The 72,089-nt window shown below is 34.8% G+C and overlaps 4 protein-coding genes, 2 long non-coding RNA genes and 1 pseudogene across 7 annotated transcripts; 2 read left to right on the forward strand and 5 right to left on the reverse strand.

Annotated features, from left to right (window-relative positions):
* Positions 1 to 25,741: 25,741 nt before the first annotated feature.
* Positions 25,742 to 27,742, reverse strand: LOC131646887 (uncharacterized). 2 transcript variants are annotated; one of them, XR_009297669.1, is made up of 3 exons: positions 27,294 to 27,742; positions 26,406 to 27,210; positions 25,742 to 26,095 (listed from the first exon to the last, which is right to left on the reverse strand). It is a non-coding gene; the product is annotated as an uncharacterized LOC131646887 (long non-coding RNA). The 2 variants fall into 2 exon arrangements; XR_009297668.1 differs by having other exon boundaries at positions 25,742 to 26,098.
* Positions 27,743 to 44,414: 16,672 nt separating this feature from the next.
* On the forward strand, positions 44,415 to 44,991 carry LOC131646888 (uncharacterized). The gene is made up of 3 exons (XR_009297670.1): positions 44,415 to 44,614; positions 44,697 to 44,753; positions 44,835 to 44,991. It is a non-coding gene; the product is annotated as an uncharacterized LOC131646888 (long non-coding RNA).
* Positions 44,992 to 49,181: 4,190 nt separating this feature from the next.
* LOC131650130 (uncharacterized) lies at positions 49,182 to 53,994 on the reverse strand. Its single transcript, XM_058919860.1, has 9 exons — positions 53,496 to 53,994; positions 52,968 to 53,409; positions 52,275 to 52,882; positions 51,966 to 52,235; positions 51,330 to 51,876; positions 50,674 to 51,272; positions 50,353 to 50,571; positions 49,396 to 50,253; positions 49,182 to 49,324 (listed from the first exon to the last, which is right to left on the reverse strand). The coding sequence occupies exons 1-9, from the start codon at positions 53,992 to 53,994 to the stop codon at positions 49,182 to 49,184; spliced, it is 4,185 nt and encodes a 1,394-aa protein (XP_058775843.1).
* A 2,390-nt stretch (positions 53,995 to 56,384) lies between these two features.
* Positions 56,385 to 58,942, reverse strand: LOC131650131 (uncharacterized). Its single transcript, XM_058919861.1, has 12 exons — positions 58,805 to 58,942; positions 58,454 to 58,721; positions 58,282 to 58,372; positions 58,076 to 58,203; positions 57,898 to 57,988; positions 57,665 to 57,821; positions 57,430 to 57,574; positions 57,197 to 57,339; positions 56,945 to 57,115; positions 56,807 to 56,848; positions 56,661 to 56,724; positions 56,385 to 56,569 (listed from the first exon to the last, which is right to left on the reverse strand). The coding sequence occupies exons 1-12, from the start codon at positions 58,940 to 58,942 to the stop codon at positions 56,385 to 56,387; spliced, it is 1,623 nt and encodes a 540-aa protein (XP_058775844.1).
* Positions 58,943 to 62,468: 3,526 nt separating this feature from the next.
* Positions 62,469 to 63,825, reverse strand: LOC131646889 (uncharacterized). Its single transcript, XM_058916828.1, has 2 exons — positions 63,334 to 63,825; positions 62,469 to 63,022 (listed from the first exon to the last, which is right to left on the reverse strand). Exons 1-2 carry the CDS (start codon positions 63,785 to 63,787, stop codon positions 62,988 to 62,990), a joined length of 489 nt encoding a protein of 162 aa, XP_058772811.1. The 5' UTR covers positions 63,788 to 63,825; the 3' UTR covers positions 62,469 to 62,987.
* A 3,495-nt stretch (positions 63,826 to 67,320) lies between these two features.
* LOC131650132 (uncharacterized) lies at positions 67,321 to 68,172 on the forward strand. The gene has a single exon (XM_058919862.1). It carries the CDS (start codon positions 67,321 to 67,323, stop codon positions 68,170 to 68,172), a length of 852 nt encoding a protein of 283 aa, XP_058775845.1.
* A 1,455-nt stretch (positions 68,173 to 69,627) lies between these two features.
* LOC131652204 (nuclear transport factor 2-like) overlaps positions 69,628 to 72,089 on the reverse strand; it is a 3,512-nt pseudogene continuing 1,050 nt past the window's right edge.

Raw genomic sequence — 72,089 nt, forward strand, 5'->3', positions numbered from 1 at the left:
ATTAGCTCTTAAATTACATATCTTCAATTTTCAACTTGTTTAGTCAATTTCACCATTCCTTGTAAATTGGTGTTTTTACACATACTTGTATAAACTTTTGCTTTTGATTAGTTTGTTAAGTGTTTGGGCAGGACGTTTTCTTTAGGTGGCGTTTGAGGCGAAAGCATTGGCGTACCGCGAGGAAGTTTTTTGCCATTCGCGAAAAAATAAGAGGCGTCGAGCTAACGACGTAAAACGAGCGCTTGTTGGGAGGCACCCCAACGGTTTTATTTTTCTGTTTTTTCTGTAAATGAGTAGTGTAGGTGTTAAGTGAAGGCACACTGGAATTTCTGTTTTGTTGCACTGGTTTTTGTCTTTCTGGTGTAGCGCGCTTAGCGCGCTAGACCGCGCTTAGCGCGGTCTGTAGCTTTTGGCTAATGAATTCTTTTTAATGATTCATTTGCCTCACCTTTTTCCCACTTACACCAAGGCTTTATAGTATGTTTTTTATAGTTATAATTTTAATTCTTTTGTTGTTGTTTAGACTCAAATTTTGGCTCGATTACTTGAAGTCGCATTTGGTAATTCTCTAATTTTGATTGATTCAACATGTCAATTGTGCGGTAATGATTGTTCGAATTTGTACATAGCAAGGTACTCGTTTATCTCTTTCTATAGCTTAACATGTTTAGGAGACTTTTCATTTGTACATTTTTCATATTATTCATTCTTTATGCATAACTTGTTCATGACTTGAATCACATTAGTTTCCCCTTTTTATCATAAATGTGAGGTGGCTTTCCATTGTATACATATGTGAGTGACCGACATTTCTTGTTTTAACTGGATATTATTATGTTTAATCTGTCGTTTGTATTGATTTTGTGAATGCACGAAAGTGATCAAGGCACTTGCTTGATTTTGAGCACAACTACCTTAGTCAAGTATCAATTCACCTTGTGAGTGTGTGACCATTCGTAACCCCTTTGCACCTTTTCATCATTGTCCATTTTGTTTTTGAACTTGAGACAACATTTACATTTTTGATGGATTTTGATTATCGTTTTTCTTGAACCTTTAACTATGATGTTTAGTTGTATTTTTACCTTGCCTTAGAAAGTAGGGAGTATTCACTTTATATTGTGGTTGAATTCAAGTTGGGGAGAGGATGTTTGCCCCTTTATGACGTGGTTGGTATATGGTTGTGAAAATAAAAGAAAAAGAAAAAAAATGTGAAAAAGAAAGAAAAGAAAAAGAAAGAAAAAAGAAAAAAATTGGAAAAAGAAAAAGAACAAAAAGAGTTTGGAATAAGATTTGTGTTAATAAGTATTGTGTTTGGTGTGAAACATGTGAGGAAGAAGAAGTTTGATTGAAATTCCTTTGCTTGAAACTTTGTGGAAGTAATTACTCCCTTAGATTTAGGCAAGTTTTTGTTTTGATTAGCTTTAGGAATTATCACTTGTTTGTTAACTGAGCCACATTACAACCTTTAAAGCCCTTGTGATTCGTGTCGTTGCATTTTCGATACTATTTTTGGATGAATGCATAATTTTGTCTTTTGTTTGCAAGTTGTCGGCTGTGTGTCAAAGTCCTCACTTTTCGGTGTTTTTCATCTACCGATGAATTTTTGCTAGGTGTGATTCGTGATTGAGCTTGTTGTTGTTTAGAATGTTATGTATGATTTTTGTACTTACGATTGGTTTCATTTTCATGCGTCGTTGTAGGATTCTGGTAAGTTTTTACTTTGTTTGTACGTTTTTGGTTTGAACTGTGCAATTGTTTCGTTTTCTAAACTGTGTTGATTCTTTGGATTTTTTACTTTTGATTCTTTGAGTGTTTGGCCTTGTTTGAGGACAAACAAATTCAAGTTGGGGAGAGTTGTTAAGTGCCAAAATGTAGTTATTTTGTGTTTATAAATAGTGGCACTTATCGATATTTTTTGTTAATACCGTTTGAATAATTCCCTGTTTTTGTGTATATTTGTATCGTTTGTGATTTGTTACGTTTTCGTGTAAATGTATATCGTTTGATAGTTTTGTTGTCTTTTTGTAGGTATTTATGTGTGTTCGAAGCTTTGAGGAATAAAGTGTCGAAGACACGGCGGCGAACACGCGATTTTACCAATTCATCGGTGGGCAAGGCTCAAAATAAGGATGATCAAATTCATCAATTTGGTTGCAATTTGTTCATTGTTAGATAGAGCATGGAATAAGCTTTCCAACGCTTCGAACCGGGCGCAAATCGGAGTTACGGTTCTCAAGATATGACCAAAATAAGATTTCCATTTTCTGTTGAGCGGGCTAAGCGGGCTTGACCGCGCTAAGCGCGGTCTGGGAGCATTTTTGACCCGTTTGGCAGAAAGTTGGGCGCTTAGCGCGGGTTTTTGGCGCTAAGCGCGGTCTGGAGGTTTCAGAACAATAAAAAACAGCCCGCTTAGCGCGCTGGGCGCGCTTAGCGCGGTCTGCGACTTCAGTTTTGGTATATATGTTGTAAAATCACATTTTTAGGGTTTTTTATCATCCATTTCCCCCATGGAGTAGCTCTGGTCCAATTTTGATAGTTTAGAGGCTTAGGAAACACCATTCGGTGCGACGTCATGTGGATTGATCATGGATCTGTCTCGATTTCATTGTACCGGTGAGATCTTTCCGATTCATCTTCTCTCTTCCCTTTGTTTCATTCCAATGGTGGGTGTTGTATGTATGTTTCTACTCTTATTGTATGTATATTTGTGGATCTTGGGAGCGTTTATATATTCGCTTTACAAATCATCATTGTTGTTGTTCTTGATCTTTTTGCTTAAATGCTCTGGATCTGTGGTGTTGCAGACATGGGCATCATAGATCTTGATTAGGAATGATAACTGTTAGTTTCTGGATTACAGACATGGATTTAGGACTAACAATCGTAGTGGGTATCGAGTCTAATGCCTCCGTGTTGTTTGTGTCGGTGGAGAAATCGCTGATGTGAATAGTACGGTTGAGCTTTCGTCGGTGTTGCAGACATGGACACCGATGTGGCGTCTCGATTGATGCCTGGTGATGTTGATGCGTATTGTGAGTGTCGAGCGATAGATCTTCGGATTTAAGTATTAGACGAGTAGAACGAAATACAATTCCATAACTCTTTCTCTTAGACTATTGAGATTGTTTATCTGCTTTTATTTACTTTTCCCGCATTTACCTTTCCGCACCCAAATCATGAAACTTAGAACGCGAGATAGTCGAACGGCAGTTTTTCTCAACCAATCTCTGTGGACACGATAATTCCCGGATAAATATTTCCAAATCTTTTGTTGCTTGCCGCTTTACCGCTTCAACACAAACCAAAGCGTCGCACTAACGATGGCTACCATATCAACCATAACGGTATACGTCGTACAATCTCCTTGGTCTCTTGCCATATACCTAAGGTACACTAGATCCGGGTGTAAGATCTTTCACACATGCAAATACCCAAGCGATACCCTTAAAAATAAAACAAATAAGTCATACAAGCAAATAGTAAAGTGAACTAAACTCTAAGGTAACCCCTCATTTATAACCATCCCCAGCAGAGTCGCTAGTTCTGTAACACGGTGGGAGCACTGACTTTTTTTTTTCGCAAACAAAGTGTTGCGGTGAGCAAGAATCGCCACCGACTTTTATTTTATCCAATTAGGAAAGGCCTAAAAGAACATGAAAGACCTTATTTCAAAAGAGATTGAGTTCGGGGGGTAGGTTATGCAAAGGGAATGTGTAAGCACCTTTTGCATCCATGGTTATCCATGGTCTCTTAATTGCTTAGCTCACTTTGTTTGTTTTGAAATGTTTGAAAAGTGTCGTGTGTGTTTAGAAAAACAGTTTAATTTTGAAATGTCTAAAGAGACAATGTTAAAAAACATGGTGTGAAAAGTATTTGAAGTTGAATTGTTGTGAGCAAGCACTTAAGAGTTACCTATTCTAAGTTCGTAAGGTCTTTCCTATTCTAAAGACTTTCCTTGAGCGATAGTACTATCCATACCATATAAGGGTAGTCCTATACATTGGATGTGCGGGTCATCGAAGGGTCATCGAATCTTCATAGAGGCTATCCATACCATGAAGAGGGTGGGAAGTCCTATGAGATATGAATAGTCATGAAGGCAACCAGTAAGGATACCTTAGCCATCGAAGGGACCATTATCATTTAGTCGAGGGACAAGATCATTTATACCTAAGGCGACATCGAAGAGACTATGATGTTTAAATCGGAGGGACATGTTGATTTTGAATCGAAGGCAGCATAGGCTAAGGCATCCCTACGCTCGAAGGGACTTGACTATTTTGATCGAAAGGCAGCATAAGAGAGGAAACCCTAAAGGTGAGTGTGTGAACAGTAAAAAGGAGTGTGTTATGTTCAAATATTTAATCTTTGAAATTAGTGAGCTAACGGTTGATTTTAAAGATCATTCCATACAATCCTAAACATACATCTAAACAGATATAGGAGTGCCGAAAGTAAAAACAGAAAAGGAAAAGTTCCTACGCTATTACAAAAAATAACCTTTGCAACCTATACATCGATTTCTAGAATTTAAATGACGGAATTTAAACATACATGCACCATTCACTGGAATTTGAGATAAGAAGAGAATCAGAAGAAAAATTAGAGTTTGAAAAAAAAATCAGTTTTAAGGAGATTAAGTGAACCCTAAATTAATTTAATTATTAAACTAATCCTAATTCTAAATTAATTACCTAAATAATTAATTAACTAAATAATTTAATTATTTTAAAAAAACCTAATGACTAAATTAATAAAATCCTAATTGTCAATATAATATTTATTTGATTAATTAATAAAAAAATTAAACTAATTAAAACCTAACTAAATTAAAATAATTATATGAGAAATTAAAAAACCTAAACTTAATTGGTTAGTTTTTTAATCTAAATGATTATTGTTTTTTAAAAAAAGATTAAAATTAATTTTTAAAAACTAATTTGAAATTAAGTAAAAGAAGAAGAAAATAATGAAAGAAAAGACAAAAGCAAGAGAATGGGGCGTCTCGAATCCTGTGTGGTGTTCTCCTGAAGGTGTACCATGGAGCGTGTTCCTTGAAGCGTCAGATATGGACGCGTAGAGTTCTTGTGGTGGAGATTTGAGGACGCACCATGGGCTTTAACAGAACACCTGCTACTGTTCATCTTCCACGCTTGTTGCGTTTTTGCTACTTTTTCTGCAATTTTCTTTGGTAGCTAACCCCTGCGAATTTCAAGTTTGCGAAATCATGGTTAAACACAAAAACAAAGTGCCCAGTCTGGCTAATTAGGACCTTGCGAACACGATGGTGACATTTGTTTCCATTGAAACGGTCCGCATCATGGAACACGAAGCATAGTCATGGTTATGCCTTAACAATGGCGTAGCTTGATTCTTGCGTCAAAACTCATGCACAATGGTTCCAGATGCTTGAAAACATGATGATGAGTACATATATGCACCTATAAATCATTTGCATGACATAAATTAAAAGTTTGGTTTTGAGAGAATTTTGAAAACCGTGTGACTTGGAGAGGCCGACTCTGATTGTATTGACCTTCAAGGAAGGGTGGACTACATTCTTGAGACCTCCACGAAGATGATGGAATGGCTGCAATGCTTTGATATTTGCCGAGACAAGAGTTCACACGTGCCCTAGTTTTGAAAATCTTTTGTGAGGTTAGGGTTTCTCCTTGAGGCTGGGAATTCGTGGCTTTGGAGTTTGTAGTTGTTGTATATATATTGAACATTAGATTAGGTCAAGAATTATGGAAAGAAATCCTTTTGAATCAAGCATTTGATGATGATAAAATTTGATTTGGATTTTGCATATAAACTTTCCATTTTTGACTCCTTCTATTTTCCAATGTTTTTTGCACGTTTTTTATGGTCCTCATGAGTGTTTTTGAATTGACTTTGATTTGGAACAATGATCACATAATCCTTGATTATTTAATTTATGATTTCTTTGCTTTAAATTGAATTTAAATGAAAAATTCAAATAAAAATGAAATAAAATCAAGAAATAAGTAATATTTGGTTTATGGACCTCTCATGAGCTTAATATCACGTGGGGAATCCAAAAGTTAAAGCCCAATACTCAAAGGTATGAATTACTCATTTAGGGTTTCATGCACTTTTCCCAATTTTCCCAACTTCTGACAGCTATAACTCACTCAATTTATATCCTATGAAAGTGCTCTAGGATTTTTTGGAAAGCTCAAGATGTCCTCTACAATCCACTTTGGAAGCTTTTTGCATTTAGAGATTTTATCTTGATGATATTTGCTTTGACAAAAAACAGCTTTTTGTGAACCTTTAAAAGGACCTGTAATGTTTTGGCTCATATCTCTCAAATGATGCATTTCTTGACTTTGGACCCAACATCAAAGTTGTAGAGAATTGAATTTCCTTGATGATAAGCTTTGATTGGAGAATTTCTGATGAAGTATGAGATAATCATGGCCAGTCAAAGTTGGGTTGACTTTCTCCTAGAAACCCTAGTTTAGCAACTTCAAGTTTTGATGATTTCTGAGCTTTTCTTGTTTAATCATGATCAACCCTTGATAAAATGATGAATTTGACTTCAAAATATTGATGTTGACCAAAAATCAGGAGTTTTGATTGTGATTTGACCATAATTGACTTTTAGGTCAAACTGGTCGACTATTGACCATTTGAGCAGTTGAATGAGCAATCTTGTGAATCAGGGCTTGAAAATTGGCATGAGGATAATGTTAGGCATATGAGAGGCCATGGAGTTCACTTGAGGCATAAAAAGTTAATTTTACCTTGGGAGAAGCAAAACCCTAGTTGGGGGCTTGTTGCTTAGGAGACAGGTAAGTGAGCCCAATTCTTGCATAGTTTTGAGCAGTTGGAAGCTATATGAGTCAAAATATGTTGAAATATGATAGGCAAATTTTGGGGTATGACAGGAGACATGAAGTCAAGATAAGAAGGCACCAATGATAAATTAGTGTTTGGCAAACAAAATATATCTAAGTTGCAAAGGGAGAAGAAATAACACAAAATTTAGAATTTTTCATTCCTCAAGACAATTTCCATACTACAATATAAATAGCTAGGATTTACTAATGATATTCGGCCATGGAGTACTTTTGGAAAGACCAAAAAAATAGAAAAATAAAATTAGAGCTAAATGCTAATACACCCCATTAATAAAGATAAAAATCCTTGAACCGAATGGGCATTTTAATTTTCCTTTTGGGCCTGAAAATCGGCCAGCTAACACTCGTTGATAACGGAGCTGAAGACATATAATTCTTGTTCTCACTTTCTTTCAAAAAAGTAGGAGGATAATTTATGCGTCTTCTTGAGGTTCCACCAACTTGTGAACCTTGATTTGAACTCTTTCCTCTCACAAAATCTGATGATATACTTCTCTTAAACATATCATTACCAGTACTAGTAGAAATATCAGTAGATGCCGCAGTGTCATTATTTCTACCATTCTTGAATGAAGTATAACAACCATGATTATTATTTCTTGTTCTACTTTGTACTTGATGATGATATGATGCAGCAGGTGCAAGACTTAATCGTTATGTTGGAAAATATCGGTCCAACATGTGAGTCTGGTGATGACAACTTCAAGTGGGTCTCTAATGGCGGTGGCGGCTATGAAGTGAGGGAGGGTTACAAGGCCATGGCAAATTTGATGGTGGGAGAGATGCTTGATAATAACAAGGAGTCGACAATTTCTGGTTTGTGGCAAACAAAAGTTCCTTCAAAAATCCTAACTTTTGGGTGGCGGTGTATCAAGAATCGGGTGTGGCAACATATGATCAGCTAATGCATAGAGGATTGTTCCACGGCAACATATTAGGTAATTGCGTTTTTTGTATAAACTCATTAGAGTCTCTCAATCACTTGTTAATTTCTTGTCCTTTTCCAAAGATGGTCTGGATTAAAGTTATCTCATGGTTGAGAATGATTAGTTTTGATGATACCACAGTCATAGAACATATGTTACAGTTTGTAGAAGGGCTGAAAGGAAAGTGTAAGAAACATAAGGTATTGTTGTTTTGGTTAGCAACTTGTTGGGCGATATTGTTATCCCGTAATGATATGGTGTTTAATAATGTCGGGTTCGATGTGGAAGGTGTGTTTGAAAAAATAGTTCAGCTGTCTTGGTGTTGGCACTCTATGGGGTCAAAGTACAATAGATGTATGGATTTTTATAGTTGGTTTAAATATCCATTGGACTTTGTTTGATCATCGGTTAATTGTAATCGGTTGAGTACCCCCTTGTACTCGTGTTCTATTGAAATTCCATTGTTTATAAAAAAAAAAAGTTGACATATGTGTATCAAGCAAAGCAGAGAATACTTCAATTGAACCTTTTTTAGATGGATAAAACCGAACTATAGAAATTTTCACTTACAAAATTTCTGATTGTTGTTATTTGTGTATTTGGTGTCATCAGTAAAATTAATATAGGTCAACTCTATTAGAGTATATCTTATACTAATTTCATCGTAGAAAATTTGCTCATAAAGAAAGCATAAATGTGTTAACAAAAGAATTTTAAATAACATTTCTTATACCATTAAAAATAAAGGTAATTCAAGTTCAACAATTAAAAGTAAAAAGTTATTGAATTTTTTGCCAACATAATTCTCTAAGTGAGTTTTCATGACTCGTAAATCATTCAAAATAACTTTAAGCAAAACATGAAATAATGTTTGGAATGAATTTAAAAACACCAAAACAAAATAAAGTTCGGAGAGGCAACATAAAATCAATTATCATTCCCTTTCATTCACATCTTCATTAACTCTCAGAGCTGTGTGCTTACAGATTGGACAAATATTCTTCAACAGCAACCATTGTTTGATGCATTCAAAATGATATATGTGTCTACAATCCAACCTTCCAATGATATCTCCTTCTACATAGTCTTCCTAATAAACATAAAAATGATACGTAGATTATGAGAAGTGAACACGTTCATGTATTAAAATTTTAAATTAATGTTAAACTTAATTTAATTTTTTACCTATCTATAATACTTAATGAAAAATAAAAGTTAAATTCTATGTTATGAAGTTAAGAAACATGTAGTTGGCCTCACTTGACAGATTATGCAGGTTTCATTTTCCCTATTGGTTTCGTTTGGATTTGACACATGAATTTTTGTCTCAATATATGTGAGGATTTCCTGTTCAGTGAGCCCAGTCGCGACCCTCCCGATGTGTTCCTCCACAGATAAAGCCAACTGTACATTAATGCAACTTATTATTTTTAATTGATTAATGTGTGTCAATTAATCATAACTAAGCTCAAGTATTGTTTAACTTATTTAATTTTGAATCCGAACACGATGAATTCTGACGAAAATACTAAATTGAGAAGAAATGTGTAAAATAAATAATACATTATACATTGATAAATATATAATATTTTTTACCTCATATGGCCAATCATCTATACTATGTAGCATGTCGATACGTTCTTGAGAATCAAGAACGTTTAGCACAATCGAGTAATCTAGTATCAGCAAATCCTGTGTCACACATTTGTAAGATACTTGAAAATGAAGTGAAATATATGTTTCAAGTGACTTGGTATGATAATATTATAAAAATAATTTATTTATAAAAAAATATAAAAATGTATATTGTATGAAAATTTATTTACCTCTATCCGTACGGAACCACCATTCTGCAGATGTTGTATGGTGCTAAAAACCTATTAGACACATCACATACTCAAATATTTAAGTCATATTGTGCTGAGTCAATGCTAAGTTAATAAACATTATATTACCAACTGAGATAGATTTTAATGCTAGATTTCTAACAACCTAATCATATCAATGCAACTAATACACTTTTATTATTTTCAACCAATTAGAGTATTAAACTTCCATATGTGTGCATACATATATAGGTATCGTAAATAACACCAAAATATTTGAAAATTAAGTATATTATTGACGATAAATTGATTGACACTAATTATGAACCAAAATATTATTAATAAGTAATTAAGAAATTAGTGTGAAAGTACCTCATCCCTAAGTCTGTTTCTCTCGTTCATAAGTTCAGGAGAGGTTAAGGTGAGAATGTGATTATTATAGCGACGAAGATTCCCAGATCTAGACAATGTTGAACCAGTCACCATGTGATTATCAAATTCTTCAGCAGTATTGAACATTGGTCCATGAGGAGGTGGAGAAGGGTTTACGCGGTAACTAATTGTTGAAGGATCGGAAGGAGGTTGTGGTTGTCGTAGTACAGAACTATTAGACCGCACATGAACAATAGATGGAGTGAAAAATTGACTCACATGATCTTCTGGTAAATGCCTTACATGTTGTTGAGCATTTATGGTGCTATGAACAAATGTATCATCAATTCCTTGTTGAATATAATCAAATAAATCCAAATTGTTGTTATTGTTGTAGTTGTTATTGCTGTTGTTATAACCACTAAACCCTCTATCTAGACTTTGAGAGGACGAAGATGAGCCTACTTCAAAAAACATGAAATTATTATTGTTCACACTTTCTTGTTGAAAAGTATGAGGAGGAGGAGGATTTGTACGTCTTCTTGAAGTTCCACCAACTTGTGAACCTTGATTTGAACTCTCTCCTCTTACAAAATTTGGTAATCTACTTCTGGAAGTAGGAGCTAAAGTTAGAGATGAACCAAAGAGTCTCGGTGGAGACGAGTTGGAAGAAGAAGAAGTCTGATTATCATTACAATTACTGATATTGATGGGTGTTGGAATTACCATAGTAGAATGATAATGAATATCAGTAGTAGCTTGACTATTCGTAATGTATGAGTGAAGAGGAACCCGAGTAGGATGAAGAGGATTGTTTTGCATGATATTATCAAGTACGACTTGATGATTAGTCCCAAATGATCTTGTGTGATTGTTAAAAGCAAGAGAAGGAAGAGAATTGGAGGACATCATATATCTTGGATCCCTAACATCACGAGTTGGGCTCTCGTCTTCATTCCAATTTGTTAAACGGAATTGATGACCCATTCTTACAAGCTTCTTAACTGCATACATATCATAAACAACAATAACTATGTATTAACGATGCACTGATTTGTAGATATTGACAATAATTTAAAAAAATTGAAGTGATCATTGATTACATAGATAAAAGTATTGCGTCGGGGTAATTGAAATTCATATATTCATATATAGAGAGATATATAGAGAGAATTACATCTACCAATATTTGATCTGAACAAATACTAGGTCCGAACATTATACTAGTGAAACAAAATAGTGAAACACAGCCAAACACTAGACTGTAACATTATTTTGAAAATATTCTCTAACGTTTATATTAGTATTAGAATAACTTTTTGACCGTTTAACTCTTCTGTCAATTCTCCCAACATTCATCCAGTTTATCAAATAATATAATTCCACTTTTTGAAGTAAAAAATGTCAATGTAACATAACAGAAAAAGAATTTACACAAAATATTTACTAAATAAATAGTTTTAAAAATTTATATGCTTTCATTAAAAAAAAATTAAATCCTAAAGGAATTTTGTACACAGGTATGATTTCTTATTGTTACATTACAAATACACAAAATTGATATGCACTATAAAAAAAGAATAAAAAGTTATATCCTTTGAACACTTTTTTAAAAATATCACATACATAAAATTCTGAATATGCAATATATCGTGTAAATAAAAAAATAATAACAATCATATTAACTTTATTTACAAAGTCCAAACATAAATTTTAGAACATCAAAACCAAAACTATAAAAAAAAAACATCGTAGATAATTTTTTTTATTTATATAATTCCTAGACAAAAGATAAATAAAAGTGATAACTAATCAACCACTTAATTGATGAAAATCAAACAACTGAGAGGCACAACAAAACAAATACATAAACAGAGAAGATTAAGTAAAATAATTTAAAAGGAGAATTCAAGAATATATACCTCAATAGAAACTAAAAGCTGTGAACCAAGAAGCTGATAACTGCTACTACACAATATCACGCTAATTTCTCTCTCACTTTCTCTGATTCTCTCTTCAATATAAATATGAAATCTGAAAATGAAATTAAAGAGAGCTTCAATTTATAGGGAGAATATGAAAGTCTATATTTTGTAGTAGATATTATTTTAGTTTATGTTTGAATATATGTTTTATAAAAAAAAGTGAATTTTATAAAAAATTGACTAGATGCTAACCAATTTTATTATGCATCCCCCAAGTCACATAAATAAAAATGGAAATATATACCCTTGACCGGCAGGTTATAATTTTACTATTATTGTTTTATCATTATCTTTTTTCTTCTTTTTCTTTCTTTCTTTATAGATTTTACCATTACTGTTTTATCATTATCTTTTGATTTCTTTGTCTTATCGTATTGAAAATTCTTATCATGTAAGTTGATGAATTGGATTGAATCCATTATCTGACTATAAATTCATAAATTAGATTCAATCCATTATCTAACTTTTTACATAATTGATAAATTAGATAGATTATTTAGCGGATGAATTAGAATGATAATTACTTAATGATTCAATAGTCACCCTTAACTAGAGGTGAGAATAGGCCAAAACTATTAACATATGTCTTTTTTTTTTTTTTTTTAAAGCAAGGATTATATTGATAGGAGAACCCAAGTTCTCAAAAATTTGATACACAAAAACCGGGATAAAACCCGAAGAGAGAAAAAATTAAACGCCAATTGCGCCTTACGAAAAATAATGGAAAAGATTTCTACTAAATTCGTAAAAAATTACAATTGGGTTGCCTAATTTTCCCGACAAAAGCCCAACGCCAAACCAAAGCTTTCACCCCCCAAACCATATCAGAAATATTCCATGTATCTCCCCTAAAGACGATTCCGTTTCTAACCGTCCACAAATACCGCATCACCGTCAACCACACCACCCCTTCTTTTCCTTTGCGAACCTTAGCTTTCTTACCGAATTTGTACCACTTCATGAAACTCTCCTTGATGTCTTCCGCCTCATAATTATCGAAACCAATCCACTCCGCTATTTCTCTCCACAACAAATTCACGTTACGGCATAACAACAACAAATGACTACTAGATTCTTCACACAAACAGCAAAACACACAGGAAGTGTTAGAAAAAGGCAAGATACCTCTATGGGATAAAGCCCCTCTTGTCGGAAGCCTATCGATAAAACAACGCCATCCAAAAGCCTTTATTTTTGTTGGGACAACCATCTTCCAAACCGCGCTTAAAGCTTTATCAAACTTCCTTAAAGGGCCATACGAAATGTGAACAGAATTCAGAACATTGTAACATGATTTAACTGAAAAACATCCGTGCGTACTAGAAGACCACTACACACAATCAAGCTTGTTAGGATCCAAGATCACATCCCTTAATTCATGTTTCAGCCACGACAACGCTTCAATCCAAGCACACGCCGCATTATGAACAAAATTATCTTGCAAGACCGCTGGCTGCTGTACTGAACCAGCGACATGAAGAAAATGTTGTTGTGTTGTACCTGCCACATAATGCAGCCGGTTTACCTGCTGCTGGTTCAGCTCCCGAGAGGGCACGGGAACAGCAGAACCAAGCAAAAAATCAGCAAACTGGTTGTTCATAGTATTACGCAGAAAACCAAAATCTCCCCACGACCAAGCTCCATCTTTCCATCCTCCCACAAGTGCTACCGATACCAACTGTAAAAAAGAAACATAAAACAGAGAAGGAAAAGACTCTCTAATAACTCCCCGCCTCGTCCAATTTGAGTGCCAAAAAGAGGTGGTGCAACCACACCCAACCGCAACTTTGCAATTAGCATTGAAGAAACCTAACGGTTTTATCGCATTCAAGGATAAAATATCTCTCCACCAAACCGATTTGAGAGCCTCCCCCTTGTCTTTAGCTCCTTCGTGCACAACACTAAGATTAATATCTCCATATCTCGCTTTTAAAACTCCGTACTATAAAGCTCCGGTTTGTTCCAAAATTCTCCATTTGCATTTGCATAAAAGAGCCACATTAAAATCACTGATCCTTCTAACCCCCAAACCTCCCTTCTTTATCGGAAGACAAACAGTATCCCAACTCGCCCAATGTATAGTTCTCTTATCCTCCACCCCTCCCCATAGGAAATTGCTTTGAATTTTAATGATGTCTTTAATTATTTTCTTAGGCGCCTTGTAAAAGGAAAGAAAAAAGATAGCTAAACTCCCAAGAACCGCCTTAACAAGAGTAAGTCTACCTCCGAAACTAAGGAATCTCCCTTTCAATGAAGCCAATCTATTCTTTACCTTATTCATCAAAGGTTCCCAAGAAGCAACTCTTCTAGGGTTACATTCGATTGGTATCCCTAAAAAAGAAAACACCATTCCTTCCTTCTTACACCCAAGAAAGTAAGTAGCCACCTCCAAGAAATTAGGATTAATGTTGATTCCAATTAATTTGCTTTTATGGAAATAATTAATGCCTAATCCCGAAATCGTCTCAAACGCTCTCAACACCGACTTAATAGCCCAAAGGTGAGACCAACTTCCATCTCCAACCAATAACGCATCGTCCGCGAATTAGAGAACATCAATGAAGCTCCGTCTATTGAAACTAAACCCCGCAAAATCGTCGTTTTCCACCGCTTTATTAACTAGCCCCTTCAATCCTTCTGCTACAATGACAAATAAAAAAGGAGAAATAGGATCGCCTTGCCTCAATCCACTTTCCACTTTGAATTCTTTGGTAGGGCTCCCGTTCACCATTAGCGACATATGGCTAGTAAAAACTAAGGCTTGCATCCAACTTATCCAAACTTCCCCAAATCCCATTCTTAACATCATAGGCCGAAGAAATTCCCAATTGACCTTATCGTATGCTTTTTCAAAATCCATTTTAAAAGCAAACAAGCTTTCTTCTCTTTAATAGCATAATCTACCATCTCGTTCGCCACAAGGACCCCGTCCAATAACTGCCTCCCGGGAACAAAAGCACTTTGGCAATTAGATATGATCTTGCCTATCACCTTTTTAATTCTACCCGCCAAAGCTTTCGAGATAATCTTGTGAATGCTACCAATCAAACAAATGGGTCTATAATTGTCAAGGCCTAAGGGATTGTTAGACTTTGGAATTAAGGCTAGGAATGACGAAGTTATGGATTTAGAAAGAGCAGCCCCTGTTTGGAAAGCTTTGAAGCATAAAATCAAATCCTTCTTCACAAAATTCCAACACTTCTTAAAGAATAAGATAGAATAACCATCCGGTCCTGGGCTCTTGTATACGTCACAACTCCATATCGCTTCTTTAATTTCTCCTTCTTCAAAAGGTAATTCAAGATTGATCTTATTCTCTTTGCTTAGAGTTTTGAAAAGATCACCTTCAAGAATCGGCCTCAACCTATCACTCTCCTTGAATTTTGCCTCGAAATGTTCAAAGACCGCTTCCCTTACTTCCTCCACTTCACCTATCATCCCGTTTGTAGTTAAAATAGGACCAAGGAAATTGCTTCTTAATCCTCGCTTCATGATTGAATGAAAGAATTTTCTATTATCATCACCATCATTAAGCCACTTCAATCTAGCCTTTTGAATTAACATGTTCTCCCTAATTTTGAGATTCATCCAAAATTTCTTATTCGCCTTTCTTCTAGCTCCCCCTTCTACTTCTTCATCCGATGGAAGATCGTCTATCTCATTAATCTCCTTTACTCCTTCTTCCAATTCCATATCAATCTTTCCAAAAATGTTGACATTCCACCATCTCAGCTTGCTTTTAAGGAGCCTCAATTTTTCCTTCAAAACGAAACCCCAAGTCCGTAGACTTCCATCTCCTTCCATTCCTTTTCAAGATACCCGATGAAATCTTTGTTTTGAAACCACTCATTATTGAATTTGAAAGGCTTCGGACCCAAATCCTTTTTATTAGCCACTAGCCAAACTGGACAATGATCGGATATGTCCCTATCTCCAATTTGTTGACCTACCATGCCCCACCAGTTCACAATATTGTTTGACACTAAAATACAATCTATACGGCTTTTCGATCTTCCGTCACTACTAAACCAATTGAACTTCTTTCCTTTGCAGGGAACGTCTACTAGCCCCATATCATTTATAAAACCAGAGAATTCCTCCCACTCCGCTTGATTACTCAAATCTGTCCTACCTTTCCTCTCACCTCCCTTTTTTACCGCGTTAAAATCTCCTCCTACAACCCATTCTCCATCCACAAGCCTATCCTTCAAAGCCAACAATCTATTCCAGAGATCCCGTTTTAAAGTAATGCAACAAGAAGAGTAAATATTGCAAATATAATACAAATTCCCCATCCATTAGACTTTCACTCGTAGATAACCAGTGCCCCTAAAGCTGCAAATGACATCAACATGCCTAGAATTCCACAAAATCATAAGGCCACCAGACAAACCTGTAGAATCTGAGGCGGAGAAATCGATCCCTTCTGAGCGCCAAAAACTTTTAGCGGTGGATTCAGAACAAGACTTCAACTTTGTTTCTTGAAGAAGAAAAACATCTACTATGGCTTTGCTAATAATTTGGTGTATCCTCCTTCTCTTGACCAAACTACATCCCCCTCTGATATTGAATGATCCTATAATAATTGATATCCTTTAATGGCTCCTTTCCTCCTTCCTTCCTCAACTGGCTTGTGACTTCGATATCTTGATTACTCTTGTACATAACTATGTCTGTCTCATAACTCATACACACCACTCCCAGCTTGTTGATAGATTTTCGCAGCAATTCTCCCCCACCTTGATTGAGCATCTGACATATTTTTCAAAATGGAGCATGTTTAATTAAATATATTATGCTTATACTATTAAAAAAACTTACAAAGCCTATCAAGCTCCTTATATATGCATAAACATAATAAAAAATATTTAAAATGAAAATATTCAAAGATACTTTAATATGATTGTTTTTGAAAATGTTTGACATCGAGATCTTTTATATTTTATCTAACATCTTAAAGCATTGTAAAATGATAAATTTTAGAGTAATTTAGGAATAAAGTCATGAAGTTTTTTTGTAAGTAAAGGCATTGTATTTAAGCGAGCACAAGATGTATTCAACCCTAATACAATATGGGGAACAAGAAGAAAACTACACCAGAATTTCGACAGGATTCAACATTCATAAAAATTTAGAATCACTTTGTAAGCCAAGTGATCTAGCACTAAGTTAATCCTAAGCTAAGGACTTCGGCATAAGAAAAATATCACGACTCTCTTTCATTCCTTCATTAAACAATATGTCTTTATGCGTAACCAAATATTCTTCACAATCTATAGTTTTTCTTTGCCTCTCCCCTCATTGCTAAATTAAATAACAGTAAAGGATAAGAAATCTCTAGAGGTAAGCAAAAATTACTCACTCCTACCCAATCCAAAATCATGAACTAAACGTTAACAGAAATAAGACAATCAATAAAGAGATGAAATTGAGACTCCTCATGGCCAAAGCATATCGAGCATACTACATTATGAACACTCGAAACGACCCCCCTCTTAGCAAGCTTATCTGCCGTTTGGAGCCTTAGAAGGAGTAACCTCCAAGCGAAAACTTGAAATTTTAAATTCCAAACACACTTCAAGGATGACTTCAAGTCACTACTCTGCTGAAATTTCTGCTCCACGCACAAATACAACATGTCGTATGATGTTTTTACTGAAAAGCTAGCAGAGGCACTCAACCATACTAGCATGTCCGACAGCGCAGGGTCCTTCATCATTGATAAACACTAATTTTGGCTCCATAAATAAAAAATGGCTCCGTGTGTGGGAATTCACTCCTGATTCTTGCAAATTTCCACAAATATATCATCTTCGATCCAAATACAAATATCTACCGGAACCATCGAAAGAAGAAGTCAGTCATCTCATACATCTCAATGAAGAGCTCTAATAGATCTTTCGATCCTGTTCTGCCATAATTTACCTCCATAGGGGAGATCCACAATGTAGAGACATCCAACATAGATCCATAATCAGAGTACCTCTTCCAAACATTAGTAGATATCATAACACGAAGCAAAGATCGACTATCAATATGATTTCTAGACCACAAGAGGATAAATGGATCCCCAAACATGGAGTTTCCACTAGCCTTGAAAGTCGCCTTTGCTAATCACGCTCTCATAGAACTCCTCATATATGGATGAATTTCATGTCACATCCTTTACGCCGACACACTAGAGCAATTAGGTCTCCAATAACTAGATCTGAGCCCATACCTCTGCGATGATTTCCTGGCCTTCAATGATTTGGTAACTTGTCCTTGCGGACACTAGATATAGAGAAATGGCAATTTGCAAGTCAAAGGTAAAAAGGTTTTCAGATTGATAGTGTTATTCAACTATATTGAAATTATTGTCAAATTTGAAATTAACTAGGTTGAATCAAAGTATATGTACTTCTAACTAAACTTAAGCAATTAAAAGTTAATGTTTCTTTGAAATAGAGCTTCTTTGAAGTGATCATGTGATCTGGGAAAAGCACACAACAGCAACAGGGCTTGATCTTTATCATCGATTTTGACATTGATATTTTCAAGAGTAAGAATAAGCTTGTTGAACATATCCAGCTGCTCCACCAAGACTTTGACTTCACTCATCTTGAATGAAGACAGAGCTTGTTTCAGGTAGAGGTGATTGACTTACGATTTGATCATGTTCAAACTTTCGAGTTTAGACCATAAACTCTCCATCATCGTCTCTTTTAAAACATGTCGAAGAAACATATCACCAAGCCTCAATAAGATGTATTTGTGGGCTTTCTCTTCCATAGTCATTTTTGCATTCTCCATTAACGCATCGTCCATGGTTGTAGCTCCTTTCAACGTTTCTAAAGAATCCTGCTGAACCAGTAGGACTTTCATCTTTAAACTCCATAGACCAAAATTGTTTACTCTGGTAAAGTTTAAATATCATACTTTGTTGAAAACATCTTCTCCATGTTCACTGCACCAATTTGTTGTGAAAAACGATGCTAAAAAAACTATAAACGGATTCTTGAATACCAAGAAACCTTGAAGATGCAAAGAAGATAGTGAAATTGGTTATAAATTGTTATTCTTTACTTTTTCTCTGAAAATAGATTATAATTGTTACTGAATAACAAATAAAATCTCCCACCCTAATTAGGATTTGCATTATGCAATGATGAGAGACTATTATGCTATTTATAAGAAAACTAACACACTAAACTAATGGGATTTTCACATAGGCACACTCATAAGTTAACCTAGAGAACAAGATAACTTAAACAATTAGGAATAACAAGCAGGCCAAGTTTGACAAGCTAACAATCCTAGCATACCTTGACTACAACATGAGAACAAACTTCGATGACATACTATGAACCTATTGATTTGTCGAACCAAGAAGCTACCCTTTGACCATACTATAGTTCGATCCCATATATCACATTGTAGGCTAATCTTTGGCATCTACATGCTATTTTGATTTTATGACAAACATGTCTCTAGGTGTTATGGGCTCTAACATGTGGTTTATCTTGTAGGGTTGGTGTTGCAAAGGGAAGAAATTGGTGCAGTTGTGGAAGTATGACATGTTGTACTCTTTTAGCAATATGCATGCACTTTTATTTTTTATGTGTGCATATTATAGACTGGTCCACTATAAGTCAACTACAACCTTGTTTGGGAATTCTTTTTCAAGAATTGATCAACTGACACATGCTTTCCTAGAAATTTCAAAACAAGTCTACTCTAATTCACACATCCATTTCCAATATCCTTGCCCTAATAAGAATGACTGAAAATCACTCTTCTCACTTCTCTTTTAATTCCATGACAAATTTTAACATATTGAAATCCTTCAAGTTAGATATCCATCCTCCTAAGGCCTATATTATAAAAGAAATTATTTGTTATCACCCCATTCTGAACTGGATTAAGTGCAATTGTGATGGATCATTTGATTCTCATGCTAGTGGATATAGTGGTGTGATCTTTAGAGATAATAAACGTGACTTCATTTTAGGTTTTATTGAACCAACTATGATTACCAATTCCTTACATGCAGAGTTTTCTACGGTTTTAGATCGATTGAAATTGCTTGGAAAAGAGCATGAATTAAGCTTTGGATTGAAAGTGACTCGCTTATATATTATTTTTTTTATAATTCATTTATGTTTTAGGATGTCTCATATATATATATATATATATATATATATATATATATATATATATATATATATATATATATATATATATATATATATATATATATATATATATATATATATATCATCTCAAAATCAACATTTGGTTTCTCATGGGAAATTATCTAACATTGGTAATGATATCGTGCATGGCATAAAATTACTACTCGAATATGCTAAAGTTAAGATAGAAGTTCCTATTTTGCCAGATGCTCCACTACATATATCTATTGAATAGGTGATGTCTTGATGGTTGGTCAAACAATAGGTACAGTTGTTCTATAGCCATTCAAATTAATTCACTTTGTTGATAAATGTCAAAAGGTAAATGACTTATTATCAATATGCTTGAATCCTAAGTATATATACTTGTTTTAATATTTGTCACTAACCTTAGGTATTGTAAATTTTTAGATTCCTGATAAATTTCGAAGAAATGATAAGAATATCCAATGCAGTGTTAAATCAATTGCATGTCCAATAAAAAATTCAAGAGTTGAAAGAGCATATACATGTAGATAATTTAAAAGAAATCGTTGATCACAACTAGTTAATTAACTCCGTTATTACAGTATGTGTCATGCACATCTTCAAATTGAAGCTTATTGATAAAAGTACATTGAGTCCCTCAGCTGAAAGCAACTATTTATTAAAGGGAGGGTCCCTCAACTAAAGGCGACTATTTATTAAAGGGAAAGTCCCTATGCTGAAGGAGACTTTTTATTAAAGGGCGAGTCCCTCATTTGAAGGAGACTATTTACGTGAGCCCTTCAGGGACAAGTCATCTGCCAGATGTCTCCTGATTAACTAAAATATGTAAGCTAGAAATGTCTATCAATCATTCACGTGATCACGCTTACTTCCATATAGTGTAAGCAATGATAGTTTGTTTTAAACGTTAGTGGCACATGCCAAAGAGTGCTAAAAAAATTCAAAATCATGGGGGAGCCCAAAGGATCCTTTATGGTTCCCACCCCTATAAAATATTTCTTCTTTCATTTCAATCTTCCATTTCGCAATATACTCTTGCAAGCTTGCCTGAACTACTCAATTTCTCATATCTCATGCTCTTTTGCTCACAACCTTATTCTAGGTATGAATATTTTGTTTTATTGCTTTCAATAGAAAATACTTTCTTACGAAGATACATTCGAGATAGGGTTTAGGATAAGTGTAGGGTTTTATGTTAGTTAACCCCCCCTTTTAGCGATTGCGACACTGATGGAATTTTATTTTTGTTCTACTGTTTTCTCAAGAACAAAAAGGATAATGTCTACATCATCCATCGCGTCCATGAATGCTTAAAACTTAAGATATATTTATACTTCTGATAAACAGAACTTCCTTTTCCGACCAAGAGTAGAGCTTTCTTCTTCATAGGATGAAGACTGAGTCATTATGGAGGCTTGCTCAATGTCAGAGACGGTGACTAGGCTCGTCTCCTCCGATCATCAAGGACATGGAGGTTATTTTCCCCCTTTCCCGCTTTTCCATAAAGGTCTTAAGGGTCCTTAACATTGCACCCTTCTTGTTGTTCCGTAACAGTTGGGGTTATATTGTGGATTTTGAGATAGTCTGTGAGGATCTGGTCGTGACTCCGACTGTGGGAATCTTTTTCTCTTTCTACACCACCAAATCGGTGAATGGTAGGTGGGTATCTTTGAGCATTCTTTCTAGGGAGACTGTACCACACTAAATAACTTGTCCTTACAATTTACAAAGATGTAATACTCATCTATTAAAATTGTCAACAAATTAATCAAACAACAATGAAGAAAACAAATAAACGAGAGTTGTGCCAATGTCTTTAGAGGGCATACCTTTTGGACCTTTATCATTCAATCTCCTCAATGATTGACGAGGAATCCTCATTGCCATTGGAGTTTTCTCCCAGTGGCTTTAATTATGAGCCCATTCCTTCCATCCTGGAGGGAAGACCCTTATTAGGGAGTGGGTACTTCATGCATAAATATAGAGTGGACAATGCGGTACCCAACTGGTTAAAAGTTGGTCGCACTATAATCGTATTGTTGGCAGAAGGGGCATTAATAACCAAATGTCTAACCTTTATCTCTTTGTCTTTATCCTGTTCTCCCAAAGTGATTAGGGTAAATGTGCTTGTTTGAGGGCGATATTGCGTGGGTGGGAATGAGAAAATCTTGACTAAAGATAGGGGTAGTGGATGAAGCAATAGATGTATGAACATGTCCATAACAAAGGGGGTATGGAAAGATGGGAGATATACCTGCAGAAGAGGCAACTATGTGAATGGTGGCTGATTGTTGTACTCAACTTTGAGCCATAACTTTTGAGAGGAGAGTCATAACAAATTTGTGTCTAAATTTAAGGACTTACTGCTGATTAACCATTCTAGTGTAAATATTCTCCAATTGTAGTTCCAAAATTTGACTAGCAGTTTGAAATGTCTTATCAATTTGATGATAAGTGTGGTTAATGGCATCATCAATGTGCAAATGAGATGCTTGAATGACATCATCCAATTCTTTAGGAGATAGATTTGTAGGCTTGGGAGGCATGAAGTCAAGAGAAGAAAGCACCAATGATAAATTAGTGTTTGACTAACAAAATATATCTAAGATGCAAAAGGAGAAGAAATAAAACAAAATTTCAAATTTTTCATTCCTCAAGACAATTTCCATACTACAATATAAATAGCTAGGATTTAGTAATGATATTGGGCCATGAACCACTTTTGGAAAGACCAAAAGGCTGAAATAATAAAATTAGAGCTAAGTGCTAATACACCCCATTAATAAAGATAAAAATCCTTGAACCGAATTGGCATTTTAATTTTCCTTTTAGGCTTGAAAACCGGCCTCCTAACACTCGTTGATAACGGAGTTGAAGACATGTAATTATTGTTCTCACTTTCTTTCAGAAAAGTAGGAGGAGTAGGATTTGCGTTTCTTCTTGAGATTCCACCAACTCGTGAACGTTGATTCGATCTCTCTCCTCTCATAAAATTTGATGATCTACTTCTCTTGAACTTAGCATTACCAGTACTAGTAGAAATAACAGCAGATGTCGTAATGTTGTTATTTCTCCCATTATTGAATGAATTATAACAACCATTATTATCATTTCCTGTTCTACTCTGTACTTGATGATGATATGATGCAGCAGCTGCAATTTGTGCAAGGCCTGGATTCATAGATGATGGCCTGCGTGTTGTATTGATACATCGAGCAGTTCTCCTTTTCATATATGGACCTAAAGTGAGAGATGAACCAAAAAATCTCGGCGAAGATGAGTCATGTGAAAGAGAAGTCTGACTATCATTATAATTATTGATATTGGTGGTTGTTTGAAGTAGTGTAGGGAAATGATATTGATTAATATTAGTAGCGTGACTATTAGACTTGTTTGTTGAGTTTGAATACAGAGGAATAGGAGTGGGACAAAGTTGATTGCTTTGCATGATATTGTCTACAATTTTATTAATGGTTCCCGTCTAGTTTATCTGATTGTGAAAAGAAACAAAAGAAAAAGAATTAGAGGCTACTAAATGTCTCAGAGCCCTAGCATCACGAGTAGGGCTGACTTCTTCTTTCTTGTTTGCCAAACGGAATTGATGACTCATTCTTGCCGGATTCTGCATGCATGTCATGTTTATGACATGCATGCACAATCCGGCAAGAACGAGTCATCAATATATATATTAACATTAGTGTAGGTATTGATATTTGATAATAATTTCAAGTTGAAGTGATTATTGATTATAAATATAAGAATTATGCGAATATTCAAGAGAAACATGTATAAGAGTACGGTGTTGGTGTAATGAGAAATTATATATTCATATTTGTGTAAGTCTATCCTCAAATTATAAAAAGAATTATAGTGTTGGTGTAATATAAAAATTGTGAAAGATAAATATTTTATTAAATAAAAGTGACACAAATTATCATATAACAATTGTCTTAAAGAAAACTCAGAACTCATTTCCAACACTTACCAGATATACAAAACCAACACTATTAGATTCATATACATTGGAGTATAGTTAAAGAATATATACCTCAATAGATATGGACCACTGCTGCTACTCAGAGTCACAATGAATTCTCTCTCACTCAATCTTACTCTATCTTCAATTCAAAAATGTAATTAGAGAGAGATTAATATATATAGAGAGAATTTGAGTGTTTCTATCTAGATTTAGAAATTATTTTAATTCATATATTTAAATATTTATTTTATAAATATTCCATTTTTATATAATATTGTTGACCAATTTATTGTCAAAATACATCCCCACCCCCTGTTAGCAACCTCTTTTTATGAATAGAAGTATTTTTATTTTATTTTATTTCCCTTTAAGTTATTTTTCCTATTTTTATTTAATTCCAATTTTTCAATATGTACAATGAATAAGTTTTTTAAAATATATCACTCAAATGATAATTTATTAATTATTTTAAAATTTTAATATCATGATAATTTAAAATTTTGACTGGTTTTGATAAATGTTTTATGGCATTGACAAGTTTTTAATCCGTTTCAATATTGAATGGGGCACCATTTTTTAATCAAATTTCCTTTTTAGTTATTTTGCTTATTTTTATTTATATTCCGATTTCTCAATAGGTACAATGAATGTTTTTTTTAATAACTAATAAATATAATAATTATTTTTAAGAAAAAAATAAGGTAATAATTTGTAAAACTAAAGGAACCAGCAAAATCTATTTAAAACTCTATTTTTTTTTTTTAACTTGGGGAATTGGATCAATTCTCTTTAATTTTCTATGAGTTTCTCTGGGAGTTAATCCAAGGAGATTGACTTAGAATCCTATTTTGTCAAAGATTTTTCATAAGTTTAATTCTTGGAAGTGTCATCACTTGTCCATTGGAACAAGATTTGTAATGATCAACATTGTTATGTCTGCAATTTTAATATACCATTTCTCCTTCTATAAAACTCCAAAGGCCATATTGAAAGAGATAACTCAAATCCAAAGGAATTTAGAGCCAAGAGTATGGTAGAAAGAATTACAAAATTTTCTGATTGTTGTTATTAGTTTCTATATTGTCTTCAATGAATTAAGTGTAAACTAATTAACTATATTAGAATAGCTCTTGTACTCATTTAACTACAACATTTATATTCTTTTACAACAATTAATAATTGTTGCCAAAACTGCAAAAAAACGTTGCCTAAGAGAATAGGGGACGTTTTCCATGCGTCCTCTGTGCGAGCGTTGCCTATTGCTTAAGGCAACGTTTTCTGTTGTTCTTTGGCCACATTTCCCTAAAACATCCCCTAAACTATAAGAAAAGGAGACGTTTTCTTGTTGCACCTTAGGCGACGATTTTAAAGTGTTGCTAAACATTGCAACGAATACAAATTGTTCCCTAAAATGTGGCAACGTGAGAATAGTCTATGGCAACAATTTTCAAACGTTGTCATATCCGACAACAATTATAAATTGTTGCCTAAAAGTGAAATCGTGAATTCACTTTATAAATGTATCTATAAATTACTGGAAATATTTTTTTTCTATATTTTTCAGCAAAAATTGCAACAAGCATAAATTGCCACTACAAAAGTTGAGTTAATAAAATCTTCGTACGTTGTCTCAAATACATACAATAGATGCAAAATTTCTAACATTAGTTAATACTAAGAAGTATAAATCTAGCAAAACGATAAAATACATAATTTCTTAATTACAAGCCTAAAACAACATCATCCAACTCAATTAATTTTTTCGAACTCATCGTCATGTTCATCATCCTCTTCATCACCTATGTCTTCCTCTTGAAATTCATCACCTATGTCTTCCTCTTGAAATTCATCACCTATGTCACTCTCTTGAAATTCATCACTTATATCGTCCTCTTGAAATTCTTCACTTATGTCGTCCTCATTACTTACGTCATTCAGCTAAAGTACTATCTGTTCTGCTGAAGTAAAAAGGAGATTTTGGGAAGAAACAAAAATAAGAGATTAAATTCTACGAAGGTCATAGTTTTAACTTTTCACAACAAATAGTTCTGAAGTTTATTTTATAAGTTATTCTATTGAAATATAAGTTATATATATATATATATATATATATATATATATATATATATATATATATATATATATATATATATATATATATATATATATATATATATATATATATATATATATATATATATATATATATATATATATATATATATATATATATATATATATATATATATATATATATAAGAATACCTTTGGCATCCTGCAATTGCTAACACTCAAACAAGTCCATCCCAAATGCACATGTAAAAGCATTGACATCAAACCTCTTTGCAATGTATGGACTTGAGAAGTTCATGAACATATCCATCCTGCAATATGAAGTTTCACCTTCCTTGCAAAGTCCCAACTCATTCGATTACTTTTTCATTCATGATAATTTCCATACTATGTTGAGATCTTGTTGCACAACCACATCATGATTAAAGAGAAAAAACTTATTAAGAGTAGGGAAGATAACTTGCAAGTAGAAACAGAGGTAGTTCAATTCAAAAGTACATCTTGGATCACTTGAATTTTGTTTCTTGAATGTATTGTAGAAGGAAACCACTCAAAATTGTCTATGCCATGTATGTGGAAGATGGCTTTCCCGGAAAGGTTTAATTAGAACCACATTCAGGTTGAAGGAAAGTTGAGTGAATTGGTCACTATATGTAAAACATATTTATCTTGTTCTTGCAAATTAAAAGTCATTGTCAAATTTTATTGCCATTATACGTACAAACTTAATACTTCTAAGAATATATCAAATTAAACTAAATAGTATATAACACAAAAATTTAACATTTCTTATAAAAAAAGAACAAACTCACAGAACCTGAACAAATACCTCAACAAAGTAGCTATTATAAAGTAATAACTGTAAATTATATATACAGTAAATTAAAAAAATACCTGAACAAAGTTATTATATAGAATAAAGAACACAAAAAACCAAAATCGAAATCTCGCAAACAGTTCTTAAACTCCAACTTCAACTAAATCCCTCTTCCGCCATCTAAATCAAATAGAAAAACATTAATGATTAATAAAAATGATATAAATTCATATAAATAAAAAATAAAAAGATTTAGTTTTTACCAGTTTGGGATATCAGAAAAGAGAACCACATATCTCGAATATTTCGATGTAGAAATAAAAATTATTTCTGGAAGGGAAAAGCAAATTGAGGAATGGAAAATAGGAAATCGATATGGGCAGGAGAGCCACTACAAAACGAAAGAGCGGGGGAAATCACTATGAAAAAGAAACAATTGATTCGGTGAAGAAACAATAGATTCAGGGAAGGAAGAATCATTTCGAAGAAGGAAAATTGATTTGGGGGGAAATGATTCAGTGAAGCAACAATTGATTCGGCAAACGAACGAATCAATTCGGTGATGGAACAAATGATTGGACGTAGGAACAATTGATTCGGTGAATAGACAACCGATTCGGTGAAGGACCAATATATTAGAGAAGGAGCGGTCAATTGGGAGAAGGAAGATCAGTTTTGGAGGAGGGTTAGAACTTAAAACGAGAGTTAGAGAAAAAGCTGATGATATAGTCACAGTAAAATCATTTAAAAGCTTTTGGATTGAATTTTTTTTTTTTTATAATTTTTTTAAGTAATATTAATATATGATATGAAAAGAGAGACAGACTATTTCATTAATTTATTATTTGTTTTTTTAAATAATTATCAATATTAAATTTGTATAAAATATTTAACAAATATATGTTAAAAATCTTGTAACAACTAAAAAATGTCCCCCAAAGACGTTTAAGGGGACAATTATTAAATGTTGTTAAAAATAATATAAGAAAGTTTTAAAATCGTCCCCAAAAAGTGTTTCGGGAATATTTATAAGTTGTTGTAAAAACATTGTTGGCATCAATCATAAAATGTTGTCAAAAATACTTTTTTGGCAACAATTTTTGCATGTTGTATAAAAAAGTGTTGCTAGAGACAACAAATGTTGTAGTTGTAAAAATGTTGCTTATAAAAATGTGTTTTCAATATTACTTTTACTAACATTTTGTTTACCAACAAAAATGAAAGTAGTTCAAATTCAACAATTTAAAGTAAAAATTTATAGTAAATATTTTACAACATAAATGTCTAAGTGAATATCCATAACTCAAATCATACAAACTAATTCAAATTGAACGAGTAACCCACAAATCTAAAGCTATTTGCTTACAAATTGGACAAATGTTCTTTAACAACAACCATTGCTTGATGCATTCGAGGTGATATATGTGTCTGCAATCTAGTCTTCCAATGATCTCGCCTTCCATATAGTCCTCCTAATAAATATGAAAATGAATGGTTGTTTATGAGAAGTGAACACGCTCATGTATAAGAATTTTAAATTAATATTAAATTTAATTCATCTTTACAAAACCAATTTTTAAAATAAAATATGTTACTTATTTATAAAATTTTTAAAGCATCTTAAAAATTTGCAAAAAAATATATATATAACTTCAATTTTACAAAGTTAAGAATCATGCAGCTTGCCTCACCAGACAAATTGTGCAGGTTTTATTCTGTGTACTAGTTTCCTTTGGATTTGACACATATTATTTGTTTCAATATATGCATGGATCTCTTCTTCAGTAAGCCATGTCTCGACCCTCCTGATGGATTATTCGAGGGCTAAAAGGGTCTATACAATTGTTTAAATTATTATTTTAATTGAATATATTTCTAATAATTATAATTATGCTCGAGTCTAGCATTAGTTATTTATTCTAAATTAAATTTATAAATTTGAACATGTTGAATTATGACAAAAATATTAAATTGAGTAAGAAATATATAAAAATAAAAAATAGATTGTACATTAATAAATACATAATAATTTTAACCTCATACAGCCAATCAACTATATTGTGTAGCATTTCGAGACATTCATAAGAATCAAACACATTTAACACAATTAAATAATCAATTGTTAACATGTCATGTGTCACACATTTGCAAGATTTATGAAAATGAAAAGAAATATATGGTTAAAATGATTTTGTATAATAATATTTAAAAGATAATTTTTTTTTTGCTTTCGCACCGGTTCCAACCTACATAGTAGATCGATTAATCCGGCTCGTGCTACGGAGGCACGTGCACTGGCCAAGCATTGTTTCTGCCAGGAATCGAATTCGGTATTTCCCGAATATCGTCCTTTGCAGAGGCTCGTTTGTCACTCGAGCCAAAGCACTTAATTTAGTCATTAGAAAAAAACATGAAAATGTATGTTGTATCAAAATATATTTACCGGTCTTCGCATAAAGCCACCGGCGTAGATGTTGTAGAGAGCTAAAAACCAATAACATACATTACATTATCAAATCTTTGTTATATTTGACTAATTGAATGCTAAGTTAATAAATAAGTAATATTAATTAAAATAGATTTCTATGATAGATTCTATCAACTTAATCTTTTAAATACAATTATCAGATTTTTCATTAAATCCAATCCAATCCAAGATTAAACTTCATCATGCATGCATGTGTACATATATCGTTATCGAATTGACTAATTGAATGCTAAGTTAATAAATAAGTAATATTAATTAAAATAGATTTCTATGATAGATTCTATCAACTTAATCTTTTAAATACAATTATCAGATTTTTCATTAAATCCAATCCAATCCAAGATTAAACTTCATCATGCATGCATGTGTACATATATCGTTATCGAAAATAACTTATAAATATTTGAAAAATAAGTATATTACAACACTTAATTAATTGGTATTAATCATCAATAAAAATATTATTAACAAGTAATTAAACAAATAGTGTAAAAATACCTCATCCCTGAGCCTGTTCCTCCGAGTCCTAAGTTCAGGAGAAGTTGAGGTGAAAGTGCGGTTATTACCTCGACGACAATTCCCCTGTCTAGCTAGTATTGTACCGGGCTGCATGTATTGATTAGATTCATTAGCAATACTAAACCTTGGTCCAGGAAGGGGTGGGTGATTAGGCGTTAACTACTTGTTGAAGGATTAGAAGGTGATTGTGTTCCCCATGGTACAAAATTATTAGACTGCACATGAACAATAAATGGAGCCAAGAATCGATCAACATGACCTCCAAGTAAAATCCTTACATATTGTTAAACATTTATGGTGCTATGATTTGTATCATCAAATCTCTGTTCAATAGGATCAAATATATCCAAGTTGGTGTTGATGTTGCTGATGTTGTTATTGTTAAAACCATTCAGATCCCCTCTTGGGCTTTGAGAGGATAAAGATGAATCGGCTCCAGAATGGAAGAAATTATTATTTCTTTGAAATGGTGATGTAGTCACTGCAACCTGAGTTGTTCCTCCTGTCATTGCGGAAGGATATAGAGATGTTGTAGAGGTAGAAGTAGAAGTAGGGTCAGTTCTTCGGGTAATGGTGAAGCTTTCTCGAGAAATCTCTTGTTGAGGAGGAAATATTAAGCATGCAACATTGTCATCAATGATAGATTCAGATGGGCTATTATATGATGGTGTATCAACAAAAAAAATTTATTAGACTATCATGTGCATGACGTCGGTTAATTATGTGAGAATCATTTTTTTTTATTTTATTTTTTGTTAAGTTTATTTGTGATTATTAAAACTTACTGCTAGTTTTGTTTTTCTGGAACCGGAGACCATGGCGGCAATCGGAGACTACTTTCTCTCGGCGTTTTTCTCTTTCTCTCCGAAATCCTAATAGTTTCTAGAAAGGGATCTTCCATCTTTTTGTCTTCGGTTTAAATTCCTGGCTTTAGGGCTTAGGGACCTTGGCAAGAAGGTGTGGGTTGATTTCGTTTTAGGGCTTTTTGGGATTTCTTTCTTTTGTGCTTTGCGTCTTTGTTTCGGTTTCCAGAATCGCGGGTTTTTACGATAGCTATGGATTGGAAATATGTGAATAAGAGGGTGTTTCGCAACATTGGAGTTAGGTGGGATTTATTTCCGAATTTTCGTAGAGGGAAAGAGTATGTAGGAGGCATTCTTTCTTCGGTTTTCATCTCTGATTTCCCTGACAGGATCAAAGCTAAGGAGTTATTTGAACTATTCGGCTGTATTGACAAGATTGTTGAAGTTGTGATCTCTCCGAGAAGGAACAAGTTAGGAAGGAGATTTGGCTTTGCAAGATTCAAAGAGGTGGTAGATTTGAAGAGCTTGGCGGTTCGCTTAGACAACGTGATTATCGACAGGAAGAAAATTCACGCAAATCCTCCCAGATTTGCGAGGAACGGGGGCAAGGAAGTTCCTTCTGGCGTTAACGGGAGAGGCAATGGGTGTTTCTTTGATCGGAATTTTCCCAACAGAGCAGGATCACAGGGTTATAGGGGAGGTATTTCGTATGCTGATGTAGTTACAAACAGTACAGGGGGTACCGGGAAGACGGGAGTGTTAAAGAAAATTTCGTTTTGCTCTATGGAGAACAATCTGAAGCGATTGAAGAAAGCATTCGTAGGGGAAGTTCATACTCCCAGAACTACTTTCAATATGCAATCGAACTTTGAGATGGAGGACTATTTTCAGGTGAAGGTTTCTCCTTTGGGTCCTAATCTGTGTCTGCTTGAAGAAATGGAGGAAGGAGATATCCAAGCTTTGATTGAAGAAGGTGTGTCGTGGTGCAGTCAATGGTTCAAAAACATTAGCCCTTGGAAGGAAAATATTGCTGATAAGGAAAGAGTGGTGTGGATACGCATACAGGGTATCCCTTGCCAGGCCATGTGTGCAGATTTCTTTGAGCTGTTAGGTAATTCTTTTGGGGTATTCTTCTGTTCCGATTTACCCTCCGAGAACAGACTGGATTTCGTGAGGATTATGGTGAGAGTCCCGGTAGCTTTTTCCGTCGTTGAGAGTGTAGAAACGTTGATAGATGGTTTTCCTTTCTTGCTACATCTGAAGGAAGAAACTCATGGGTTCTTCAAATCGGGTCCTGTGCAGCCTAACCCGTTATCCCGCGGTTCTGATTCTCAATTCTCTGAAGTTGGATGGTTTAGTGGTAACTCAAGTGGTGGCTTTAGGGAATCATTGGCGGGAGGTAAAGAAGAGTTATCCGGTGGTGAGGCTTCCGACCACCAGTTTGACGATGGGGTCGAAGATACAGCTCAAAGTCCTGTGGTTAATAACCAGCAGTTGCTTGGGGAGACGGAGAGTTCTGTTCCGTTGGATAAGGAGAATACCAAAGGGTTATTTGACTGTGCCATTTTATCTTGCAAAGGGAAAGGGTCAGATGGCCTGTTGCGTCAGATAACGACAGATGTTGAAGTTTTTCCTCCTCCCTCTGCTGACTCTTTATCTACCGCTAGAGTGTGTGGCCCACTGATTGCTTTGCCTGCTCCCAAGAAAGTGATACGTAACACTTTTAAGAAACATTTGAGAATTAAAAATATGGTTGAACTTGTAGGACCCACCAAAGCTAATTGGTCAAAAGGGAAAAATGCCAAAAAGAAGAATTGTGTTGGTAAAAAAGCAGTAGGCTTGTGTACACGTCTGGGACATGTGGGAAGTTCTGCTTCGGATGGCATTAGTGATCACACCTTTTCGGCAGGATCTGGCCCTTTGAAAGAGATTAATTTTTATGGGAACCATTTTGAAGATTCAGATATTCTTAGGAGTAATTTTAGGATTATTAATAACATTGATTGCAATGTGGGGGATAAAATATGGAACTCTATTACTAATCTTGGAGTGGTTAATAAGGATATCAACAAAGACTACAATAATATCATTTTGGAGATGGATAAAAAAGATAGATTGAGAAAGGAAGGTGAGAAGGTGCAATCATACATTTGTCAATGATTGTAGGATCTTTGAATATCAGAGGGGGAGGTAGTAGAATTTAAAGAAGGAGGGTTAGTAATATTATCAAGAAAGGGATGGCAGACGTTTTTCTTATTCAAGAGACGAAATTACCGGTGGTGTCTCATTCCGTGGCTAAGAGTTTTTGGGGGTCGGAGGGATTTGATTTTTCTTTTTCTTGTTCCGAAGGCAGGTCGGGAGGATTGTTGATTATTTGGAAGTCTTTGGGAATGGAGGTGCTTTGTAGCTTTAAAGGTTTGGGTTATCTGGGGATAAAGGTTAGACGGCATAATTCCATTTTTTATATTGTTAACGTTTATTCTCCTTGTTCGTTGGTTCTCAAGAGAGAGTTGTGGCGGAACCTTTTGAGGTTAAAAGCTTCTCTTTCGGATGGAGAGTGGTTGATTGGTGGAGATTTTAATGCGGTGAAGGATAGAGAAGATAGAGTTGGGAGGATGGGTTATAGTAACAATCTAGAAAGTAGGGAATTCTCTAAGTTTATTGACGAGAGTATGCTTATTGATGTCCCGGTGAAAGGGAAGAAATTCTCTTGGTTTGGTGGATATGGGAAGGCTAAGAGTAGGATTGATAGATTTTTGGTGGCGGATAACATTATTCAAGAATGGGGAGTCGTGGGCCAATTCATTGGTAATAGAGATATTTCGGATCATAGTTCTATTTGGTTGGTGGTGGATCGGGAAGATTGGGGACCGAAACCTTTCAAATGCAACAACGAGTGGTTTTCTAACAAGGAGTTCATCCTTTTTGTTGAAAAGGAATGGAAAGCTATAGAAGTTCATGGTCGCGATGATTTTATCCTTAAAGAAAAACTTCGTATTATTAAAGATAGGGTTAGATGGTGGAATAGCTCGGTTTTTGGTAAACTTGATCTTGAGATTGAAGAAGATGTTAGAGTGATGAATATTGAGGTTGAGGATGATGTTGGAGGGGTGGAGGGCTTAGCTTCTTATGAGAAGGCTTGTGGTAATTTTTGGTTGAACCTCAATATTAAAGAGAACATGCTTATTCAAAAATCGAGAGTTAAATGGATTAATGATGGAGATTCCAATAGTAGATACTTCCATAGTATTATGAAGGAGAGGAGGAGGAGGAACCACATTGGTCTGTTTATTTCGGAAAGAGGTGTTTTGGTTTCGGTGGAGGATGTGAAAGAGGAGGTTAGGAATTTTTTTGGTTTGAAGTTTGTCGAACCGGAGATTAATATACCGGTGTTGGATGGTTTACATTTTGAGAAGTTGGGTTTGCTTAAGAGATCCTCTCTTGAGGTCCCCTTTACGGAGGAAGAGATAAAAGAGGCTGTTTGGAATTGTGATGGTTCGAAGAGCCCAGGGCCGGATGGGTTTTCTTTCTTCTTTATCAAGAAGTGTTGGAAGTTTATTAAAGATGATTTTTTAAAGTGCTTTAATGATTTTTACTCCGGGGCTTGCTTGTCTAAAGCTATTACTTCTTCTTTCTTGACTTTGATTCCTAAATCTAATAATCCTTTGGGATTGGAAGATTATAGGCCTATTTGTCTTGTAGGTGTGATTTATAAAACCTTTTCGAAGCTCTTGGCTAGTAGGTTGAAGAAGGTTCTAAGCACCATTATTTCTCCTTGTCAAAGCGCTTTCGTTCCGGGAAGACAAATGTTAGATGGTGTGTTGGTGGCTAATGAGGTGATAGATTTTGCTCAAAAAGAAGGTAAAGGTTGCCTTCTCTTTAAGGTAGACTTTGAAAAAGCTTATGATAAAGTGAATTGGGGGTTCCTTAGATACATGCTTAGAAGGTTGGGGTTTGGTGAAATTTGGATGAAATGGATGGAGGCTCTTATTTTTTCTAGTCATATGTCGGTTTTAGTGAATGGTAGTCCGACTAAAGAGTTTGTGGTTGAAAGGGGTTTAAGACAAGGAGACCCTCTCTCTCCTTTCCTTTATGTGATTGTTGCGGAAGGTCTTAAGGGGTTGGTGAACAAAGCGGTGGAGAATGGGGATTTTAGAAGTTTTGATATTAATAGATTATGTAGTATCGATATTCTTCAATTTGCGGACGACACTTTGTTGGTAGGAGATGGTACTTGGAATCACATTTGGGCGTTGAAATCGGTGTTGAGGGCGTTTGAGATTGTTTCGGGCCTCGGTATTAATTATCACAAAAGCAAGTTGATTGTAATTAATATTAATTCTAATTTTTTGGATCTAGCTTCTTTTTTTCTCTCTTGTAAGGTGGAGGGAAATATGTTCACATTCCTTGGAATCACCATTGGCGCCAACCCGAAGAGGATGGAATCATGGAGGCCTCTTGTTAACAAATTTAAAAAAAGACTTTCTTCTTGGAAGGTGCGCTTTCTTAGTTTTGGTGGTCGCTTAACCCTTCTCAAATCCGTCTTAAGTAGCCTCGCTATTTTTACTCTCTATTTTTATAAAGCTCCGGTAGGGATTATTAAAGAAATTACTAGGATCCAAAGTAACTTTCTTTGGGGAGGGACGGAGGGAAATAATAAGATCCATTGGGTGAGTTGGAAGACTTTATGCTTACCGCCTGAGAAAGGTGGGCTTGGTCTTAGAAGTATGGGTGTTTTTAATGAGGCCCTCCTTAATAAATGGAGATGGAGGATTCTTGAAGAGGATAAGGCTTTGTGGTACCAAGTTTTGAAGGCCCGTTATGGAGATATTAATTTGATTATTGCTAATGGGGAAAGAGTTGGAAGGAGTGGGGCTTCAAAATCAAAATCTAAGTCTTTGTGGTGGAGAGACATTACTTCTTTATTCAAAGGAAATTATGAGGATTTTCTTGGTAACAAGGTCTCTTTCTCTTTAGATAATGGATTTTCCACTTCTTTTTGGCATTCTCCTTGGTTGACTAATGTTTGTTTGCGGGACATATTTCCTTCTTTATATTCGGCGTCTCTTTTGAAAGATGTTTCGGTGGGGGGCATGGGTGGTTGGGTGGGAGAGGATTGGATTTGGGGAGATCTTGGTATTGCTTCCCCGAACAGCCCCGTTTTAATTGTGGATTGGGTCTTGATTCAAGGTTACTTGAATCTCATTTCTCCGAAGAAGGAAGGGAAAGACAAGGTGGTTTGGAATGATTTAGCGGTTAATTCCTTTTCGGTAAAGAGTTGTTATGATTTTATTATTTCTTCTTCTATTCTGTTTGGGCCGGATAATGTGAATGATAAGGCTTTTAGGCTTATTTGGAAGATGAAAGTACCTCTCAAAATAAAAGCTTTTGGTTGGAGATGTTTTATTGAGAAGATTCCTACAAAAGATTCGCTCTTCCGTAGAGGTATTCTTTCTAATCCTATTGATTCTACTTGTGCTTTTTGTGGAGTCAATCCTGAATCTTGCTATCATTTGTTTATTGGTTGTCATGTGGCCTCTCTTGTGTGGAAGGAGGTGGCCGGGTGGATTAATTTTATTGATACGGGAATGGTTGATCTCATGGATATTTTTATGAGATGGAGTAGGTTTTGTATCCAAAAGAGGGTTTAAAAAGGAAAAGAAGGATGTGTTTGGTTAGCTACGATTTGGTGCTTATGGAGCACAAGGAATGGTATCATTTTTAGAGAGGAAGATTGGAGTGTTTTGGATATCGTTTGGAACATTAAAACGTTGCTTTGGAGGTGGTCGTTCATTGGGAATATTACATATACCAATTGTAATTTTTACGAGTTTTGTAAAAACCCTTTGTTTTATATCTCTTAAATTTCATTTGGTGTGTAATTTTCCTTTCTCCGAGTGTTTTTAGCTCGGCCCTTTGTAATCGAGTTTGAGAATTTTTGTTCTCCTTTAATGAAACTTGCTTACAAAAAAAAATTATGTGAGAATCATTTGTCATAGAATTTTGTGTTACCCTTACACCATGAGGGTTCACTTGTTGTTGCAACATACTTGAAAAACCACTATTGTAGATGTTTTCATATTGGCTGCATTTTGTGGTAAAACATTCCTGTGTCTATTGTGTCTTGACTAAGGTCATGACATGCTGAGTGAAGTGTTATGCAGGTTTTGGTTGTTTGAGCTAATACAGGATTTAGTTGGATGTCATGCTCGATGTCATGACATCACTATTTGACAGCATAAGCTGTTATATTTAGCTGTTATGTTTCCTTATTTATCTCATGCTACATTTTAGGAAACATCATGTTCTGAAAGCTGTCATGCGCTGGCTGAGTTGGATTAGTTGGATTAGTTGAGATTGAGTTTAACAGATGCAGAATATTCAGGAGAATATTATGCAATCCTGTGTGGCGCATATTTTAAGGATTAAAAGTTTCAATCAGAAATCAAAGTGAATGAAGACTTCCTAAATAAGGAGATTATTTAGGAAACAAAAGATTGAAGACTTGTGTTGCAGATTTTTCTGCTGATTTGTAACAACAAATAAAGCTGTGATTGAAGGTCGAAGTCTGGTTGGGAATAGGTTATAAATAGAAGCTTTGTAACCTAAGTTTAGTACCAGCCGTAATTTTAATAATGTAGTTTTTAAGGGTTGAGTCTGTAGAGTGAACCTCCCGGATTGTAGGAAGGTCACCATGTTTTGTGAGGCAATCCGATATTAAGAAAGATGTAATCATTAGGGTTAGTCGTGTAAGTGAACCACCCGGATTGTTGGATGGTCACTGATCTGTGCCTCGAAGCTTGTAGGTAAGAGGTTTATTTTACTCACTCAGAAGCTGTGAAGCAATGAGTGTTGTATTGTTCTTGAAGGAAGCTTTGAAGTAACTCTAAGTTATGTTTGTTTGTGTGATTAGAATGTTGGCAAAGGGCTGTTGATGCACTGGCTGAGTTGTCAACTGCTAGACATCATTGCGATGATTGGGAGTGAGAGTGGTTTCTCATATCTAGGGAGAACCTAGGTAGAAGGGTCATTGGGTAGTGATTAAGTGAGAAGTTGTAAACGGGGGAGTTTAGCTTTAAATTGCTAATGGTAATAGTGGACTTCATCCCTGGCTTGGTAGCCCCCAGAGTAGGTTGGTTGAACCGAACTGCGTGAACAATTCTGTTGTGCTATTATTGCTTTTCTGCACTGTTATTTGTACTCCTACGTTGTTGTTGGAGCGGTAAAGCGGCAAGCAACAAAAGTTTTGGAAATATTTATCCGGGAATTTATCGTGTCCACAGAGATCGGTGCTACTGAACTGCCGTTCGACGGATTCTTAGTTCTTGAGTTTGGGTTAAAATGGGTTTTAAGCAAACAAGTAAAAATATAACATTTGAACATAAACTAAATTCATTCTTGATAGAGAATAGCTTATCTGGCTTGAATCTAAACTACTCCTCACAAACTTAGATTTATCACTCCGCCGTACTCAATCTACAATACTCATCAGAATCACCACATATCCCTCACATCAATGTCCATTTCTGCAACACCGACAGATTTCAACTATATTGCTCTTTCGACGATGTCTCCATCGATCGAACAACACAAAAGCATTAAACTCAAATATTATGTGGATGTTAACCCCAATCCTATGTCTAGAATCAAAAGCTAACAGGTTTTCCCCTAATCAAGATTTGTGATGTCTATTTCTACAACAACACAAATCCATAACATTCAAGCAAAAAGATCAAGAAAACACCCATTAAGATTTGTAAAGCAAATATATTATACAACTAGTACAAAGAGTAACAAACATCCATGGGTTTAGAGTATTTACATACAAACTCACCAAAAGAGAAATACAAAGAGAAGAGAAGAAGAGGAACCAAACATTTCTTGGTTTGTCAACTCCGATCTATGAGAAATTCGACCTCCGATCATCCGATTGCAAGCTCCAATGGTGTTTCCAAGCCAAATCTACCCAAAAATGACCTAGGATGAGTTGGGGTTCAAAAATACCCAAAACATAACCTAAAAAATCTGTTTTTCGCCTATTTATACAATTTTGGATCTGGTACAGCGCGCGTCGCGCGCAGGAGCGCGCATCGCGCCCAACTCGCTGAGTTGAAAAATCAGCTTTTAGTAAAAATGACGTAACTTGAGAACCGTAACTCCGATTTGCGCCCGGTTCGAAGCGTTGGAAAGCTTATTCAATTTCCTATCTAACAATGACAACATATCAACCAAATTGGTGATTTATTATTCTTTGATTTTGAGCTTTATTCGCCGAATGAATTGATTCCGCCGCTCAAAATCGCGCGTTTGAAGCCGTGTCTTCAACACGTTATTGCTCATGCTCCAAATACGCAAGAATACCTACAAAAAGAGTAGAAAACTATCAAAAAGTATAAAAGTGTATGAAAATATATCTATTCACAAAGTATACGTATTTATGCACAAAACGGGGTATTATTCAAACGTTATTAACAAAAAGTATCGATAAGTGCCACTATTTACAATCACAAAATAACTACATTTTGGCACTTAACAACTCTCCCCAACTTGAATTTGTTTGTCCTCAAACAAGGCCAAACACTCAAATCGCAAAAGTAAAAATCCAAAGAATCAAGAATCAACAAGATTTGGAAAAACGAAACAATTGTACGGTTCAAACAAAAACGCACAAACAAAGTAAACACTTACCACAATCCTACAACGAACATGAAAATGAAACGAATCCTAAGTACCAAAATCATACAAAACATTCTAAAACAAAACAAGCTCAATCACGAATCACGCCTAGCAAAAACTCATCGGTAGATGAAAAACACCGAAAGGTGAGGACTTTGAACACTCATCCAACAATCTTGCAAACAAAAGACAAAATTATGCGTTCATCTAAAAATAGTATTGAAAATGCAACGGCACGAATCACAAGGGCTTTCAAGGTTGTAATGTGGCTCGGTTAACAAACAAGTGATAAGTCCTAAAGCTAATCGAAACAAAAAATTTGCCTAAACCTAAGGGAGTGATCAATCCACAAGGTTCCAAACAATGAAATTTCAATCAAACTTCTTCTTCATCACATGTTTCACACCAAACACAATACTTATTAGCATATTCTTATTCATACTCTTTTTGTTATTTTCTTTTTCAAACTTTTTCTCTTTTTTCTTTCTTTTTCTTTTCTTTCTTTTTCACATTTTTTTCTTTATCTTTTCTATCCACAACCGCATAACAATCACAACATAAGTAGATAAACATCCTCTCCCCAACTTGAATTCAACCACAACATAAAGTGAATACTCCCTACTTTCTAAGGCAAGGTAAAAATACAACTAAACATCATAGTTAAGGGTTCAAGAAAAACGATAATCAAAATCCATCAAAAATGTGAACTATGTCTCAAGTTCAAAAACAAAATGGACAATGATAAAAAGGCTCAAAGGGGTTACGAATGGTCACACACTCACAAGGTAAATTGACCTTTGGCTATGGTAGTTGTGCTCAAAATCAAACAAGTGCCTTGATCACTTTCGTGCATTCACAAAATCAATACAAATGAAAGATTAAACATAATAATATCCAGTTAAAACAAGAAATGTCGGTCACTCACATATATACACAATGAAAAGCCACCTCACATTTATGGTAAAAAGGGGGAAACTAATTGTGATTCAAGTCATGAGCAAGTTATGCAAAAAGAATGAGTAATATGAAATTTGTACAAATGAAAAGTCTCAAAAACATGTTATGCTATAGAAAGCGATAAACGAGTACCTTGCGACGTACAAATTTGAACAATCATTACCGCACAACCGGCATGTTGAATCTATCACAATCGGAGAATTACCAAATGCGACTCCAAGTAATCGGCCCAAAATTTGAGTCTAAACAACAACAAAAGAATTAAAAAATAAAACTATAAAATACTATACCATAAAGCCTTGGTGTAAGTGGGAAAAAGACTAGCCAAGTGAACCATTAAAAAGAGTTCACTAGACAAAAGCAACACAGCGCGCGACGCGCCCTTAAGACCGCGCGACGCGCCCTATGTTCTGCCAAACCAAGCTCTTCAGCTCCCAGGCCGCGCGACGCGCCCTCTTTGCACGCGACGCGCTACACCAGAAAAGCAAAAACCAGTCCAAAAGACTGCAAAACTGGTGTAGCCTCCACTTAACACCTACACATCTCATTTTACACAACTAATAGAATTTACAAAAGTCAAAACCGTTGGGGTGTCTCCCAACAAGCGCTTGTTTTACGTCGTAAGCTCGACGCCTTTTATTGTTTCGCGAATGGTAAGTAACTTCCTCGCGGTAAGCCAATGCTTTCGCCTCAAACGCAACCTAAAGAAAGCAACTTGCCCAAACACTTAACAAACGAATCAAAAGCAAAAGTATACACAAGTATGTGTAAAAACACAAATATACATAAAACGCAATATTTACAAAATCCTTAACTGGCTAAACAAATTGAAAAGTGAAGATTTAGAATTTACGAACTATCCGAGTTCAATTTGTTTAGCCAACTTCACCTTGCTAAATAGCAAAAGTAAAGAGGAACAAAATCAAACACACAAACATGTATAAGTATGAAAATATAAACATGTATCAATAAACGAAAATATACAAGTATGAGAATATGCACAAAATATACGATATTCACAAAACTCAAAAACAAAGAAAATATCGCAATGCGAATTCAATACAAACACCAATCCCCGGCAACGGCGCCATTTTGTTAAAGCGGTAAAGCGGCAAGCAACAAAAGTTTTGGAAATATTTATCCGGGAATTTATCGTGTCCACAGAGATCGGTGCTACTGAACTGCCGTTCGACGGATTCTTAGTTCTTGAGTTTGGGTTAAAATGGGTTTTAAGCAAACAAGTAAAAATATAACATTTGAACATAAACTAAATTCATTCTTGATAGAGAATAGCTTATCTGGCTTGAATCTAAACTACTCCTCACAAACTTAGATTTATCACTCCGCCGTACTCAATCTACAATACTCATCAGAATCACCACATATCCCTCACATCAATGTCCATTTCTGCAACACCGACAGATTTCAACTATATTGCTCTTTCGACGATGTCTCCATCGATCGAACAACACAAAAGCATTAAACTCAAATATTATGTGGATGTTAACCCCAATCCTATGTCTAGAATCAAAAGCTAACAGGTTTTCCCCTAATCAAGATTTGTGATGTCTATTTCTACAACAACACAAATCCATAACATTCAAGCAAAAAGATCAAGAAAACACCCATTAAGATTTGTAAAGCAAATATATTATACAACTAGTACAAAGAGTAACAAACATCCATGGGTTTAGAGTATTTACATACAAACTCACCAAAAGAGAAATACAAAGAGAAGAGAAGAAGAGGAACCAAACATTTCTTGGTTTGTCAACTCCGATCTATGAGAAATTCGACCTCCGATCATCCGATTGCAAGCTCCAATGGTGTTTCCAAGCCAAATCTACCCAAAAATGACCTAGGATGAGTTGGGGTTCAAAAATACCCAAAACATAACCTAAAAAATCTGTTTTTCGCCTATTTATACAATTTTGGATCTGGTACAGCGCGCGTCGCGCGCAGGAGCGCGCATCGCGCCCAACTCGCTGAGTTGAAAAATCAGCTTTTAGTAAAAATGACGTAACTTGAGAACCGTAACTCCGATTTGCGCCCGGTTCGAAGCGTTGGAAAGCTTATTCAATTTCCTATCTAACAATGACAACATATCAACCAAATTGGTGATTTATTATTCTTTGATTTTGAGCTTTATTCGCCGAATGAATTGATTCCGCCGCTCAAAATCGCGCGTTTGAAGCCGTGTCTTCAACACGTTATTGCTCATGCTCCAAATACGCAAGAATACCTACAAAAAGAGTAGAAAACTATCAAAAAGTATAAAAGTGTATGAAAATATATCTATTCACAAAGTATACGTATTTATGCACAAAACGGGGTATTATTCAAACGTTATTAACAAAAAGTATCGATAAGTGCCACTATTTACAATCACAAAATAACTACATTTTGGCACTTAACAGTTGTTTGTTTCAGAATGTCAGATCAGATGTCAAGACATCATACATGACATCTGAGTCTGCTGTCACCATAATTTCAACTATTACCATTGTAGTTGTATTGCATTGATAAAGGAGTTGAAGACATATCATTATTGATCACATTTTCATGTTGGAAACTAGGAGGAGGAGGAAGATTAGTGCATTTTCTTAAGGTTACACCAACTTGTGAACCTTGATTCGAACTCTCTCCTCTCACAAACTCTGATGATCTACTTCTTTTGAGCAAAGCATTACCATTACCAGTAGAAGTAATAGTAGCAGAAGCAACAACATTTTTATATTTACCATTATCAAATGAACTAAAAATACATTTACTATTATTTGTTGTACTACTTTGAACTTGATGAAAATTTGATGCAGCTGCTCCAAGATGTTCCATACTTGAATTCATAGATGATGGTCGTGTTGTATTTATACACCGAGTAGTACTTCTTCTGGTAGTAGAAGCTAAAATGAGAGATGAACCAAAGAGTCTCGGTGGAGACGAGTCGGGAGAAGGAGAAGTTTGATTATCATTATAATTACTAGTATTAAAGATTGTTAGATGTACCATAGGAAAAGGATAATAATTCTCATTTGTAGTATGAGTAGTTGTATTGTTTGTTGTGTTTGTTTAAAGAGGGATATGAGTAGGTATAGTTTGATCAATTGTCCTAGTCAATCCTGTGCGATTGTTGAAAGCAACCGACGAAGGAGAATTAGAGGCCATTAAGTATCTTAGAGCTCTAACGTCACGAGTTGGGCTGATGTCTTCATTCCAGTTAGCTAAACGGAATTGATGAACCATTCTTGATAACTTCTTAACTGCAAGCATGTCATAAAAAAAATCAATCAATTACAATATATAACAATAATACGCTAGTTCATAGATAATGAAAATGTTTATCAAAACACACACACACACATATATATATATATATATATATATATATATATATATATATATATATATATATATATATATATATATATATATATATATATATATATATATATATATATATATATATATATATATATATATATATATATATATATATATATAATAAAAGGTTAAATAAAAATTTAAACTCTTTCATAACAAAAAGTTTATAATATTAAGTTCAAACGGCTAAAAGGGTTTTCACATACATAGTTTTTTCATATGGAAGTGTGTGAAATCTACTTTAATATATTAAAAGTAATTACCACCAAACTTCCTTAATTATCCTAATCAAAACCAGTTTGAGAGAGTTTTTCATACCCTTAAAAGTAATTAAACAACTAAACCTATTAAATTGCCTTTAGCCCTAATTAATTCAAATCATTTTATAGGAATATGAATTCCATCATAACACGCTTTAGTCTTTCCAAGTTTTGGAAAGTTCATTTCTTTTGAACCCTAGACCCTTCCAATTCCTTCCCTCCATCTATAAAGCTAGTCTCTTCAACAAACCAGCTATCATTTATTCATATTATTCTGTTCCTATCTAAGGTTTCTTTTCATCTTCCTTCCCATCATTTTTTCCATCTTCATTTGTTTCAATCGAAATTTTTTCTTCCTTCTAACGTTAGATTATTATATGTCATTATCATGATACTTTTGTTTATTCGTACTATGTTGTTCTCAACCAGATAATGAGCCGAAAATTTAGCTCCATTAAGGACATTAACGATACAAAGGAAACATGGAGATAGCTGATGAGGTTTGTCATTTTTCGTAACCATATACATACGACTTATAAGAATATTTATATCCTAATTCTAATCTCATTCTCTGATGTGCAGGGTCATAGTATACCTTTAACCAAAATCCTAGTCGTTGATCATGTCGATGATTCCATTGTATGTTAATTTCTATTGAAAAATTCAAACGAAATTACTTGATTTTATTAATACTTATTGTATTTTTTAATATTATACAAGGAGTCTTTGTCTGCATATGGAGAAAATGATCCTGAAAACTTTATGGAACGAAATTACTAATTACTCATGATGTTGAAGAATCTGACTGTCAACTTTATGGAACTACTCAACTTTCAGGAACGAAACCATCAAAAAAAGTGAAGATTGAATCAAACGCTTGAAGACTCAAATGAACCAGTTTTATCTAAACATTTGTATTAGTTTTATGCTATTTTATTAATATTGAACAAGAGACTCGAGTTGTTAACTTTCATTCATCACAGTTTAAAATTGTTTTAAGTATTTTTCAATGCATTTCTATCATATATGACTTGGTTTTTGTTATTAATAATGGTTACTGTTCTTATTTTTGTTTGTCTTCACTTTCTATTTACCAATGCTAATAACCTTAAATGTAATTGGTGTTTAATACTCCATTTATTATTGCATAAATAGAATTTCAACCATCAAGCATTATAAAAAGTAGTATACATTATTCTTCAGTATTTTTTATTTTTGCTTACTTACATATTCATTATTTTAATAAACCAGATTTTGCTTTATCATACTTATAGTGAGTTAAATGCAGTAAAACATTTTAACTATTTTATATCATGCATTTCTATCATATATTACTTGGTTTTTGCTATTAATAATGGTTACTATTCTTATTTTTTTGTCTACAGTTTTCATCTACTAACTAGTGTCTTACCCGTGCGTTCGCACGGGTACCCGTCTGTCTCGCGCATTGGGTTTTAGGGCACTTTAATAAAATAGGGAAAATGAAAATATATATATATATATATATATATATATATATATATATATATATATATATATATATATATATATATATATATATATATGTAAGTTCATATAATAAGGTAAAATATTTTAAATAGGTTAAAAATACCTGTTGGACCTTATAGTTGGTTAATATATCTAAGTTAATAGGACATTAAAGTTTATTGGGCCTTAGAATTCTAGCCTTGGTGCAGAAAACCTATTTTTATTGTTAGACCTAATTTGTTAATAGGCCCACAAAAGAATCCTATTATTGGTATTGTTACATAACGCTGGCATTTAAAATGAAAGTAACGTTGGATTCATAAGCAATCAAAGAGTCTGTCTTTGGCATTGTTGGTGTAAGAAACGCAGGGTTGGGTGATAAGTGTGAAGAACAAAATGTCGCAGCCAAGAAGGTATGTGCATGTGTTACTGTTTATGTTGTTTGCAGAGTTTATCATAAGATATTCATCCATTTAGAGGTCGCAATGTTGTTTTGATTCCAGTTCACCCGATAGGTTGGAGTTGCAAACTCCATGGAAGCGGCTCACAGTTGAGAGGATACTGAGTGGGTCACATGAGAATGATGATGTTATGAAGGAATGGAAGAAACAACATGAAAGATTGAATCATGTCGACGATGCCGGTAAAGTTTCTGTAGAGGCTGCCAGGATTGTTGAAAATAAAGGGTAATCTTATAGTTTAATTTTGCTTTTTTGTATTGAATTCCATTTAACCTCGACAAAATTGAATGTGTTTCAGGAATAATGAGTTACAACTTAGTTTAATAAATAGTTTGTATGTTATTGTGTTGAAGGGATGATGGAGATGGGATTGAATACATAATGATATCTTCTGATAGTGAGAGGTAAAGTTTATTTATAAGTGATAGGGAATATATTATCGTTATAGGTATATTGATGCTGTTGTGTTTGCATTGTGCTGTAAATGTGGTCTTAATTTCAGGGAAATGAGTCCTGTACAGGAAGAGTTCGAAGAAGCGTACTGGACTCGTGAAGTTCATGATGTAAAGAAGTTTTGCTCAAATGTTATGGTAAGCAGTGTTCAAAGTCTATAGTTGTTGGCACACTGGTGTTATACAGAGATGTAATGTAACTGATATTGTATGTCAATGAGTGCAGTATATTCCTGCAGAAATAGTAGAGAAATGTGGGCTTGCTGGAATGTCAGAGATTACCCTCAATGATGTGGACAACGGGTACCCATATGAGTGCAATGTGAAGAAGAGGCCAAAAAAAATGAAACATATTTGTATGGAGAATGGTTTGACTATGTAAGGGCAGCGGAACTGAAAGTAGGTGATAAAGTGCACTTTGTGATTTATTACCCGCCAGTGTTAGATATTATGGTAACAGTGGAGCGCAGTGGTGATCGTTGATAGAGCTGTTGGTTAGGCAATGTTTGTGGTGGATGTATAGGGCCGTTTTTTAGCAGTTTGGTTTGTATGAGATTTATGGTTTTGTTTTTTTTTGTAATGGTGGATGTGAACCAAGATTAACAATTATGGCACTATGTATGGTTTTAAATTAAATATTATCAATTTTGGTTGTAAATTTCATGGAATGAGCCAAATCTGCCATGGTTTTTATGCAAAATTGATTACCATTCTGTTTTAAAATTAAGTATTGTTTATTATAAGTATTGAACAGGATATCTATCAAACTTGATCAGAATAGGGTACCTACTTTCATTATTGTTGGTATAAGTTGGGGTATGGCTCCTGTAAATGGTAGGCTATTAAATCTAATAGGTAAACACACAACAATGGACATATGAATAGTTGAAAATTCAATTTAATAGTATATGTTAAAGAGTAGTACGATAATATTAAATGGTTATAAAATAGTTGTAATGTGTTATATTATATTGGGATGTGAAAGATCAATTGGGTTATGGGCAGTTATTGTTTTTCGTGAGGCATATAAATAAAACGAAAACTGTTTTGAAGTGATGTAAATGCAAAGAAGACTAATTGAACAATTGCATTGAATTCTATTGGACGGTGGAAAAGTTGCAGGTATGTGAAGAGTCCATTTAGAGTGTTATATAAGTAATGTGTAGGAAGTTTGAAAGCACTAAAAACTGAAGCATTCATCATTACTCTGGAACCAACAGTGTAAGCTGCGAATTTCTGAAAAGATGGAAGGAAGAGTTGATCAAGCAATGAGAGGTAAAGGTAAACATATCATTTCAAAGTTTGCTCTGTTACATTTTGAATTTAAAAGTTATATATGGTTGCATGCAGGCGAAGAAAACTCGGTGAACCAAATGGCTGTGGGGAAAGCTGTCATTTCTGATAACTCTGTGTATGTTTGAATTAGCTTATGTTGAGTATACGTTTTATGCTTGAATTTAGAATGTTTGATAACACATTTATTTATTGACCATGCTGTTTGTTTGTATAATGTTCCAGATGCCATGAACCGGTTGTTGAGGATTTTAGTTGCCATGTAGAACAGCCTGCTAAGTTACAATATTGTATCTGGAAGCAAGATGTGGTCAACGGGAAGATGGCTCAGTCATGTCTTCTTGTAAGTTATTATTCGTTTTAAGCTTATCGTCTTTCCCTATCAGTTAATGGGATTATTTAATGTTGTTTTATATCAATATTGCAGGAAATTCCTGAGCATGTTGTGGCAAGTCGCTGGCTCCATGGAGCAAGGTTTGTAGATTTGGTTGACTGGGAAAGGGAAGTCAGGTATGAATGTGAAGTTCATCATACCGAAAAGGGTCAGATGTTCTTAGGGCGTGGTTGGTACAAATTTTCCAAGGAAAGGTGCCTGCTTGATGGAGACTCTATGGGCTTCAGCGTTAAGGATCCCATCAGCAAGGAGATACTTGTAACAATGTTGAAAAATTGAAAATGATGTAAAAGTTTGTTTTAAGTATCTAACTCTTTAACTTTTTGTAATTTTCTGGTGGACTTAGGTCCACCTTTATATTAATATATAATATTTTGGTATTTAGATGTTATGCTATATATATATTATTTCTGTTACTTGCATTGCTAATATGCTATTAGTAATATATATTACTGCTGTTACTTGCAATACTACTATGCTGTTAGTAATATAGATTACCGCTGTTACAGATTTACTCTGATCAATTTTAAAAACTTAGACATTGTTAAAAACTTCCTTATACACAACATTTGTAGTTTTCTCCCTGAATTTCTTTTCTTCATCATGTATCAGTATTTTGATTCCCTTTTTGTTGTTACTCTTGACAATGCGACATAAATCTGGCCATGTGTGAATACATCTTTCAGTAAGTACAAACCAACGTTATCCAATGACTGTCCCTGTGATTTGTTAATTGTCATAGAATAGGAAACTATAATAGGGAACTGTCTCCTATTCAGTTTGAATGGCCATGGTGATTGGGATGGTGACATATCCATTCGAGGTATGTAAACCAAATTTCCCAAACCTTTACCACCCATTATTGAAGCCTCCAATACATGGGCTGCCATCTTTGTTATACACAGCCTTGTGCCGTTACACAAACCTTCAGCTTGATCTATATTTCTCATGAGCATTATAGGTGTCCCAACCTTTAGTTTTAAGTGATGGTTTGGCAATCCTGATTTCGGAGGGAACTTAGAAATTCTGGCATGAGGATATCAACTACTGCTGGGTCATGAATCTCAGACTTGTCAACTGAATTTGCGCTGTAGTAGTCACGAATCTCTCCTGCATTGTTGACTGAACAAAATTAGTAAAAGCAAAAATTAGATTAATATAATCCATTAAATTATATATTTTTGTTGCTTAACCTGGCATCAAGTTAAGTATATGGTCATTGATCTGATCAACAATCTCCAGTGTAGAGGCAAGTATCGCTCGACTTTTAAGGTAATCAACACATTGGAAATTATTTATGAAATCAGGGTATGTGGTATTGACAATGGCCACAATTGGATCATCGAATTCTGTTATCAGAATATCAGGTGGTATGTTGATTTCGGCGGTGCCGTCATTAGGCTCAGATATTCGGCCCTCTCCTATTCTTAAAAGCCAATCTGAAAACTGTGTTATCTCATTTTTGTCAGTTTGTGTTGATCCTGTTCGTAGCCGCATGTTTCTTGTCAATGTTAATACCTCAACTGAACGCCATATGTAAGATGCATTTATGGCACAGTGTACAATATCGGAACGACTGCCTCTGGGGACGACAGGTAAAATCTGTCTGAAATCGCCCCCGAAAACAACAACCTTTCCACCGAATACATCAGTTGAATTTTTGTCTGCACTCATAACATCTTTCAAAGTTCTGTCAAGCGATTCTATTGCATACTTATGCGCCATTGGTGCCTCATCCCATATTATAAGCTTTGTCTGTCGTAACATGTCTGCAACATCATCGTTGAATTCAACCTTGCAAGTAGAATTGTCCATAGTTGGTACCGGTATCCTGAACTTTGAATGTGCAGTTCTACCTCCTGGAAGTAACAATGATGCTATACCGCTAGTTGCAACAGTTAAACATATATCATGTTTTGATCTTAAAGCAGCTGCGAGTGTTCTCCACATATATGTTTTTCCGGTACCACCATAACCATGAAGGAAGAAAACCGCAGGTTTTTGAGACTCCACAGCGTGGATGATTTTTTCATAAATACTTCTTTGCTCATCTTAGGAACATAATATTGATTGTAGAACGGTGTTAGAATAATTGATTCATAGAATTTCAAAGCATAAAATAAAATGAATTTAATTGACGCAATAGTTACCTGTAAGAGCAGCAAACAGATTTTCAAATTCTGAGTTCATTGATGCTGTATCATAATTACGCTCATCATATATGAGCCTGTTTCCCAACTGTTCAAGAACATAAGCATCCGGATATGGAATAGGACTAAAATCCTTTAGTGTCCTTCTATTTGCCTGAAGCAGATTCTCAATTTCTATTAAAGTCAAATTTTGTAACTCTTCTTGTGTGAGGACCAATTCTGCATTGATATGAGAAATTGAGTTATAATACTGTTGGTAAGTCATCTGTAGGCTGTTATTAACAAATTGTTTTGTTTGCTATTTTATTATGTCTAACAAACCTGGATTAGCAGCCAATGCTCTTTGTGTATGTAAGACACCATCAGATAATAGGAGCCAAATTTGTTCCCAAACATGTGCAGGGCGATTAACAGCACCAGACAAAAGCATGATAACAAACAGTTTTCGAAGAAAATGACCAGTCCCCCAATGACTTGCCTCCTTTATAGCAACTATGTATTCTTTGTCGTCTTCAAGAAATCCCATTGCAAAGCATGCATCTCTGAATGTATCATACTGAATGTTATCCACGGTCCTGATTTCCTCATATGTTGTTGGTCCTTTTGCCACCGTCAACATCATGCGCAGGTAAAACAGTTCACCAGTTGTTGGCGGAACCCATATGAGACGTCCAATGGTGAAGCCTTTTTTCCGCGGTTTCCATTCTCTCTTTTTTTTGTGGTAAACAAACTTTGAGACAAATTGACCATAAGTTAATGTTTGTGCCTCTTCATATTTAGCATTTGCTACCAGCCATGCAGTAAACATTGATTCAGTCACACTTGCAGTTTCCAGCACATTTTCCATGCGTGCATAATATGTATAGTATATAGGTTTCTCCCCAACCAAATGATAGAACATACGTTCCACAGCTGGTTTTCTACCATGAATATTGTAAGAGTAAATGCGCCATCATGCTTCACTGGGTGAGACATACCTGCAGTCGAGATATTGTTGGATCTCATCAACAGGTTGATTGCTATTTGTTGAAACTGCTGCTGTTATTCTGTCATAGCCTTTATTGATATATTTGAAAAGATATTTTATGGAAGTACTCTGATTACACCATTCCATGTTTATATGTGCCTGGTATTTCATAAGAAATCTGGTATTATATGGAACCACATGTCTGTTGTCCAAGGTGATACCATTTTTTTCAATAGTGAAGGTTTTTGATTTTCTCCTATACAGCGGATATCCCTCTGCATCAACAATAGTGTGTTTAATAAACTTTTTGGGATAGTATTTAGAACATCGTCCATTCTTCATACATTGTGAGGTCACGCGAGCAAGGCCACAGGGTCCATGCATCATATGTGCCTTAACCAATTTGTATAAATTGGGATGAACAGTCGAGTCGGGAATTTCAGCAGAAATGATCTTGTCTATGTCAGATGGTGTTGGGTATTTGCTCTGAGGGTGTAGGAATATCAAGATGTGAGCATGTGGCAATCCGCGCTTTTGGAATTCAATGGTGTACATATCTATTAAATTGAAAGTTAGTTTGATGTAATATTTTGGTTCTACACAGACACATGATTGAAAAGTAGTATAATTAAATGAAACAACTTACATGCAATCACTTTTCCAACGACATGGTGTTTTGTAATATCATCCATGAGGGTATCAAACTTTATTTTGAAAACTTTTGAAATGATATCTGGCCTATCATGGGGTTGTAGACCTGTGCCTGACAATGCTCTTTTAATTTCAGGCCAATTTGGGTTGGAGGTAAAAGTAACAAATAAATCAGGGAATCCCAATCGACTTGAAATGGCCATACCGTCAAAATATAGTTGATCCATATATCTCTTGCTACCAACAAATGTTGATGGCAGAACAACTCATTTTCCTCGCTTTTGGTGTTCATTTCTTGTATCGCCATCAGTTTGAGCGGCCAAATTATTATATTTGCCCACTCTTAATTTCGATTGATTATCTCTCAACCAATTCAGTCGTTCGGATTCCATCATAGCATAGCCGTCGACTAAGAATTGTTGAAATAGGCGTCTTGAGTAAAGTAGTGTTTTTGCCTCTTTGCGACGTTGTTGTAACCGGTAAGAAAACCAATCCTTAATGCTTTGACGGTTTCTCCTAGTGACCTCAGTTTCATGGCGATATCTGTGCATTATATTTTTCCTGTAACCATCTTCCCCATAAGGAAATATAAGAGGATACTGATAAGCCAAATATGATGGGTGAAACTCATCTATTCGTTGCAAACCACCATTGCGGCGCTGAATTAAGATGTCCCTTTTATCAGCAGAATCAATGTCTCCCACAATGAGTGCAGCCACTTCTGAGACAGTAGGTTTGTTGTAAACACGGCCATCTTCGGATCTATCAGAAATAAGCCTGAGTTTTAAATCTGTGAAAGAATTTGTCCTTAAAACATCCCTTGCCATTCTAAAAGCTTTGGCATGAACATTGTGCTGATCTAACATCATCTTGAGCTTTTTGACAACCGGTCGCTCGATGCCTTTGTTGTCCCTGTTTATTTTTCACAGCCATGAATAAATAGTTTAACATAATATTTTTATAAAACAATTGTGTAATTATGTCTGAGCATGCTTACTTGAAACATTTTATTCTGTGTTCAACTTCATTGTCCGTGTCATAGATGTATAATTGAGCATATTGCGGAGGTTGCCCTGTTTCTGGCAGCAGTGTACCAATTCGATGACAGGTCTGACCCTGCAGTCTCAAAGTAGGGGGTCCACCTCTTTTAGAATATGTTGTGTCGAACTTCATTCCAGGGGAAGTGAATGAGAACATTGCGTTGTATGTTCGTATGTTAGCCTGGTAGTTTTTACTATCTGAATATGTTTTATTAAATAGAAGATCTTGCAACACCTGTGGAGGTTGCTCAAGGAACGGAAGAACAATTTTTCCTCCACGGCAACAACGATAAAAGCGAGGAGTTGCTGTAATTTTGTGTCTATTCACTTTTTCTTGGTACCACATACATGCTTCGCAGTGTGCGCATTCATAACTTTGGTCGCCAATATCGTAATATTCTGAAAGAAGAAACCACAATACTGAATATGTCTATTAACAGAAGAAGTGTACATCATTTGGTTATCAGTGTATGATATGGAAATACCTTGAAGATGGGCCTCCTGTAATTGTGCCGGGTCTGAATCTTCGTCAGAGCCGGAACTATTAGAAGAATTTAAATTATTGACAGAGTTGGAGTCATCATTGTCTTCATAATGAGATTCAACAGACACAATATGATTTGAGGTAGATGGATGATCCATGGACTGACTTGACATATTATAATTTGAAGTAGATGCATGATCCATGTTCTGACTTTGACTAACAATGTTGTTTGTATTTTGAACCCTACTAACTTCAGTATTGAACAAATTTCTCAATATTTTTCTGTTATCCAAGATTATTTTCCTTCTCTTTCTAGCCATAGCCGTTTCAATAGTGGTTTCATATGTTACAGAAGATGTAAAATTATGATTTAAATGGGAAGTGAGGTTGCTTGATCTGACACGGTTTCGATAATCCCTCTTTGCTTTAAGAATAAGCTTTCTCCTCTTTCTTGCAATGGATGTTTGAGGAGCAGTGTTTTTAACAACATCTGTTTCCATCACAAAAACAAAAGTAGGATGAATAATAATACTACAAATAAGATTGATTTGTATAGATTTATGCACACAATATGAGATGTATAGCATGCTACTTCATGATTTTGAATACTAAAAGTTTACAGTTTCTAATTGAAGGGGAATTGGTGGGTTCAAATGTCATGAATGCAGTATTGATTTTAATTTTTCTTTCATACTTGAATATATATGAAATTGGAACTGAATATGAATAGAATGATGGTTATAGATTTAAATTACCACTTATCCCTCCCTTATAACTGTTGTGTGTGTTAAATGTATTTAATTTAATCTATACAGGTTATTTATAATATTTTATTTGATGGATGTGTTACTCTTTTAAAAAGACTTTAAGTCAAAACTAATATTATAAGTAAATAGAAACTGAACAGTTAACCCACTTTCTGCATGTACCAAGTACTTGTTTCCTATTGCACTGAATAGAAGTTTAGCATTGCAACTGCCTGCGGTTAGGGTTCCGACAATGGCATCTTCACACGGTGGTCCTTCTGTGCGGATTCCCTCTGATGATGAAAATGATTTCAGGTATGAGTAGATAATTTTATTTCACCTTTGCTTTGCCGTACAAAATAGGGTATACTGGTATACAAAATATGGTAGTGTGGTAATAACAGTTAACAACATTTAGTGATGGGTGTAGTATCAATATAGCTCAATGTTGTATTATGTGTGGTATTTGTCAAGAAATCAAATGTGACTGAATGACTATTGTTGGTTTTTATTGTTGGATTGTATATCCCGTCGTTGCTCGGCATATGACTATTGCTTAGTAAAGAATGCTTCATATGCGGTTTGTTTTTAATCCATATTTGATGTTGGAACAGCGATGATCAGGCAATGGAAATCATAGAACATTTGGTAAAGGAAACAGGGTACGATCCTAAGGTGGAAAGAAAACGCAGGAATAAACAGCGCAATGTGCCCCCTAGTCGTGTTGTGTCAAATGTTGATGTTGTCGCACAAAATAGCGCAAGGGTTAAAAGCAATCCCAATGCAGGACCTATAAAGATAAAAGAGGAATCAACAGACATTGACACAAATGAAATCAAAGTTTCTGAAGTTGGTGAACCAAGTGGATCAAAAGAGGGTAAGAAACAGAAGGGTAAAGTGGTGAAAAAAGCAAAGGTGGGTACAGACATTACTGTAGACAGTTCTACAGGGGCTCAAAAATTTTTCTGGAACACCCATGTTACAAATGTTAAATCTACACAGCAGAATGTAATGGTAAGGAGATATTTGAATATGAGCATAATGTTATTGAAAATGTAAATAGTATATATTGTTAATAGTTACCTTATTTCTTGTATGCAGCATTTCCCTAAGGAAATCGCCAAAAGATGCCTCCGTCGCTTTCAAGATGAAATCAACCTGCTGGATGTGAGGACGAAGAACATTGTTACCTGTCAGGTTCACAAAGCTAACAGAAAAGGAATACCCCAGCCATATGAAAAGTACATGGCCCTGGGATGGTACGAATTCGCCAAATCTCTTAACCTGCGTAATGGGGATACAATAGCGTGGAGTATGCTGCGATTCTCTCCGTATATCTATGTGAAGGTTGAAAGACAATGAAGAAACTGCTGCTATTTGCAAACCGTGTACTATACCTGAATTTTAATGGTTATATTATATGTTGGGAATGTTATTTTCGTACATTGTGTTATATATATTCTGCTACATGTTATTTTGTAAGCACTTTATCCAGAATGGGAACACAGTAATATTGTGACCATTGGAAGATCTAATATATAATCGTTTTCGGGACAAATTTTTTAAGTTCTCCTATTATATTCTATTAATCCGCTCTGATATGCTTTTAGTTAAAATGAAATCTGTCCCACAATATTGTATCAACATTATACTAAGATCAGACATAAAATTATTTATTGATAGTTAACATAGTCAAATGTTAAAAGTTCTGGTGTTTGTTTGTGAGGCACAATCCATGTTTTAGTTTACAATGTAATGACAGAAAGCTTAGAGAGTGCTAATCCAAACAAACCGTTCTTTGCGACATCATTATTGTAACTAACATTAAAAATAATAAAAAAGCAGCACCCCGTTATAAGAGGTATAGTTAAAATGGAATGTTTGATATATGATCAAAAAGAATCAAAATAATTAATTATAGTATATATAATATGTAGTTGAATTTGAATCAATTGAATATAATAAGCCACACAAACCACTGATAATTCTTAAATCAAATTGAACATAACAGAAGCACATAGCCAGTATTCATGCACTAATTATTATAGAAAATGAAATCACACACATGATTAAAAGCAAAGGAAACTAACATTCAGTTTTTATAACAAACACCTAAGCAAAACACACATAAAATAAAAATAGATCTAATCAATCTTCTCCATTTTAATTATCTTCTTCAGCTTGTTAGATGACAGTTCCCCATCATGTAATCCGTCCAAATCAATGGATTCACTTGATGCAGCAGGAAGATGCCTCTTACCACCAGGTGTGACAGCATCAGGCTTGTGCTCAGATGTAATTTCCAGGTCTTGCAATGCCACGATGAAGACTATTAGTTAGGAATATTGATATAAATGTAAGTCGGTAAGTGTTAGTAATATTGATATAAATGTAAGTAGGTAAGTGTGTTGCAGTGAGACTTACTGTAACCAATTCACAGTCTTCATTGCCATCTGTTTTAGCCTCATCAACACTCTCTTTAATCTATATATTGTTAAACACAGTTTTCAATATAACATAATCACAGGAAAAGCAAAAAAATGCATACACAGTTTAAAATTTCTACCTCCAGAGTCTCAGGTACGACAGTTTGGATTGGAATAGGTTCCTTGAGAATTTACCAAAGAAAAACAAAATCAGGCAAAAAATTGTTATAATATGAAGTCCTCGTTTATAAAACAAATGTCAGTTCATTAGAGCTGACCTCATCTGTTCCCCATTTTTCCTTAAGTTGCTGGATAATAGGATCATTTTTTATAATCATAACGACGGAACAGTTCTTCCAGCGTGGATGCCACTTAACCTTCATAGCCATTTCCAACTTCAACAACTGATCAAGTGCTAACGGAAAGTCCAATGGATCAGTAATTCCAGCCTATTTAAACAACTGGCCATATTAGTGTACACAGAGTATTGGAAAGTACATTCTAATTCGTCTGCACAATATAAATATAACCTGAATCATAGTGTTACGAAGTTGCGATGCAGATAAACCCAACAGCATTTCACATTCTCTGTTCCAGAAGACAAAATTGCAGCTTTGGCCCCCGTGAGTAACCTCAATTTCAATCTTATACCTGAACATCATAAGAAGTCGCTCTGTTAAAAAAGCCGACAACATAAAAACATCATAAACATGACAGAAACAACATCTATTAGGTGAGAACAACTAAAACCTAAGGACTTCACCCATGGTTTCATGACCAGCTTCACACTCAAAGGGGGGGCTGTCCCCACGCGCTATAGATTGACACATATGACAGGCACGATAGTACCATCCAAACGGAGATGCTACTAATAATTTTGTTGTAGCGACAGTAGCACAAAATGTAACCTGGACAAATAGCCGCCAAAATCAGAAACATGTGACACACTAAAGAATGAGGTTATAATTATGATAATATAGGAAAATAGAAAGACATACATCCGTAAGTTGAATAATCTCAGCAATAGGCAAAACAACAGCCTTTGAGAACAATTTTTGCACAGGAGTGAGCTGTTGATTTTCAGAACTTTGGGAGGAATATTGGGAATTCCCTCCAAGTTGTTCAGACAGGGTTACCCTGCTCTCCTCAGGCATTCTGCAGAGCATGGATCATTATCAAATTCATACATGAAAAAAATAACTGCACAAAATGGATTACACTATCAACATACCTATCAATAAAGTCTTTCATGACCGGAAAATCAGCATCAACACATAAAAGGGTCACATTGTAGGTGTTTGTCACAGACAGAGGATACTTTCCTGCAAATTCAAATTATACCTTGTCAATATATTTATCACAGATTTTGTAGTTTTAGTATTAATCTAAAAAATAAGTCATGGAATAACCTTCTTCCTTCACTTTGGCATACTGAAGCAACACAACTGTAGGGAGTGATGCAGCAACCCTAACTTTGTTAAACTTGATGAACTGATCCGCGTATGATTCCCACAGAGTACAGTTCAACATGTTGTTGCTAAACCATGATCACAACACATTAAGATATATAACATGATTCATATATCAGGCAGTCTAATGTATAAAAAAAACAAACCTGTGATCACGTAACATCATGCTAATTTGCTGCTTCTTTGCACCTGACTCAGTCTGTGCATAACCAATACTATCAACCATTCCAACGACATCTGTCAGGAAAATTTATTAATTTCACACGGCTAAAATGCATCAAAACATGAGATAATAAAAAAGCCAAAAACCATACTCACGAACCAGAACATGTTTGTCAAACCTCCCTGTTATGATGTCGGAAAAACTTGTAAATAAAATCGATTTCGGGGGTATCTCATGTTTGTCTTCATCAAGAACAGACGTTCCAGCAGTAAACTTTATCATATATTTGTGTCCCGATGCCCTGAAGGCCAGAACATAAGGCACCACCTTAAAATTAGATACAGCATAAGTATGGCCTAATAAGCATTTTTCGGTGAACACCGACACATGCGGTGCTGGAACAACAACATGAATATCATCTCCCTGCAGCAGAAACCAAAAAATGATTCAAACTATACAAACATAGGTAAATGATAAACATACTGAAACATAAACAGGGTAATCACCAATTTGTCAACAAAGATCATTTCAAAATGTTCCTTGTTGTTGGAGACAACTTTCCATCTGTGGTGAATCCTAACAACAATCTTCCAAAGCTCTTTTCCATCATTGATCTCTGCTATTTTCTCAACAGGCCTTGACATGATAATGCAAATTCACACTGCACTGAATGATAACCGCAGAAGTTAGCAAGCATGGAAAGAGAAGAATGATATCACTGATAAATAGGCAAGCCATTTAAACACATAATTACTGCAATTGTGCAGTTTGGAACGTGGACAAGCACAGAATAATGGACCTTACATAACTGCAGCAACATGAGAAGCTGTGAGGGTGAAACTTCCACAGCAATAACTGCCGCAGCCCACCATGCAGTTGAAGGATCAAAAATTCTGTAGTAACCACCAAAGCTGATGTGGATCAACCATAGAAGAGTTGCTGATGTGGATAGCCTAAGAAAGTCTCAAATGGTAGACTTTTCTTATATGATAGATGCTAATGACCTTAAATGTAATTGGTGTTTGATACACCAATTAATATTGCACGATTAAAATTTCAACCATAAAAGATTATAAGAAGTAGTATACATGATTCTGTAGGTTTTTGGATTTTTGCTTACTTACATATGTTTGTTTTAATAAACCAGATAAATAGACTTTTAAAATGGAGTATATAAATTATATGATGCTTTTATTTCTTATATATTCACTCATATTCGACATGGTAAAGACATTTAAATGAAATTTTTATCTGTTTTCTCAATATCTGCAGATTCTCCCATTATTGTTCTATGTATTTTCCCTTGATTAAAATTGCCCTTTAGTATGTATGCCATTTCCCTCATACATACCTTATCGTGATTATAGAATGTGAAGCATATTGATCACAAAGAAGAAGAAGAATGGAGAAGAGTAAAATTTTGTTATGCTTCTCAACTGTTTACAGTTACAACTTCAGCCGTATATATGAAACAATGAGTGGATGAGAAAGGAAAAGAAGCTATCCTATATTAGCCAATAGAATGTAAGCATAGTTGTAGCCTATCATAACCTAACACTTGGACAGTAGGAAGAATGAGCTAAAACTATACAAACCATATCATAACTAATATCATAATAGCCCCTCTCAAGCTAAGCATGATGAATGTTGATCATGTCAAGCTTGGAAACAAACTTGTTGAAAATAGAAGTAGAGAGAGCTTTGGTAAGGAAATCAACAAGTTGTTCATGGGTGGAGATAGGCAAGAGGCGAAGTAGTCCTTTTTGGAGTTTCTCACGAACCAAATGACAATCAATGTCTAAGTGTTTGGTTCGTTCGTGGAACATCGGATTAGAAGCTATATGCATCGCGCTTTGACTATCACAGTATAGAATCAGCAGCTTTGAACATGATATATGAAGTTCCTTCATCAAAACTGTCAACCAAAGAAGCCCACATGTAGCAAAGGACAACGCACAATATTCAGCCTCGGATGACGGTCTGGATATTGTTTGTTGTTTCTTTGAACGCCATGATATAAGAGAAGATCCAAGGAAGAAGCAATATCCTGAAGTGGATCTCCTAGAATAAATACACCCTGCCCAGTCAGCATCTGAAAAACCAAGAAGTTGGAGATTAGAATTTCTGCGAAACATTAAACCTCTGCCAAGACTGCCTTTCAAATAACGGATAACTCTACAAGTAGCATGGTAGTGTGCCATGGTGGGACTATGTACGAATTGACTCCATTGTTGCATGCCAAAAGTGATATCAGGACGTGTAGTGTTCAAGTAAAGGAGTCGACCTATGAGCCTTCTATAAGATCCAATATCTTCATATGGTTTCCCATTGTCAGCATGAAGCTTTACAGAATGATCGAGAGGAGTTGGAGCCGGTTTTGATCCTAGTAATCCAGATTCCTGTAACAGATCAAGACAATACTTGCGTTGAGATAGTGAGATGCCTTCCTTAGAATGAGCAACTTCCAGGCCCAGGAAGTATTTCAATACACCAAGGTCTTTGATGCTGAAATTGGTATCCAGAGATCGTTTGATGCGTGAAAACTCAGACAAAGATGTCCCAGCCAAGATTATGTCATCCACATAAACAAGAAGAGCTGTAAAGTCAGTGGCAGTTGACAAAGTGAAAAGAGAATAATCAGAAGTGGACTGAGTATACCGTTGTTGCACGAGTAAAGTTGTCAACTTCTCATACCATTTGCGACTAGCTTGCTTCAGACCTTAAAGGCTTTTCTGCAACTTACAAACCAGATTGGGCCTTCAATGCTTAACACCTTCAGGTATAGTCATATATACATCCTCCTGTAGCTCTCCATGCAGAAAAGCATTATTAACATCGAGCTGATGCAAAGACCAATTGTTAATAGCAGTAGTGGCCAGCAATGTTCTAACTGTGGTGAGTTTTGCCACAGGTGAAAAGGTATCAAAAAAATCAAGTCCCTCTATTTGATTATAGCCCTTAACAACTAATCTTACTTTATACCTCTCTATTGTGCCATCAGCTCTATGTTTTACCTTGAACACCCATTTATTTCCAATAGGATTAACATTTGGAGGCAGATCTACTATGGCCCAAGTCCTATTCTTATCTAATGCTTCTAACTCAGAATTCATAGCCTTGATCCAATGTTCAGATAAACATGCTTCTTTGTAGGATCTTGGTTCATGTATGGATGAAATGTTAGATGTGAAAACATAATAAGATGCAGACAAAGAAGATAATGAGTAATAATATGAAATGGGATAAAGAACTGTAGGAGTACCTGAAGAATGTTTGGCTGCTGAAGCATCAGAAGAACTGCATACATTTTTTGAGAGATAGTGAGGAACATTTTTTGTTCTAGCAGGTCTGGATTGGGATGTGGGTACAGTATGTGAGAGAGAGTTAGTGTTTTCAGCAGAAGGACTCAAGAGTTCAGTGGAAGAATCTGTGAGATTCTGATCACGAGACTCATGAGAATTATTAGGAATCTCATGTACCTCATCAGTTGGTGATAGACTAGTGAGAGAAAGGCAATGTTCAATGGGATTGTTCTGTGAAGGATTAAAGTTTTGATCATGATCAATAGCATGGTTTGAAGTGTTGTGGGGGGAAGTTAATGGAGGAGTTTGATTATGGTCCATGGCAGGAATTGAGGTAGTTTGGGAAGGGTTAGGCTTAGGTTCAGAAGATGAATGGTAATGCCAAGTGGGTGAGCTTTCATTAGAATATGGAAAGATATGTTCATGGTGTGTGACATTTCTGGAAACAAAAACTTCATGTTTATTTATGTCATATAGGACAACACCCTTCATACCACTCTTATAGCCTAAGAAAACACACTTCCTACCTCTTGGCTCAAATTTGGTTCTATGCATATGAAGGGTAGAAGCATACACCAATGAGCCAAAAACTTTGAGGCTATGCATGTCAGGTGTTTCATTACACAATATGTAATGAGGGGATAGATTTCCTAATACTTGGGTGGGAAGTTTATTAATTATGATGGTGGCATGTAGAATAGCATAAGACCAGAATTTCTTAGGAAGCTTTGATTGAAAAATAAGGGCTCTCCCTACATTTAACCAATGTTGATGTTTCCTCTCCACTCTACCATTTTGTTGTGGAGATTCTACACAACTTGTTTGATGTATGATGCCTTTAGAGGCATAAAACTCAGGCATATGGAACTCAAGACCATTATCAGTTCTAAAGATCTTAATGGTAGTACCCTTTTGGTTTTCTATAAGTTTGACAAAATTGATAACATGCTGCCTGGTTTCAGCTTTAGACTTCATTAAGGTAACCCAGGTGAATCTGCTGCAGTCATCTACAGCAGTTAGGAAATAAGCATGACGATGGATAGATTTTACAGCCAAAGGACCCCATATATCTAAGTGGATCAGGTCATAAGGAAGAGCAGCTCTGTTTTTACTAGGGATATAAGGCAATTTTCTATGTTTAGCATAATAACAAACATCACATACATCTTTATTATTGAGAGTAATGAAAGGACATTGAGAGCGCAGGTACATTAATCTGTTTTGGGATAAATGCCCCAATCTAAAATGCCATAAGGCTTTATCAGGTAAAGAAATATGTGCAGCTAAACTGTGTATGGAGGCAAGTGAAGTGTGATCATGTGTGTGTGAGGCTTTTTCTTGTGACTCACTATCTCTAAGTGTTAAGTAGTACAGTCCATTCCTATGCTCAGCAGAACCAATCACCTCCTTGCATGTTTTGTCCTGTATAATGCAATATGAATCAAGGAACTTTACAGTGCAATTAGAAAAGGTGCATAATTTTGAAGTGGATATTAGATTCAAACAAAATTCAGGAATTAGTAGAACATTGTTTGAAATGAGTGTGGGGGAAAAATGAACTGTACCAGAAAATCTAGCAGTGATGCAACTACCATTGGGTAGTTTAACATTAATAGGAGTAATCTTTCTATATGAATGAAACCAATGAATGGAACTACATATATGATCAGTAGCCCCTGAATCAATTATCCATGAGTGAATATGATGATTATGCAATTGATGGAATGAGTTACCTACTGATGAATGACCAACAGTAACCTGATTGGATGAGGCATGTCCTGAAACTTGGCCAAGGCTAGACTTCTGAAGTAGATCCATCAGAGTGTTGAATTGGCTTTGAGTCATAGGAGAATTATCAACTTTGGATGCAGCAGCAATTTGATCAGGAGCAGAACCATCCTCATTCACATCAGAAGCGACATTGTTGGCTGTGGATGGAAATCTATTCTGCATATGAGGTGGAACCCCATGTTTCTTGAAACAATTGTCCACTGTGTGGTTAGTTTTACCACAAAACATGCAAACCCGATTTCCATGCTTTAAATTGGTTGATTTCCCTCCAAATTTCTTGTATTCAGTAGCATTAATCAATGACTGAGACTCATCAGAAACTGTAGGAACTTGTATTTGGCACTCATGTTGAATCACCATAGAAAAGATCTTGTTAATAGAGGGCAAAGGATCCATCAACAAGATTTGAGACTTAACTACTGCAAATTAATCATTTAGACCAGTTAGAAAACGGATGATTTGTAAAACCTGATGATTGGATCATGCACTACGCATAGCTGCGCATGAACATTTGATACGACATGTGCACATAGGTAAAGGTAAGTAAAGATCGAGTTCTTCCCATAAAATTTTGAGATCAGAGAAAAATTCGGTTACCGATTTGGATTCTTGCTAGAGGTTGTAGATCTCTTGCTGCAACTCAGAAATTCGTATGAGATCACCTTGAGAGAATCGTTCTTTGAGGTCATTCCACACATCAAGCGCGTTCTCCATGAAAACGATGGATTGAGCTATTGAATCTGAAACCGAATTCATAATCCAAGAATGTACTATCATATTGCAACGATTCCAAGAACGAACGGACGGATCGAAAGAATCTTCAGGAACTAGGAGCGATCCATCAATGAAATCAATCTTCATTTTGCCACCAAGAGCTCTCTTCATGGATCGAGCCCAAGAATGATAGTTCGAACCGGTGAGCTTGGGAAGAACGGTAACGGAGCCAGGACCGTGGCTGGGATGAACGAAGTACGGAGAAGTAGGATCCAGAGCTGGATCAGTGGAAGGACGAGGAGGAGCCATGGAGGAAACAACCATTCAGCAGTGGCGGAGCAGCGGAAGAAGGATCGTAAAGGTGGATGATACCATATCGTGATTATAGAATGTGAAGCATATTGATCACAAAGAAGAAGAAGAAGAATGGAGAAGAGTAAAATTTTGTTATGCTTCTCAACCGTTTACAGTTACAAATTCAGCCTTATATATGAAACAATGAGTGGCTGAGAAAGGAAAAGAAGCTATCCTATATTAGCCAATAGAATGTAAGCATAGTTGTAGCCTATCATAACCTAACACTTGGACAGTAGGAAGAATGAGCTAAAATTATACAAACCATATCATAACTAATATCATAATATACCTTCCATCAGTGATTTACTTAAGCAAAATTGTTGTAGAATACCCTGAATAAACCGAAAAACTAATATAAGTATCGTATTTATATAAATAAAGTTGTTGTTCCTTATTTAACTCAACAAGATTGTTGTTGAAATAAGGATCTTTATTATTTCCATCATCATACCTGCTAAAGCTAAAATTAATCACCTTACAAACATTTTGTGATTGATAGAAGTCTTGAATACTGACCCATACTAAAGTTAATATTAATGACCTTACAAACAAATTGCTTTTTAATATAACTCTTGAATACTGCTCTAGTATAATTTCAATCATCATACCTGCTAAACCTAGTATTAGTAGCAATTATTATAGTATCTTATTTAATACATATTGTCATTTACCAATGCAAAAATTGTCATGTTTATTCCTCTGCATGTTTTACATCATTGCAAATATGACATACTATTGGTTTAATAATATTTTTGATTACTTCACAAACTTTTTGAAGTGTATAAAATATATATTATAATAAAACCTTTCATATCATTGAGTGTATCCTATTCTGCATCTAAAAATTTTGGATGGAACATTTTGCAAATATATTTGTGGATTGGCTCATTATTTAGCCATTCCTTGCATAATGGTGGTATCTTAATTCTCAAACAACATGGATAAACAACAAAGTGTTGAACGTGATCACTTTAATATTATTCTCAACAGAAAAAGATCATTCGATGCTAGACATCATAGAAAACGTGTTCTTGAATCTAAAAGGGTAAAGAGACTGGCGGCAATCAACAATGAAAATGCAGAACAAGCTCAACCACACATTGAGGATGTATCTTCACATATCAGATTTACAATATCTACTATTTCTCCAAATATCCCAAGTTCCATCATATCTCATCGAAATAGCTTTTAGAAAACTAAGTATAACTCATTTTTGAATACGTTGCCAAGTACATTAACAAAAAGATGCACAAGATTTGTTTCTCTCAAGAACGTTAACAATATAGGAGTGAAACTCGGAAGGAGATTTGATAATGAGTTTATGCACGGTGCTACTGCATCTTCAAGCCATACAGCATATCTAGTTTTGACCAAAACAATAGTGAATCAAAACTATTTCAACAACAAATTCGTGTTTACAATATGATGTTCTCATTTACTTCTCCAAGTGCTAAAATGGACAACAGATTTAACAATGGTAGAGGTCCTCCTAATTATCGAATTCAAGGTCAATCATGTCATCGTATAGGTAGCATGTTACCATTGCTAGGTCAAAATCCCCGGTTTGCACAGTTCTATATATTAGATATTGAACATGAAGTTCAAAATATAATTGATGGAGTCAGGTTTATTCATTTAATTGTGTTTGTCTTATGATTGTTTATTAATTTGTTTTGCAACATACTTAATATGAACTTTATACCTTTTTACTTTGTAGAACAAGAAATGGAGTTGAAATTAATATAGTGGAAAAATTGTCTTCAATGTTATATGAACATAATGTCCATGCTCAGTGATTTTGGATGACAAGGGATAAACTATCTGAAGGCAATGTGTCAGACCTAAAACTTCATTTTATTTCTGAGCGACATACTGATGGAATAATATATAATCAACCAATAGTTTTCGAAGTTGTTGCTCTGATTGTTGGTGATGTTGATACTGCAGAAAAGAGAGATATTATAATGCATAAACAATGTGGCGAACTTTAGAGAATAGATGAATATCATACGTCTTATTTGGGATTTCAATATCCATTACTTTTCCCTTATGGTGAAGATGGTTACAGACCTAACATCAAGCATCGCAATAAAGGTTCTAACAGAGTTCGTATTTCAGATACAACAGCTTCAGTAGTAGAAAATGAGGAGTTCCATGGGAGGAAGCAACGAAAAGAAATAAACTTACAATCAAAGAGTGGTTCGTCTTTAGGATCCAATCAAAGAAAAATGAGGCACAAACAATTCTCATGTCAAGGAGATTATTCCAATAGTTTTTGGTAGATGGTTTTACAATGATGGAATTTGAGCGGCTTCGATGGCTAAAAAAAATTAGTCAAAACTATGAGTAGGTAAGTATGACCATCTCGCGGATACTAGAACAAATAGACATACACATGGTGCAGCTACAGGGAAAAGGGTTGTGCTACCTTCATCGTATGTTGGAAGTCGCGGATATATGGATCAATTATACTTTGATGGTATGGCAATTTGTAGTTATTTTGGATTTCCTGATTTGTTTATTACGTTCACATGTAGTCTAAATTAGTCGGAAATTCAACATGTACTAAGTTTTGCTAATCTGAAAGCGGACGATCGTCTGGATCTCATAACAAGAATCTTTAAAATGAAATTTGATGCATTATTGTCCAATTTGAACAAAAACAGTATCATGGGGAAGGTTCTTGCATGTAAGTAATTGATCATTTGGATTATTTTCATTTACTTCCTCATTTTGTATTACATCTTATAAAACATGTCAGATTTTTTTTTGTAGATATATATACAATTGAGTTCCAGAAAAGAGGCCTACCCCATGCTCACATATTAATTTTCCTTCATCTATCAAGCAAGTATCCAATGCATGCTAACATTGATCGTATCATATCGGCAGAAATACCAAACAAAGACACTGACGAAAAGTTGTATAACTTGGTTAAATCTCACATGATTCACGGACCTTGCGGAAATGCTTTTCGGAATTCACCGTGTATGAAGGAAGTTAAATGTTCAAAATACTTCCCTAAAGACTTTCGGCGTGATACGAATGTTGATCAAGATGGATATCTGGTATATAGAAGAAGGGAAAACGGTCACACTATCGTTAAGAATGGAATTGAGATTGACAATAGATTTGTTGTTCCCTACATTGCAAAGTTATTTCTGAAGTACATAGCTCGTATTAACATGGAATGGTGCAATCAAAGTACATCCGTCAAATATTTGTACAAATACATCAACAAAGGCTATGATAGAATAATTGTTGCAATTATAATGAATCAAGATGGAACTGCTTTGCAACATGACATCATCGATGAGATCAAACAGTATATTGACTGTAGGTACGTTTCTCTGAGCAAAGCTGCTTGGAGAATTCATGCTTTCCCTATTCATGGAAGAAAACCAGCTGTAGAAAGACTACATTTTCACGCTGAGGGTCAAAATTCACTCTTCTTTACTGATGTCAGCAGTATTACCACATTCCTTGATAAACCGAGTGTTACGGAATCAATGTTTACATCTTGGTTTGAAGCCAACAAGAAATACGAAGAAGCACGACAACTAACATATAGAAATTTTGCTTCGAAGTTTGTAAACGTAAAAAAAAGAGTGGAAACTCAGGCAAAAGGGATATACAATTGGCAGACTAATATGGGTTCCCCTAATTACCGGAGAATTGTACTATCTCAGGATGATGCTAACACATGTTAAGGGACCGCAAAGTTATGATGAAATAAAGATAGTGTACAATGTCAAGTACGATACTTTCCGTGATGCAAGTTTTGTGATGGGGTTTATCGGTGATGATCGAGAATTCATATATGCAATAATAGAAGCATTTCATTGGGGTTTTGACCATTATTTTGAGATATGTTTTCACATGTTTTTGACAAGTAGCATTAATAGGCCTAAGCATGTATGGAGTAAAACTCGATATCTGTTATCTGATGGAATTCTTTATTCTCAGCAAAGGATTGCAAACAACAGGAGTCATCATTTTCAAATTTAAGCATTTTCCAAATAATTTTATTATAAATTATATTGTAAACTTGACACTCTATGGTAATATATTGTTTTCTAACAGGTTTGCAACTATCAGATGAAGAAATTTTGAATTTAACATTGATTGAAATTGAAAAACTTCTTCGGTGAAGTCGTAAGAGTTTAAGTGATTTCCCTGGAATGTCAAAACCACAGAGTTACGTACTTGAGGAGCTTGGAAACAATTTTATATACGAAGAGCGGAACTACGATCCTGCTGAACAACTTCAAGAGTTCAATACGGTGTACCATAATCTCACAGGTCCCAATAATAACAACATCACATTACTTATAAGAAATTCAATTTTGTTAAAATTTTATATATTAATACGTTGTTTTTAAATTATCTGTTAATTGCATGACAAATGAACAAAGAGATGTTTTCAAACAAATCATGACGGCTGTCTAAACCCAGAATGGAGGCGTATTCTTTCTGTATGGATATGGCGGGACAGGGAAAACGTATATGTGGAGAACATTAGCTTCTTACATAAGATCAAGAAGACAAATATGCTTGACAGTTGCCTCTTCAGGTATTGCATCCCTTTTTCTCCCTGGTGGTCGAATGACACATTCTAAATTTAAGATTTCAACACTACAAAAAAAAGGTCTCCTGCCACGGCCAAGAAACCGAGGCTATATGCAAAATAACCATAGCGTAACACTGAGGCCACGGTTTGGCCACAAAAATCCAACTGTGGGATATGCGGTCGTGGCCTAAAGTATAGTCCACGATTTTTTGGTATATACCACGTTTTTTTGACATTCGTGGCTTTTATAGGCCACGGGTTAGGTAGTTTGATTAAAGCCGCGGTTTATATTTGCCATGATTACATAACTGTGGCCATATGATAAAGTCACGGTTTCAGTTTAACGTTTAACATACAGTTTTGGTTCAAGATATAGCAACGGTTTGGTTATGACTACAGATTTAAAACCGTGGTTATATGTTATGCATTCTAAACCATTAATCTTGACACAGTTTATTTCTATATCATTACATAAATATGTTATATATATATATATATATATATATATATATATATATATATATATATATATATATATATATATATATATATATATATATATATATATATATATATATGCACATGCATTAATAATCAAAAACCAATAATTATTACCAGCTGCATCAAATGATTCAAATATCTATTGTTAACAATTGTCTTGAATGAGTTTTGGTAATGTTGAATAAACACAAGTAGGTTCATGATTGAATTCAAACATCTTTTTATGACATCCTATGAGTGGTTGGTTCATGATTAGCTAAACTGTAAATATATATTTCACAACAACTTATATAACAAATCTCCATGCTAGCTAGCCTACAATTTCACAATCCAGTAGGGCGGGGAGCTCCAGGTCCAGTAGGGCAGGGAGCTTGACCATGTTAAATTCAGCTGCTAATGCTTGCAACCATTCATCACCTTTAACTTCTTCTTCTTCTAATAACGTGTAAACTGCAATGGAGGTTATTAGCTAACATCAACAGTACTTCAAGAATATGTTAAATCAATATGCATGCAATGTATATCCAAGTAGTAAACAGTTTAATACCATTAAATCAAATGGAGCAACTATTTTTCATGTTTATAGTGTGAAGCCAATTTACCATGTGTCGCAAATGATATTTCACCAAGTCGACATCTGAGAGATTGTGAGTTACAAGCTGAGAAGATTCCATTCTCCCCTGCATATGTTTTAGCTCGGACGGTGTGTGAATCCCAACACTGCACATAAACACAATGAATAATAAAATATTATCGTCTTGGCATAAAACTTGTTATCAACGTATAAACAACATGGCATTTCATCCATTTGTATGATCTTAGGTGACATAAAACATGTTATCATCGTATAAACAACATGACATTTAAGTGGCCAATCAACATATGTCACTTACATCGAGTAACAATTAACATGTGTTATATATAAACATCAAATAAGTTTCAAGTAATACTCAAAATATGTTATAAGTATCTAAAAGAAAAAAAAATACAACTTAACTAATTAACTAAATGTCATTGTTTGGTTGAATCATGGTACAAGATATGTGTTACATATATTAGATGATAAAGAAATTTAAAAATTGGTGATAAATTTGCCACAATCTTGTTTCCTCTATAATGTAGTCTCACTCTAGAATTCTAGTTTTGGGTGGAAAGACCAACTTCATCCAGATCACCTTATTTCTAACATAAAAGTAAGTAGATCCGGAGGCAACTCAAAAAGTATAAGCCCTCTGTTGTGCTTTGAATAAGCATCTTACCAATTGTTGTGAAAAACTGTGACACAAATACCGATGATTTTCTCAGCCAAACTAATTCAAAATTATGAGTATAATCGCCTAGTTTCATCACATGCAAGATTTATAAGAGAACATATTCACTCAAGCTTTCATATGATGAAAGTGAAATTGACACAATACACTAACAAACATTACCCAAAAAGATGAGAATAGGTTACTACTGTAATGTCCTCCTTCGAAACCAATTTTAATGAACATAATCAGTTGACTATTCAAAATATATACACAAAAGATGATTACATTGCAACATACACACCTAAAATAACACCTATGCCAGAAAGACATATTAAAGCTTTTTAAAAGACCACTTTTAATTAGACTATAATCCACATCTTAACTTACAAAGATGTAGAGATTTATGAAGACTTCTATGATTGAGATATCCATGGTTGATGAATAGCTTGCACTACAAGAATTTTATATGGTGCAAGTGCAATGAACTTTTGCTCCGGTGAAGTTGATGGGTTATTTTCCCATAATCCACTAGGGCCTTGAATCTACTAATCCAACATAAATAGACCATTAATTAAACAATACTGTGTGTGTAATAGCAGAGGCTAGAAAAAATCTAATACATATAACTTTGAAATAATACAAAGGGAGTGTTGTTACATGGTAATGATTTGAATTTTTTTAATAAATTTATAAATGTCAATATGCCAACTAAATAAACTCTACACAGGAGCAATCAATAACATGATTTTTTTCATGCAAAGAAATTAAGAAGCCAAAGAAAGAGACAAGCTTAGCTACACAATATACAAAATATTAAATGAGAATAACAAATTATTTAATTTAAAATTATCTTCAATTAATCAGAGTATCAATTTGAGTGATAATGATTGCATAATGCAAAGCAAAACCAGCAACCCCAACTTCTTATGGTTTTCTTTAAAATCTTTCACTTGTTAATGGAGAACACAAATTTGCAGAGAAAATAATCTTCTAGACTAATGAAATACAATGAATTACATATCATCATTTCAACTCAAAAGATTAAACATGTCCAATAGAAAACTGTTATTTGTCAAAAAAAATCATGAATATAATTTTCTTTTACTTGATTGGCCACTTAAGTGACATTGAATAATAAAAATTTAAAGATACACATACATTTTTGCTAGAATAACCATCACCATGAAGCCAATTCTCCTAAGCCAGACTATTTTAAAGTACAAATACTAAATAGGAAGATACTGAATGCATGGACCATTAATTCTTTTAACTAGGTTTTCAATTTGTACAAACACTAAAAACA

This window comes from Vicia villosa, linkage group LG2 (genome assembly GCF_029867415.1).
Source record: "Vicia villosa cultivar HV-30 ecotype Madison, WI linkage group LG2, Vvil1.0, whole genome shotgun sequence".
NCBI classification, from domain to species: Eukaryota; Viridiplantae; Streptophyta; class Magnoliopsida; order Fabales; family Fabaceae; genus Vicia; species Vicia villosa.

Coding starts and splice junctions, on each gene's coding strand:
- LOC131650130 (XM_058919860.1), bottom strand. CDS start 53,994: ATGGAAACAGATGTTGTTAAAAACACTGCTCCTCAAACATCCATTGCA. Junction 53,410..53,495: donor ACAGGAGGCCCATCTTCAAG/GTATTTCCATAT, acceptor TTCTTCTTTCAG/AATATTACGATATTGGCGAC. Junction 50,254..50,352: donor TCTGTTTGCTGCTCTTACAG/GTAACTATTGCG, acceptor TATGTTCCTAAG/ATGAGCAAAGAAGTATTTAT.
- LOC131650131 (XM_058919861.1), bottom strand. CDS start 58,942: ATGTCAAGGCCTGTTGAGAAAATAGCAGAGATCAATGATGGAAAAGAG. Junction 58,722..58,804: donor TGATCTTTGTTGACAAATTG/GTGATTACCCTG, acceptor TTTCTGCTGCAG/GGAGATGATATTCATGTTGT. Junction 56,849..56,944: donor AAAAATGGGGAACAGATGAG/GTCAGCTCTAAT, acceptor TAAATTCTCAAG/GAACCTATTCCAATCCAAAC.
- LOC131646889 (XM_058916828.1), bottom strand. CDS start 63,787: ATGGATCCTTTGCCCTCTATTAACAAGATCTTTTCTATGGTGATTCAA. Junction 63,023..63,333: donor TGTTGGTCATTCATCAGTAG/GTAACTCATTCC, acceptor TGCATTATACAG/GACAAAACATGCAAGGAGGT.
- LOC131650132 (XM_058919862.1), top strand. CDS start 67,321: ATGCATGCTAACATTGATCGTATCATATCGGCAGAAATACCAAACAAA.